Below are 72,089 nucleotides of genomic sequence, written 5' to 3'. Positions count from 1 at the left end.
GAGAAAATTGCAGTCCCCTAGCCGAGATATTTGAATCATCAATAGTCACAGGTGAAGATTGAAGAGTGGCAAATGTTGTGCCCTTGTTTAAAAAAGGCTGCAGGAAAAAGCTTGGGAACTACTTGCCAGTGAGCCTCACATCTGTAGTGGGTAAATTGTTGGAAGGTATTTTGAGAGACAGGATATACAGGCATTTAGAGATGCAATGACTGATTAGGGACAGTCAGCATGGCTTTGTGAGTGGAAAATCATGTCTCACAAATTTAATTGAGTTTTTTGAAGGGGTAACCAAGAAGACAGATGAGGGCAGTGCAATTGATGTTGTCTACATGGACTTTAGCAAGGCCTTTGACAAGGTACCACATGGTAGGTTGTTGCATAAGGTTAAATCTTACGGGATCCAGGGTGAGGTATCTAAATGGATACAAAATCAGCTTCTTGACAGAAGCTAGCGGGTGGTTGTAGAGAGTTGTTCTTCAAACTGGAGACCTGTGATCAGCAGTGTGCCTCAGGGATCATTATATTAATGATTTGGATGAGAATATAGGGGGTATGGTTAGTAAGTTTGTGGATGACACCAAGATTGGTGGCATAGTGGATAGTGAAGAAAGTTATCTTCAATTGCAACGAGATCTTGATCAATTGGGCCAGTGGGCTGCCGAATGGCAGATGGAATTTAATTTAGACAAATGCAAGGTGATGCATTTTGGTAGATTGAACCAGGGCAGGACTTACTCAGTTAATGGTAGGGCACTGGGGAGAGTTACAGAACTAAGAGATCTAGGGGTACATGTTCATAGCTCATTGAAAGTGGAGTCACAGGTGGACAGACTGGTAAAGAAGGCAGTTGGTATGCTTGGTTTCATTGGTCAGAACATTGAATACAGGAGTTGGCACATCCTGTTAAAATTGTACAAGACGTTGGTAAGGAATACTGTGTGCAACTCTGGGCATCCTATTATAGAAAGGATATTATTAAACTAGAAAGAGTGCAGAAAAAAAAAATTACTACTGGGATTTGATGGATTGAGTTATAAGGAGAGACTGAATAGTTTGGGACTTTTTTCTCTGGAGCGTAGGAGGCTGAGGGGTAACCTTTTAGAGGTCTATAAAATAATGAGGGGCTTAGACAAGGTAGATAGGAAATATATTTTCCCAAAAGTAGGGGAGTCTAAAACTAAAGGGCATAGGTTTAAAGTGAGAGGGGAGAGATACAAAAGTGTCCAGAGGGGCCATTTTTTCACACAGAGGGTGGTGAGTGTCTGGAACAAGCCGCCAGAGGCAGTAGTAGAGGTGGGTGCAATTTTATCTTTTAAAAAGCATTTAGATAGTTACACGGGTACAAAGTGTATAGAGGAATATGGGCCAAATGCGGGCGACTAGGATTAGTAGGGGTTTTAAAAAAAAGGGTGGCATGGACAAATTGGGCGAAGGGTCTGGGCGAAGGGTCTGTTTCCATGCTGTAAATCTCTATGACTCTATGAATCACCAATGGCAATGAAAGAAGAATAAGGCAGCTTAATTGGTGTTGTCCTACACATTAATTGAAGAACTAATTCTTCAATGTGATAGAAATTTGTATGCATGACACCCATTTTTCTGGTTTTAAATAGATAAAAAACATATTAATTTATCAGTGGATCAATCTCCACATTTGTTTGTTCCTCTGATAAACAAACTCATTTACCCTGTTTCTTGTAGATGTCCTGCATGGATATTAGGTCCCTTGACTATGTAAATGAGGCCCAGCATCTGCTGAAGACCACTTTTAGAAATTTGTCCCTGTCATGTGTGTACCCATTCAGAAATGTTCAGAGGCTAGTTGTTGACAGGTGCAGTTGGGGATAATTCCATCAGGCCAGCCATGATCTCACTGAAAGGCGGAGCAGACTTGATGACCCGAATAGCCTATTTCTGCACCTATGTCATGGGGTTGTGTGACTGGAAGGCTGTTGCCAATGGTTTCTGTGCTGGTTTCAGTACTCGATGCCCTACTTCTTGTAGTTTATATATATGAACAATTTGCATGTAAATGTAGGAAACATGATCAAGAAGTTTGAAGACAACATAAAAAATGGCCGTGTGGCTGATAGTGAGGAGGATAGCTGCAGGCAGCAGGAAATGACTGGTCAGGTGGGCACAATGTGGCAAATGAAAATCAACTTGGAGAAGTGTGAGGTGATGCATACGGGGAGGTCAAACAAGGCAAAAGAATACGTAATGAATGGAAGAATGAAAGAGGTGGAGAGGGAGTGAGGGAGCTGCCCACAGATCCCTGAATGTAGCAAGACAGGTCGATAAGGTGGTTAAGAAAACATTGGAATATTTTCCTATGTTAGCTGAGGTACCGAATGTAACAGCAGGGAGTTATGCTGGAACTGTATAAATCATTAGTTAGGCCACAATTTGAGTGATATATGCAGTTCTGGTCATCTCATTACGGAAAAGATAGAATTGTACTAGAAATGATTGAGAATGTTGCCTTGACTGAAAATTGCTGCTACGAGAAAATGTTGGATACATTAAGAAGTCTCACAACACCAGCTTAAAGTCCAACAGATTTATTTGGTAGCAAACAGCACTAGCTTTCAGAGCGCTGCTCCTTCGTCAGGTGAGTGGGAGTTCTGTTCACAAACAGGGCATATAAAGACACAAACTCAATTTACAGAATAATGATTGGAATGCAACCTTTTTACAGAGGGTCATACATATAAAGTAAATGCTAGAAAGATCAGAGGGGAGATGCTGACATGTTTTTCCACTCCATAATTTTGTGGGGGTCTGGTATTCACTGCTTGAAAGTGTTAAAAAAGCAGAAACCTTCAACTTATTTCAATGTGTGTGTATATACACTTCAGGTGCCATGACCTGCAGGACTATGGACCAAATGGTGGAAAGTGGGGTTAGGCTGGGTGGTTCATTATTTGGTTGGCAAAGACATGATGGGCCAAGTGGTGTCTGTCTAAATTTTCTATCATTTAGCAGCCCAGGCAGCTGCCAAAGAAAGGCAGCAGCTTTCATCTGGAGCTGAAGTGCTCATGTGGAGTCCTTTCCCAACTTCACATTTGTCACTTAAGTCCCAATTCCTCCCCTAGCCATTCTAGCCACCTTCCTCCTGAGGTCTTCCCTCAGCTGAGCCACCAGTGGAGAGTAGCTCAGGGCCAGCAGCTGGTGAAGCCCAAGGATATATTTCCGTCAATCCTGTCAATCTCTAAGCCTGTTGCTCTGGGCACCAACTCATCACGGGTTCAGTGCAATATTCGCCCTCATGACATTTGAATGAACATCAATTAGACTTGCTGAACTATTACAAGAATGCAACTGATTATGTGCCAAGCCCTTTACATATGTTTTAAAGGATTTACAACCATTCCACAATACACAAAATGCAATGGTAATTGCAGAGATTGTAATATGAGTTGGAGTGGATTTACAAAATGATATAAGCTTTCAAAGTAAGTGAATTCAGATGATGGGTTAGTTCTGTCTTTCATGAGGTGAAACATTTGGCTTTCCATCAGTTCCATCCATATTTTTTTTTCTCCTCAGGTACATCTGGACTTTACCCAGTGTTCACCCTCAGGACTGAAAGAACAGAAGGTGCTTCATTTTACTGTTGAGGTGATTTTCTTTTATATGACTATTTGGTGCAAAGCATGGATTTATTGCATGCAGTTTTCAGATGCTGTTGTAAACTTTTTTGCCTCACGCCATTTGCCTCTTCAACAGCTTTCCCTTGAATTGCTTGTTTTTTTGTACCTACAAGTATATCCGTATAGCCTGTAAATTGTGTAGTAAGAGCGGGTGAAGGCTTGTCAAAACTAAGACTTTCAGCAAGTTTCTAACATTCTAATCAATGTCATATGGAAAGATAATTGAAATGATTTATTTTCTAAGGCGGTTAATTATGATAATTGAAAAAATATTTGACTAGATTGTTTATTTTTAAGATCTCAGAATCATTGGCTGGAATTGAATTGGTGTAGTGGGGGGTTCTGACACTGGGCTCAGCCTTTTACTTCTCAGCCATGTGCAAGGCTGTCAGGGCAGTCTCCTTTTGGTGGTGGAGGGGGCTACTCACTTCTGGTAAGATGCCAGTGGCGGTGAGGTGGTAGTGGGGGAGACTCACTTGGCCTCGAGGGGCCAATATAAGACCACAATCATTCTTGTCGGTTATGAAAGTGAAAAACATGCAATTGCATCATTCTTAGTATAAAAGTGCAATTGCCAATATGGTAACATAAAAATAAAAGCAATATGGATGCTGAAAATTTGAAATAAGAACAGAAAATGCTGGAAAAACTCAGCAAGGCTTGTAGTATCTGTTGAGACAGAAACACCCAATATTCTTCTCTTCTTCTCAGTTCTGAAGATGAGTCATAAAGAATTTGAATGTTAACTTCCATTTCACTCTCCACAGATGCTGCCAGACTTGCTAAGTTTTTCCAGCACATCCCATTTATACCATTAAGGTAAAACTTTTGCATGTCAGAGATTTTATTGTGATAAATTTATCTTCAAGACTGTTTTAGTCTTTAAAGAGCAACAATCCTCCATTGAAAATGTTTTTAAAAGTAATTCCAAGTTTCTTAATATGAACTGCTTTCCAAGTAGATTGTCAGACCTGCCACCTAATCAAGAGAATCAAGAATTCCTGTCCTCCCTGTCATGGGTTTTGCCGAGCGCTTCATATGTACACAAGTAACGAGCTAAAAAGTGGTACATCACGTGTGTTGTACCACCTGCCCTGCCACCCAGCAGGAACCATGCTGACTTTCCTGCCCGCCAGTGGATGTAAGGTGGAATTTTCTGTTCTTGAGGTTGTGGTGGTGGGGAATCTCCAGAGGCACTTTTCCGCCAACAAGAATGGCAGGATTCTTCACCTGGTTCTGCAATCGGGACCTCATAAACTATGCACTGGCAACTCCCCCTCTGCCTCACTGGCTGCAGAGATGGTTGTTGGGGGTTAAGTTAGCCACTTAAACATTGGCTAATGACTCCAGTATGTCACCTTTCTAGCTGAGGAAAGGTACAACATTGCTCATGCCATCACATGTTCCCTCATAAAGCAGACCATAGGACTGTGGAAGATGTGATTCAGGTGCCAGGGAGCTCTATGCAATATCGCAGTTTGCTGTGCCCTTGTCTGTTCAAAGAGGTGAGGTCCTACCAGAGGGTAAACTGGAGGATATCATGGAGGAAGGAAGAAGTGGGAAGTGTTTTTTTTTACTCATTCCTGGGAGATGGGCGTTGCTGACTGGCCAGCATTTATTGCCCATCCCTAGTTGCCCTTGTTCAGAGGGCAGTTGAGAGTCAACCACAATGCTGTAGCTCTGGTGTCACATGTAGGCCAGGCCAGGTAAGGACAGCAGACTTCCTTCCCTAAAGGACATCAGTGAACCAGATGGGTTTTAGCAACAATCAATAATGGCTTCATTCTCGTCAGTAGATTTTTAATTCCAGATTTTTTTTATTGAATTCAAATTGCATCATCTGCTGTGGTGGGATTTTAACCCAGACCCCCAGAACATTAGCTGAATTTCTGGTTTAATAGTCCAGTGATAATCCCACCAAGGCATCCCTCCCTGCTTGTTTACCCTCATAGCAAAAAGGTTCCAGGAGGAGTAAAACTAAGTCTGATCATCAGGAAACATCTCCTCTAACTCTCCAAACCATTTCATGACTTTTGAAGGAATAATCAAACCTGAATAGATGAGTCCTGCATTCACACTTGGGCCTTAAGAGCTTGTTACTCACTAGGGTCAGATCTTAGCTGTGGTCTTTGGTGATCTGTTAATGCTCTCACTCTGTCAACTTAGGACTCATCAAGGAAGAACAGTGGTGTGAGTAGATGCTAGGTGCTTCCTATACCAGGTAAGAATGAACACAGTACGAAGTCTCACAACACCAGCTTAAAGTCCAACAGATTTATTTGGTAGCAGGAGTTTTCGGACTATTGCTCCTTCTTCAGGTGAACTCACCTGATGAATGAGCAATGCTCTGAAAGCTTGTGCTACCAATTAAACATAGAACATAGCACAGTACAGGCCCTTCAGCCCTTGATGTTGCGCTGAGCTTTGTCCGAAACCAAGATCAAGCTATCCCACTCCGTATCATTGGTGTGCTCCATGTGCCTATCCAGTAACTGCTTGAAAGTTCCTAAAGTATCCGACTCCACTATCACAGCAGGCAGTCTGTTCCAGACCCCAACCACTCTGAGTAAAGAACCTACCTCGGGCATCCCTCCTATATCTCCCACCATGAACCTTATAGTAATGCCAATTGGACCTATTGGACTTTAACCTGGTGTTGTGAGACTTCTTACTGTGCTTCTTACTGTGTGACATGAGGTCATTAGAGTGCTGACTGCCACTGGGTCCTCGGTTCTTCACTCATTTTTTCAGCCTACCCCTCTTCCACCATCAGCTCACATTCCTTACAGAAAATCTGATCTTTTTCCTCATGAAGAATGTAAACAACATCAGCTTCCAAGCAGAATAGTGGAGGCTGATGTCCTGGAACAACTGAAGAAACGCACACAGCAATGAAGGCAGGCTAGGATTGTTCTAGTTGGATGAACTGCAATGGGTTGAATGTCCTTCTTCATCTGTGAGCATCTTGAGATTGAAAGCTTGATGGAATGTGACTTTTAATGACAGATAGAAATGTAGAGAAACAGAAGGTTTTAGAGGAAGAGCTACAAAGAGTCAGTCTAAGATGCTGTAGAGGGAGATGCATCTATGAAAGGCCAGATTCAGTGGACCACAGGGAACTAGAGGAATATAAAGGGAATGGAATTTGCAAAGGTAGTGTGGCAAGAACATGGAGGGATATGTAGATCAGGATGAGATTAAATTTAAAGTGTGGGGGAACAGAAAGTCTGTATTAACACAAATGCAATAATAACTTATATTCATATAACACCTTTAATATAATAAACCATCCCAAGGTGGCTCACAGCAACATTTTAAAACAAAATATGACACCGTGCCACATAAGGAGATACAAGTCAAATGTCTAAAAGTTTGTCAAAAAAGTTGTTTTTAGGGATTGTCATGGAGGAGGAACATGAGGTAGAGAGGCAGAGGGAATGAAACTCCGGAGCTTGGGGCCTAGACAACTGAAGGCATGGCCACTAATGGTGGAGAAACTAAATAAGTTAACAAGGATGGAAATGATATGTTGGTTGGTCTTAGTACAGGTCAGAAAACCCTACTCTTTTGATTTTTATGATATACTATGTTAAATTTTGGGAGGCAGGCTCCCAATCTGGATTATTATGATCTTTATCCTGATATCTTACCCTTACATGATAATAGAAGAGCACTTTTTAGAATCTGAAGGCAGACAGATAACTACAAAATGATAATGTCTGCTGTATCAAAATTAACGAAGCATGAAAAAGGGAGGTGTAATAAAAAATGAGCATTGAACCACAGCATTAAGTATGCAATCATCTCTAATAATTATTAACCAAATATTTCAATGACTGTCAATTTTGTAATGACCATGAATCCCATGGCTGCACCAGGTCTTTGAAAGAAATCAGTGAGGAACTATAAATTTACGCAGTAGTGTTAATTGAATGCATGAAGCGTAATTGATGTGAAAGTGCAGTTCTATTAAATATGTAACTGATTTGACAACTGCTTTTTGATGGCTGTGTTGTAAGAGTATCATGTAATGTGATTATGGGACACACAGAAAGGTCCCAAATCTCCCTATTCTGTGCTGAGTTTGGTTCAGTTCGAATGAAACAACCACCAAGGTGCATAAATAAAAATAGAAATTGCTGCAAAAACTCAGCATGTTTGGCAATATCTGTGGAGAGAGAAACAGAGTAAATGTTTTGAGTCTATAGTAAACAAACTAAAGTCTGTTTTTTTCTCCACAGATGCTACCAAACCTGTTGAGCTTTTCCAGCATTTTCTGTTTTTATTTCAGATTTCTAGCATCTGCGGTATTTTGCTTTTATACCGAGTTACATCAATTGATAACAGTGACTTTGAAATTCCATCTGCTCTGTGTTTAGGCAGATTTGCATGGGAAAATATGTGTAGAATACAGCAAAAACTAATGCTCCGGGATTCTTTTCTTGATTGTATTGAATACCGTAAATCTCCTGCCCTTTCAAGACATTTGGGAGAAAATGATTCGTTTATAGAGAGTACCAATTGTGTCCAGCCACCGAATTTCTCTGCACATATATAAACTGTTCTCACTGGATATCATGAAGTTGACTCATTTGCATAATCATCTGTTCCTTTGACTGCAGTCAATGTGTCAAAAAGCACAAGAGCCTGAAAATTGGTGCCAACTGTTGTTCTTCCTTTCCTTACTACTGAACATAAAGACACCCGCCACTTAAATGGGATTGATAAACTCAAATATGGGTTTCTTATTCAAGATGATTAAGTTGATTAATGTACAATTGTGGAGAGCTCTTAGTACCACTATGTTGGATGACTACTCACTGCAGACTACTTATCATGTGGTATCATATCATTTCCTGTCTATGAGCATAGATCATAACCACTTAAAAGTGTAGCACAACATCTCATCTTTTCTTATTTAAAAGTTTACCCTATTAATAAAAAAAACTGTTAACAATACAGTAATCTCTATAGTACAAAGGTACAACTTTACAAGGTTGTGAGCTTATGATTCTATGAAGCTTTGCAGTAGCTTACCACTAGACCCCAATTCTCACAATGATCTGTATCTGTAGGAATGTTGTGCTTTGTCTTTGACCTTGCAACAGAATTACTTGTTGTTTCATGATTAGGAACTTACTTGATTTGACATTACATTTAATAATAAAGCTTGGTTCAGAACAGTTTCTAGCTCCCTCAGCTTATTTCCACTTTCTGAGTGAGATGTAAAAGCCAAATTCTCTGTCCAGCCAATAAACTTGGTAGTTCTTTGCTTGCTATTCAGGCGTATATTTCACCTATCTCTGTCTTTCCAGAAATTCATCCTGTATTTCTGCAAATGTAGATTGATAGTGACTCTATAGAGTTGTTTTCACCTGTTTGCTGAATACCAGGGTCTGTCTATCACCAAGAGCTCTTTCAAAAATATACAGACTTGTGAAGTACCAGGTTGTACCCATGTAGCAGATGACATCTCTGCTGTCAGTAAAATAAAGAAGGAACACAACTACAATCTGCAACTATTGATGGAGTCAGCATGTAGAGAGGGATTTATCTTCAACAATCCTGCGTGAAATCAACATTCAATGAATCAACATTTATGGCTCAATTTACTCACATAGTGGTATCTGTCCAGATCCAAGAGGGACTCTATTTAAGATTTTTAAAAATTACAAACTGAAGTAGTTTTCTTAGGGTAACCAGCAATTCCTAAAGAAACTCCATCGAGACCACAAAATCTCAGTGAAACAGTATACAGTATTTGGTTGACCGAGTTACCATGCCAATAGTTACATTTGTGCACACAGCTTTGCCGCCCTGTGAGTATTGCCTCACATTTGCACCCGTTCTTCAGTCGTACTTCAACTCCTTTGGCTTGTTGAGAAGATCTTTCTGATAAGTGTCAATAGGTATAGAGGCTATCACCGACTTGGTCATTCTCACAGCAATTCTGTATCAGAAAAATCACAGTCTCTGGTTTTCCTTTAAGCATCTAACAAAGTGATCTGAAGACTCCAGTTGTTATCTCAAACATTCCAGGTGAAGAATGCTGGCCTTCCAAGTGGATCATATCTTGTTGGGAGCCTTTCATTTCCCTGCTAAACCCAGACGTGTTTAATCTGAGAGACCATTCGTTATCTATAATGATTTTCATCTTGACAATTTGCTTGTCCAGTTCCGAAACTTCAAATCGACAAACCATAATTTGATGAGCTTCTTGAGCAGCTTAAATACAGGGAAAACATCTCCTCCTTTCCACTTGAGACGTGGAGATGTGATAGACATTGTGCCAATGTTTTCAGGCTTTTATCATTGACTACTATAGATTTCAATGAATAATGTAGAGGCCGCCATGGCTCCAGTAAATCAGCACAAGTTTGAACAGTGCTATATAAATAAATTTCTTCCCCTCAGAGTCAACAACTTGGCTTTGAATTGAAGTCATATGAAGGCTAAGTTAAGTTTAGTTTATTAGTTTATTTATTAGTCATAAGTAAGGCTTACATTCACGTTGCAATGAAGTTACTGTGAAATTCCCATAGTTGCCACAATCCGGTGCCTGTTCAGGTCAATGCACCTAATCAGCACATCTTTCAGGCTGTGGGAGAAAACCAGAGCACCCGGAGGAAACCCTCATAGACACAAGGAGAACATGCAAACTCCACACAGACAGTAACCCAAGCCTGGAATTGAACCAGGTCCCGAGCACTGTGAGGCAGCAGTGCTAACCACTGTGCCACCATGCCACCCGGCTGGACCAGGTAGGAGTAGTAGGTTACCTTCCCCGATGCTTTCATATATTTATCCACAAAACTCTATCCTTCGAAGCAGGTCCTTTTGTCTTAAAGGAATATATTTATCTTGGAGTCTATCCAATCCAACCTACACTTGGTCCTGTTTGCCAACTTTCCTGCCCAGTTAATTTGGACCAGACCTCTTCTTATCTCTCTGAACTTTGCCTTTTCCCAGTCCAGCTGCCTTATCTTTGACTCTTTATTATCATTTTCCATTACCACATTGAAACTATGCTGGTCTACTCTCCCCTTAGATATTTATCTTGCATATTTTTCAAATCTAAGTGAAGCAGTGTTGAAGTAGATCACGCTGATCTGGGAAGCAGACCTGGGTGCACTCATAAAACATCATTCACTGCTCTATATAAGGATAATCAGAAACAGCCACTGTTCTTTCCTGTTCTTCTTACAAATCGCTGTCTACAAATTTCCTCCTTTGTTGTTATCTTCACAGTATCACAGAAATGTTACAGCAAAGAAAGAGGCCTTTGGCTCATCATGTCTAAATGGCCCTCTGAATGGGCAACTCACCTAGTTCAAATATTCTGCCTTCTCTCCATAACCCTGTACATTCTTTCTTTTCTTGGAGGGGGGGGGGTGCGATGACCTAGTGGTATTACAATTAATCTAGAATCTTAGCTAATGTTTTTGGGTGGCATGATGGCACAGTGGTTAGCACTGCTGCCTCAGTGCCAGGGACCCGGGTTCAATTCCCAGTTTGGGTCACTGTGTGTGTGGAGCTTGCACATTCTTCCTGTGTCTGCGTGGGTTTCATCTGATGCTCCGATTTCCTCCCACAGTCCAAAGATGTGCGGGTTAGGTGGATTGGCCATGATAAATTGCCCCTTAGTGTCGGGAGGACTAGCTTGGGTTATGAGGGTAGGGCCTGGGTGGAATTGTGGTTGGTGTGGACTCGATGAGCTGAATGGCTTCCTTCTGCACTGTACAGATTTTATGTATGTTTCCTTTTCAAGTAAAATACAGGAATACACACTGAAAATTGTACCAGCTCCTGCTGTGGTTCTTAACTCTTAACTAAAAGGATTTTAGTTTAATGCAACTCCCAGAATAACCTTGCAATCTGGGATAGCGATAGAATCGTTTTTTTCTATTAGCGTTGCCCATTCTTTATCCTCTCTGTTTTTTCTGAAAATGTAATTTTGGAGAGGCAGTGGCATAGTGGTATTGTCACTTGACTAGTAATCCAGAGACTCAGGATAATGCTCTGGGTTTCAATTCCACCATGGCTGGTGGCAGAATTTGAATTCAATTAAAAAAAAGAAATCTAGTATTAAAATTCTAATGATGACAATGAAACAATTGTCACAAAACCCATTTAGTTCACTAATGTCTTTTAGGGAAGGAAAACTGCCATTTTTACCTGGTCTGACCTACATGTGATTCCAGACCCTCAGCAATCATAGAATCATAGAAACCCTACAGTGCAGATGCAGGCCATTTGGCTAATTGAGTCTGCACCGACTGTCCGACGGAGCATCCCACCTAGACTCTATCCCCATAACCCCACATATTTACTCTATTAATCTGCCTAATCAATATGCCTTGGGACACTAAGGGGCAACTTTAGCATGGCCAATCCACCTAACCTACACATGTTTCAAGTATAGGAGGAAATGAAACACCCAGAGGAAACCCATCCAAAGACAGGGTGAATGTGCAAACTCCACAAAGACAGTGACCCAGACCAGAATTGAATCTGGATCCCTGGTGCTGTGAGGCAACAGTGCTAACTACTGTGCTACCATGCCGCCCCAATGTGTTGACGTTTTGACCTCTCAAGGGCAGTTAGGGATGGGCAATAAATAATGGCTGAGGCCATCAGAGACTACGTCCCATAAATGAATAATAAAATAAATCAGGAATATCAAATGCCCAATTTGATTAAATATTACTATTTTATCATTCCCTGCCATGAAATTATCAAAATCTCAAATTTTATTCTAAGCGTTTCATACCTATGTAGTTGCAATTCTTTTGGCAATCTTCCTCTGTTTAATGCCCCCTCTTTGACCTGTCTTCAATTACTTTTCTGTTATTAAATTTCCTACAACACTTTCCCTCTTTGCTTTCTTTCCGTTTCTTCATCTTGTTTTCTTTCTCATCCACTATTCATATTATTTTAAATCCCCCCCCCATAATTTGAGTGGCTATCCCAGCAAGAACAGTAGCACTAGTCCTGTTCAGATCAAGCCTAGACATCCCGTACAGGATACTCCCACCACTGCAAGAGTTTTCAGAACTCCCTGGAGACCTATCTCACTGGCTGCGTGCATGCCTTCCTTACCTTGCTTTTGCCATATCAATTATCATGTGGCAACAGAAGTAATGCTTACTTTACTACCATCCAGCTTCTTTCAACAACACTTCAAAACACATTTGACATAAGAAATCAAAAATATCTCCCTCTTAAGATGAATATAACCCAGGCATGATGAATAGTTGGCTGTAAATTCACATGTAACTAGCAGGTGATTGAGGTCCCACTACACTGAAGCCCTCATCCTTCTTAGTGTTACAAATCATAAGGCTGGGAGATGCTGTCAAAATAATTTTTACATTCAATTAATAGCAAGTTAATTTCCCACGCACCTGGTAGATGTGTGAGGCCACAGTGATTTCAACAGCCAGGTTTAATTACCATTCTGCTGCTTCACATCCTCACCATTTTGGGTGGAAGGTAACATTCAAAATGTGGCAGGTGTGGGGAAGTGGAATTCAGGATGTTGGAGTTTCTGGGTTTGGGAGAGGCTGCTCGTCTCTCTTGAATGAATTTACCATGCAAAATAATACAGCCACAATGATCAAATGGTTAATCTGCATGTTCTGTATTTGTCACCTCAGTTCTTCAGTGATGGAACAGTGAGATATGGAAATGAATTTAAATCTAATCAATTCAGTGCATTATTCCTTCACAAAAACACATTTGTGCCAAAGGTGGTTGATTCTTATTGTATCTTGTTGACTGTACATTTGATCCATTGTTTTAATTATAGAAACAAATTAAAACAAAAATCTGTCCGGCCGCTGTAAGGAATCTCAATACTTCACCTGTAAACATTTGCTGAGTGTCTTTGAAGAATGTAACAAGCTTTATCACCATCAGCAGAGTACTTTAGTGGTACATCACTCCTTAGAGAAAATGCAGAAACAAGGAAATAGTATTTAGTAACAAGTAGTAAGCAGCTATGAATATGTAACAATAACAAACAGACATCAAAAGGGTTAATGGTTGCGATTTGATTTTAGACACAATTAATTCCACTTCTAGACTTTATCTTGGATAATGTAAGATATCATATTTGCTCTATTTCTGCTAATAGAACTTATCCAAATTGCCCAGTCAATATACCAATAAAGTGGGAATTTAAAGTTTCAGTTAATTCCATGGGTATCTATAGACTGTAAAGAATAGGATTTTACAGGTTAATGTCAGTCCATCCATCTGTCAGGGGTGTACCTCTGCAGCCATTGATTAGACTGCCGTCAGTCTTTCACACATACTGTGGAATTTCATGGCCTTAATCCCTGAAATAATTCCACATTTGATATCCTTGTCAAAAACAAACAAGATATCAACATGTTGTCAGAGTAGATTTGTGACAACATTGAGTTATTTGTGGTTCTGAGTTTACAATTCATTTTTTAATACTTTAAAAATGCCAAATTTTCAAGGAGTTCTCCAACTCATTCTTAACTCCAACCAACTGCTTTGAGCAAAGAAAAAACATTATTTTGCAATAAATGACCACTAAGTTTGCAACAGCTTTCAACTGGAGTGATCATTACAAATCTACCTTTTCCTACACTGTCGTAAGCATCATTTATAAAAATCAGTTGTAACACCTTGGCCATTTTCAAGGTCCATATCATTGATGTGGATGGATGTTTGGAGCATTGTATTTTTGAGAATTTGCTTGGCTTTCCAAATCTGTGACTTAGTGTGATTTTCCTCCCTTTCTTTAGGAGAGTCTCTTCTTTGCTTTAAATGTCTCCCAACGATAGAACAACAATTACTTTAATTTTCCATTCATTGAATCAAACCTATAATCCCCATTCTCTGGAATGATACATTAAACCACTAAGCAATCTATGAACTTTACAGTTTTTTATTCTTTTTGTAATATGTTTTGATTTTTACTTCTCATTTAATCCTGTTAGACAATTCTTTGAATAGGCAATATCTTTCCAGGCTCTGACAGTCTTGTTGACTGTCCTAGTTAGCATGCAGATGTGTTTAATTAGACCTGGCCTGCTATGGCTAATACCCAAGTACACATGTTTTGTCAAGCTTAAGTTAACACACTCTGAGATCAATTAACTAGAGAAAGGTAAGTCCCAGGGTTTTAGGGCAGCATGGAATGGCAGAGTTTAGGAAGGAGGGAGATGAGATTGGAGATTTGGAGGGCAGACAGGGAGGAATGAGGGGGGTGAATCTTGGAGGGGGTGTTCCCTGAAGTACACATGCAGTCTTCAATTGATGTGCTCCCCTTTCCTTCCTGTCTTTTCAAAGAAGCCATTACAGAAGCAGCCTTTCACTCCAGCATGCCTGCCACTGCCCAGCATTTTATGTGGAGGCTGTTTGAAGTTCTTAACTGCCAATTAATTGGGCAGTTGAAGGTTTCAAATAGGCCTAAGACCATCAACTGAGAGGAAAACAGATCAGGTGGTGGGTTGAGCATATTTTACATATCCCCTGTCCGAAAATCAGCTCTGAGTTTTAACAATGGTGACCATGAAATTATCATCAATTTTTGTAAAAGCCCAGTTCACTATTGTCCTCTAGGAACAGAAATCTGCTGTCCCGACTTGGTCTGGCCTACATGTGATTCCAGGCCTTCAGAAATAACTGAGCAATCCACTCAGTTGTACTGCAAACCACTATTGAAAAGTTAAAAGGAATAAACGAGTTAACGGACATCAGCCGAGGCATTGGAAATGACAACAGCACACCTAGTTCAGTAATCCTGAAGGGTTCTCTTTATTAACATCTAAGGACCCATGCCAAAGCTGGGAGAGCTGTTTCACAGACTAGTAAGCATTAACTCGACATAGTTGAACTTACTGAATCATAACTTACTGCCAATATCCCACACATGACCAATACCACCCCTGGGTATATCCTGATCCAATGGCAGGTGAGACCCACCAGATGTAGCAGCACAGTGATGCACAGACAGAATATACTTTGGAGAGAGGATATCAATGTCCAAGAGTGACTTGACCTCACCACACCTGGCGTGGCAACAGCCATCTCCAACAAGAGAGAATCTAGGCCGGTTAGTTTAACGTCTGTTGTAGGTAAAATGTTAGAATCCGTCATTAAGGAGGAAATAGCGAGGCATCTTGAAGGGAATTGCTTGATAGAGCAGACGCAGCACGGTTTCATTAAAGGGAAGTCGTGTCTGACAAATTTACTGGAATTCTATGAGGATGTGTCTAGGGCGGTGGATAGAGGAGAGCCGGTGGATGTGGTCTTTCTAGATTTTCAGAAGGCGTTTGACAAGGTACCTCACAAGAGGTTATTGCAGAAGGTCAGGGGACATGGAGTTGGGGGTAGGGTGTTAGCGTGGATAGAGGATTGGTTGTCAAATAGGAGGCAGGGAGTGGGGGTCAACGGGTGCTATTCGGATTGGCGGATGGTGACTTGTGGAGTGCCCCAGGGGTCGGTGCTGGGGCCTCAGCTATTTACCGTTTATATAGATGATCTGGAGGAGGGAACCGAGTGTAGGGTGTCGAAATTTGCTGATGACACCAAGATTGGGGGAATGGCAAATTGTGCGGAGGGTGTGGAGAGTCTGCAGAAGGATCTAGATAGGCTGGGCGAATGGGCCAGGAAATGGCAAATGGAATTTAATGTTGGCAAGTGCGAGGTGGTCCACTTTGGTAGGAATAATGGTAGGAAGGACTTTTACTTACGTGGCGAAAAACTGCAGCAGGCGACGGTGCAGAGGGACCTCGGGGTCCTTGTGCATGAGTCGCAAAAACCCAGCTTGCAGGTGCAGCAGGTGGTCAGGAAGGCTAATGGGATGCTGGCCTTCATCGCGAGGGGGATTGAATATAAAAGTAGGGAGGTCTTGCTGCAGCTGTATAGGGCATTGGTGAGGCCGCAGCTGGAGTACTGTGTGCAGTTTTGGGCGCCGCACCTGCGCAAAGATATTTTGGCCTTGGAGGGAGTGCAGAGGAGGTTTACTAGGCTGATACCGGAGTTGAGGGGGTTGAGCTATGAGGAGAGGCTGAATAAACTAGGCTTGTACTCGTTAGAGTTTAGAAGAATGAGGGGAGATCTCATTAAGATGTATAAGATGATGAATGGGATGGATAGGATAGAGGTGGAGAGACTCTTCCCGCTCAGAAAGGACAGTAGGACTAGGGGGCACAGCCTCAAGATAAAGGGGGGGCGGTTTAGAACGGAGTTGAGGAGGAACTTCTTCACTCAAAGGGTGGTGAATCTCTGGAATTCTCTGCCCGTTGAAGTGGTGGAGGCTGCCTTGCTAAATATTTTTAAGACGCGGGTTGATGGGTTTTTGATAAGAGAGGGGATTAAGGGTTATGGGGAGAGGGCGGGAAAGTGGAACTGAGCCACGACAGATCAGCCATGATCTTATTGAATGGCGGGGCAGGCTCGAAGGGCTAGATGGTCTACCCCTGCTCCTATTTCTTATGTTCTTATGTTCTTATAACATTAGATGGCACTACTTGATCGGCACCTCATTCACCACCATAAACATTCACTCCCTCCATCCTTGAGTCATAAAGTCATAAAGGTTTACAGCATGGAAACAATGGAAAAACACCATGAGCCATCTTCCACTGGCAGGAAATATGTGGCTAGGAAGCTAGAGAATCTCGCCTAATATTTCTTCAGTTGTTTAAAATATGCAGAGTACAAACCACATTCCACCAGCTATCACTTGAAAAACCCAAATCAAATTGTCTACTGTTAGATGTCATTCAGTGAATGTGCCAAGAGTTACAAGAACAGCCAATTGGACGAGCTCAAACTTGGCTTGTTTTATGTTTGCTGGAAACAACATACACTCATAAATAGGAGCCTGTTCTCTGCAAACAAAAGGAATTTGTTCAAGTCTTTCTTGAATTACCAGGGATCTTGGGGATCTTGAGTTCCTTGTTGCATTCTTCATGGCAATGCTTAGGCCAATCAGGGTTTACTTGACAACAATTTATCACCCATTTCTCCTTTTGCAAAAATCGTGATTATTTGAAATTTGGCACTTGTTATAAATCATAGAATCCCTCAAAGAAGCCATTTGGCTCATCGAACCTGCAACGACATCAATCCTACCCAGAGCCTACCCCCATAACCCCACATATTTCCCTGCTAATCTCCCTGTCACTAAGTGGCAATTTAGCATGGCCAATTAACCTAACCCACACATCTTTGGATTGCGGGAGGAAACCAAAGCAAACTCATGCAGACATGGGGAGAATGTGCAAACTCCACATAGACAGTGACCCGAGGCTGGAATTGAACCCAGGTCCCTGGTGCTATGAGACAGCAGTGCTCACCACTGTGCCGCATATTTTGACAATAGAAAGTAAACACTTATTTGTTAAACCCTGTTATTTCTTGCTTTTGATCTAACATTAAACATTTCCACCACTTTTCCCCAGAGGAGTGATAAACAGTCAGGGAGCTTTGTGCTCAGTTGCAAAGCTGGAGAGCTGGAATTACTGCAAAGACAGGATAGACCTGATTCATAATATCAGCAAAGTACAGGCATCAAACTGCCTTCATAGAATCAGCATTAGACTTTTGCCTCCTATTTTGTTATGAGCATTGGCAGAACACAAGTGTCAAGTGCAAGATTGGCAAGGTAAAGGGAGAAGAAGGAATGGTTGGCTAAAGCTTGAGGGATCAAATCTGATGGTGCTGGTATAAAAACACATGTCATATAGATTCTAATCTAAATATTAGTACAGCAGTGAAAAATTCCCTTTCATGCCACCAAATAAAGCTGTTTTTAGTGTTTTGACATTGCCAATAGCCCACAGCCTCTCCAATAATAAATCCAGTTCTTGACAGCAGTTTTTAATTTGTGATTTTGTTTTTGCTTCAGCTTATTCATATGCGAGGCAAACAAGTCCTTGCAATGGTTCTTGAGATTTGGATGACCAGGTGCTGGACAAGGTATTGCTCTTCTGGAACGTGTATTAGGAAACTATTTGTATGGTGTTCCATCTTCCTTATGCTCTTAATCTGTGAAACGCATTTATTCTTGACCCTGAATTTATTTTGCACTTGTCGGTATTACTATACAGATGTCTTCCTGGCAGAGGCCCACAGAAACATTATTTACATTCTTCGTTTATAACACGTCTTTATTATTTCAGCATGGTGTAGACATGATGTACTGATAACTGAAACGTTCCTGACAGGTCCAATTAAGTGATGTGAATTGTGCCCCTGCCCTGACTCTGTGGAACCCAACAAGATAATTTATCCCATCCCCATTGAGTTTTGAATGATTCAGATGTACCTACAGGATAAATAATGCAACCGTGCGCATTTGAATCTAGAACAGTTCATGGAGCAGGAAAGCCAGGCACTCCAAGACCTTATTCTACATGGGGAAGTCAGGCCCTGAAGTGAACTGATTTGCTCAATTACTAATTGTAATAAATAATTGTTATATGTTTCAGTGAATATTGCTAACAAGAAGATTTTAAACATAATACACATATACTTAAAAAAACCCCAGAAAGTTTATTGTTCTGGAGGCCCCTTGATGGTAATCTAAACTAGTAATTCTGATCAGATTTTTATGATGTACATTATATAAGCAGCAGAACAGACTCAATGTACCAAAGGGCCTGCTGTGCTGCGCTATCTTATAATTTGATATTCTGAGATCCCAGGGTAAAATTTCCATTTCAGCACATGTGAACTCTTGCCCAAATAGATAAATGCTTCTGGCTTGTCCAGCTCTTACTCAGGTATTGAAGAACAAATTCTTCTCCTCCATCTGCAGAGTATGAAAATGACTATATAATTATTGTTCTTTTGAAACTAGGGAACATATTTTCACAATTAGAACTAAATCTATTAGCAGTGAGATCACACAACAATTCTATATGATAAGTATGGTAATAGTTTGAAACTCTCTCACCAAATGGCTAGGTCAATTATTAAAATATTAAATCTGAGATTAATAGATTTTGTTGAATCATAAAATCCTACAGTGCAGAAGGAGGCTATTTGGCCCATTGAGTCTACACCAACCACAATCCCACCCAGGCCCTATCCCCATAACCCAATGCACTTAAGAATATAAGAAATAGCAGGAGTAGGCCATCTAGCCCTTCGAGCCTGCCCCACCATTCTATAAGATCATGGCTGATCTGAAGTGGATCAGTTCCACTTACCCACCTGCTCCCCATAACCCTTAATTCCCTTATTGATCAGAAATCTATCTACCTATGACTTAAACATATTCAACGAGGTAGCCTCCACCACTTCAATGGGCAGAGAATTCCAGAGATTCACTACCCTCTGAGAGAAGAAGTTCCTCCTCAACTCAATTCTAAACTGCCCTCCCCTTTATTTTGAGGCTGTGCCCTCTTGTTCTAGTTTCCTTTCTAAGTGGAAAGAATCTTTCTACCTCTACCCTATCTAGCCCCTTCATTATCTTACATGTCTCAATAAGATCCCCCCTCAACCTTCTAAACTCCAACAAGTACAGGCCCAATCTACTCACTCTCTCCTCATAAGCTAACTCCCTCATCTCTGGTATCAGTCTGGTGAACTTTCTCTGTACTCCCTCCAAGGCCAATATATTCTTTCGCAAATAAGGGGACCAAAATTGCACACAGTACTCCAGTGTGGCCTCACCAGTGCCTTGTACAGTTGCAGCAAGACCTCCCTGCTTTTATATTCTATCCCCCTCACAATAAAGGCCAACATTCCATTTGCCTTCTTGATCACCTGCTGCACCTGCAGACTGAGTTTTTGCGAATCGTGCACAAGGAACCCCAGGGGCCTCTGCACGGTACCATAGCTAGTCCCCTTGACACTAAGGGGAAATTTAACATGGCCAATCCACCTAACCCGCACACGTTTGGACTGTGGGAGGAAACCAGAGCACCCAGAGGAAACCCATGCAGAAGTGCAAACACACAGACAGTGACTCAACCCAGGAGTCAAATACTACCCAGGTACTAAGGAAGTGTTAAGTGTTGACACAAAGTATTAGGGAGGATTGGGCATGGACAGGGAAATGGAATTAACTTACAGATCAGACATGCTGTCACTGAATGGTAGGACAGCTTTCAGGGACGAAATGGTCCACCCCTGTTCTTATGCTTCTTCTTCTTGTAATCTCACTGCCCAAAGGCAGGTCCAATGCACAGCACAACAGCCTCCAATACAAGAGACAGCTCACAAATCTATCCCAACTAAAATGGGGAAATCAAACCCCATGCTATTGGCAACAACCTAACTCATGCTAAACTTCCAGCCAACTAAACTGACCAGCCCCTTCAAATAAACTCCGTTGCTGTGACAAAATATACTTTTCCATACATGTTGTGATCTGGAGCAATGGGTAATGATGGAAGAGAATCCAATTTTTTTCCATCACATGACTGACCAGGAATTTCTCTCACTCTAACCTCCTGCTATTTATTTGTGTTGGAAGGATTTATATGTTGATACTTAACCTTTCTGGCCACATTATGAGTGTTCCTTCCTTGGACATCAAAACTTGGAATAGGACTTGAGCCCAGGGCTTTTGGCTCAGAAGTAGGGACCATACCCATTGTACCACAAGATCTCCAACTTACGTTTCTGTGTTTTTCCTATGCTGCAGTCAGCAATCCCACTTTCCAGTGGCTGCACAGGGATGGGCAACGTAAATACAAATTACTCATTCGTTACCTTCCAAATAAATTAGTGAAATATTTTCCTTCATCTTTTTCATGGACTTTCACAAGCATCAAACAAAAAAAATTACATAATTTTGCAGGAATCCCTTTCACGAATTACTGCAAATTTACCGCAAAATAACTTGAGAGATATGGAGATGAAAAAATATCATAATTTATAGGTATATGCAAAACTCATATACTGACACAAAGGGAGGTGTTGAGAATTTGGGAAGGAAGGTTGTGTAAGTAAAAGTAGCAGGCTATTGTAAATCATGTTACATATTATGATGGCAAAGAGAATGCATGTGTGCCTAATCATTCCATCTTAGTCCACAGTGCTCTGATCTTCAAAGATAATGTTTGTAAAACCATTTTTGGAATTTTTTTCTCTTTATTACTCTATATTTGTAGTTCACGTTACACTCGTAGTTGAAGCCTTATGTCTTCATTTCCCCCACCATCTATGTAATATTCATAGTTTGTCTACCTGACAAGAAATAACCCTCTTCAATTTATTTCAGCTACTAGTTTTCACTATACATCCCTACATGATTTCCCTTGACTCTGAAAGGCAGCAAAATAACACTATACTAGATTTTGATTTAGGCATTCACCATCAAAAAATTATTTCACAGCAAGAGAATAACTAAATAATAATAATAATTGTTAAAGGAGCAGAGTGTCATAAAGGATAAATTTAGAGGACTTCCAGATGCTCAGTGACTAAGCTCAGATCTCAGAGTAGATATCAATTAACTAGCAGTTGGCAATACCACATATAGGGCTCCAGATTGCTATGATATTCCTTACAGCTGATTTGATTTATTATCACATGAACTAACATACAGTGAAAAGTATTGTTTTTTGCATGTGATACAGACAAAACATGCTGTTCATGGAGAAAGAAATGAGTCAGTGCAGAATGTAGTATTACATCCATAGTTAGAGTGTAGAGAAAGATCAACTTAATGCAAGGTAAGTCTATTAAAAATTCTGACAGCAGCAGAGAAGAAGCTGATCTTAAGTCAGTTAGTACATGACCTCAGACTTTTGTATCTTTTTCCCGAAGGAAGAAGGTGGGAGAGGATGTCTGGGATGCATGGGGTCCTTAATTATGCTGGCTGCTTTGCCGAAGCAGCGGGAAGTGTAGACAAAGTCAATGGATGGGAGGCTGGTTTGTGTGATGGATTTTGTAATTCCTTGTGGTCTTGGGCAGAGTAAGAGCCATACCAAGCTGTGATACAATCAGAAAGAATGCTTTCTATGGCGCATCTGTAAAAGTTGGTGAGAGTCATAGCTAACATGCCAAATTGCCTTTCTTTTCTGACAAAGTAAAGGTGTTGGTGGGCTTTCTTAACTATAGTGTTGGCATGAGGGGACCAGGATAGGTTGTTGGTGATCTGGACACCTAAAAACCTGGAGCTCTCAATCCTTTCTATTTTGTCTCCATTGATGTAGACAGGGGCATATTCTCCTTCATACTTCCTGAAGTCGATGTCTATCTCTTTCGTTTTGTTGACATTGAGGGAGAGATTACTGATGCTACACAAATTCACCAGATTCTCTATCTCATTCCTGTACTCTGTCTTGTCATTGTTTGAGATCCTTCCCACTATGTGGTGTTGTCAGCAAACTTGAAAATTGGATCGGAGGGGAATTTGTCCACAAAGTCATAGGCGTTTAAGAAGTATAGCAGAGGGCTGAGAACACAGCCTTGTGGGGCATTGGTGTTGAGGATGATTGTGGAGAAGGTGTTGTTGCCTGTCCTTACTGACTGTGGCCTGTAGGTTAAGAAGTACAGGATCCAGTCGCTGAGGGAAGTGCCGAGGCTTAGGCCACGGAGTTTGGAGATGAGTTTCATGGGAATAATAGTGTTAAAGGCTGAGCTGTTGTCAATAAATAGGAGTTCAACATAGGTGTCTTTATTACCTAGATGTTCCAGGGTTGAGTGTAGGGCCAGAGAAATGGCATCTGCTGTGGACCTGTTGCAGCAGTAGGCAAACTGTAGTGGATCCAGACAGTCCAGGGGGCTGGAATTGATCTGTGCCATGGCTAGCTTTTCAAAGTACTTCATAATGATGGATGTCAGAGCTACTGGCCAATAGTCATTAAAGCACGCTGTTTGGTTTTTCTTAGGTACAGGACGATAGTCGTCTTCTTGAAGCAGATAAGGACCTCAGATTGTTGTAAAGAGAGGTTGAAGATGTCTGTGAATACCCCTGCCAGCTGATCTGCGCAGGATCTGAGTGCTTGTCCGGGTACCCCATCCGCGCCAATCGCTTTCCATGGGTTGACTTTCAACAAAGCTGCTCTGACATCTGCAATTGTGACCCCAGAGAAAGGTTCACTGAGAGCTTTCAGGGTGGAACGCATTCTCTCGCTGACTTCTTGCTCTAAATGGATGTAGAATGCATTGAGCTTATCAGGGGTGCATTGGAGTCAGCGATTTTACATGCTTTCATTTTGTAGCCTGTTAAGTCTTGCAGATCATGCCATAGTTGGCGGGGGTCGGTGTGGCATCCTGGGACTTAGCTTGGTCCGGTACTGTCTTTTGGCATCTTTGATGGATCTCCTTAAATCGTATCTGGCTTTCTTGTGATGATCTCCTATGGGGCTGCTTGGAGTCAGTAGACTGGTCAGCATTTAAAAATTTTGCAACCAGCCTGAACGACCCTGACAGGTTTTGTGGAAACAGGAAACAGGAAAACCTGTTGGACTTTAACTTGGTGTTGTGAGACTTCTTACTGTGTTTACCCCAGTCCAATGCCGGCACCTCCACATCATTTTTTGTATAGGTCAGTGTTGCCTGACTTGAATGCCTCAGAACTGGACTTCAGCAAGCAGCGAATATTCTTGTTCATCCATGGTTTCCAGTTGGGGAACACACGGATTTGCTTCTTTGGCACAGAGTCTTCTACGCACTTATTAATGAAATCAGTTACTGTAGCAGCGTACTCGTTCAGGCTGGTTGCAGAATTTTTAAATGCTGACCAGTCTACTGACTCCAAGCAGCCCCATAGGAGATCATCTGATTCCCTCAGACCAACATTGCATGACTTTCTTTGACGGATTCTCCTGCTTCAGTTTTTGCTTGTAAACCGGAAGCAGCACCACAGTCTTGTGGTCTGATTTACCAAAGTGTGGGCGGGCATGTAGCTGCCAGGAAGTTAAAAGGGATGGCAATTTTCCTTGTCATTGTTAAGGAAGCAGGATTGTGGGGAACTCGAGGTTTATACAGGATAGATAAATGACGAGGTCCTGAGAGTCAAGGGTAACAGTCCAGCGTGATGGAGAGAGGGTTCCTGCGGGATCACACCTCAATTACTCCTTTTTGAGCCAGAGGCTCATTTGCTCCTCTGCCATGCTTAGGTTACTGAAGCAATTTCTTTGTTTCAGGAGTGGTACTCCTCCTATGTTTTGTTTTTTTGTTCCTGCTGCACTAAACAATACTGACTACTTGCCCACTGTTTAACTTGAGAATATGTGGCTTGATAATCACTTTGTCCTCACTTTCCAGCCCTTGTAATACAGCAAGCATCTCTTATGATTAACCTTCAACAAGCTCAAAGCTTTTCTGTCTTTTGGTGTCACTAGTCAAAATAATTCTATAGAATGAAGAAAAAAGCTTAGACTTTCGACCCACGTAGTATGTTTATTTGTGCATGCACATTTTTTGCCACAAAAATAGTGTGGAGGAAAATATTTTCAACATTGCCATCTGTTTTTCTTAAAAATGTATCACACCATAGACAAAGAGCTGGCACTTTTCAGAAAGTAATAGTTCCAGATTAAGAATGCAGTTCAGCAATCAACTGGGGAAATAAGTTAACAGCTTGCTATTTTATTTAAAATGAAAATAAATTACATTAATGAAAAAGTATCAAACGCCAGATCTTCAAAAACATTCCTACTAGCAAATTCTAAATAAAGGTTCTGGCTTATATTTCATTTTTATACATCTGTGTTTGTTCAGAATGGGGATAGCAATAAAGTGAAGTTTATTGAACGGCTGTTAGTGGGACCTGCTAGAGTAAAAATAAAAATGCACTTAGACCTACTTAAACTGCCCATAAAGTGCACATCCTTATCAAACCACATAAACCCATCTCCTGACAAAAAAGATCGTAGAAAAAACATTTTTTTTCTTTCGGCTTTCTGACATCTTAAAATGATCAATCCTTGTGTTCTTTGGTGTATCTGTTTGAAATTAAAATTATTTAATTCCCACCATTAAGCAACATTCACCAGTAATACTGGATGCAAATAATCAGCTTTGTGCAAACTGGCAGAAATCTTTTTACTCTCAGGGTGAAAAACAAAAATGTTGTTTATGTAACAAAAATCAATGGCTTAGGAAGCAAGTGTGTTGCTAATCACTATTAATTAAAAGTAATAATGACATGCCTCATTGTAATAATGACAACTTTGTTTGTTGCCCTTATTACAATATTTTCTTCCTTACAGCAAGTGTCTAGTGCCCTGCGCAGCTTGAGGTATTTCATGCAACCAGCACAAATTAGAACATTGTGTTAAGCTGCCCCTAGTTTCCAATCTATTGAAATGAATAGGCAGAAAGCCTGGTGAGATGTACGCCTTGGATTTTCCAATCCAAGCTACCTATGTGCGTGGCCCCACATGATGTCACACGGTCTTGCAAAATTTGCCCCTTTTTTCTACCTTTGCTACTCTGCCTAATTTTCAAATCTACAAGCACTGTCCATTTCTCCTAACAAGTGTGGCATGATATGGCTCTGTACTCAGTGACAATTATCATAGAATCGCTACAGTGCAGAAGGAGGCCATTCGGCCTATTGAGTCTGCACTGATCCCACCCAAGTCCAATTCCCATAACAACATATTTACCCTGCTAATTCCCTTTGAAAAGGGACAATTTAGCATGGCCAATCAACCTAACCCACACATCGTTGGACTGTGAGAGGAAACCGAAGCACCCGGAGGAAACCCACACAGACACGGGAAGAACGTGCAAACTCCACACAGACAGTGACCCAAGGTCAGAATTGAACCCGGGTCCCTGGCACTGTACCACCATGCTACCCCTAAACAGACACTGCCGCCACATTTTCATGGAAGTTGGCAGTTCCCCATTGGGGAATTGAACCCCAGTCTCCCGTGTGACATGCGGGATACTAACCTCTAAACTAACGAGGAAGTTGCTATGGGCAGGATTTTACAGCCTTTCTCAACCCAAAACTGGAAAATCCTGCCTGAGGTCAACAAACCTTTCCATGGTCTGTCTGCTATGATTCCCAAGGTGGACAGCGCGGTAAAATTCTGGCCTATGTCTTTTATACCCTTTTGGGCCTCATTTGTCCAAGTCTACACCGGCAGTTAAGTATCTTGCAAGGATAGTAAATCATTTGTAACATGCCCACTATTTACCCACATGCTGAGGAACCAGGCAATAGTTAGGAGACTCGAATACAGCGGCAGTTTTAGCAGGTGCTATACATGTTAAAATTTTCAAAGAATGTTCCTGAATCAGGTAGAATTTATATTTAGTGTTTTCTTTAAAAAGGAGAGATTGGATTTTAAATCCATGATGCACTGGGAGTGAGGTACAGAGGATGGGGCGATCCACAACCAGCGCAAAACCTAGAGTGCAACACGTCAGTCTAGCCCAATCATTGCATGACCACGTCATATATGGGTTTCCTGACCAATTGAGTGGATGTGATGGAAATTCACAAGTGGATTTCAATTCCAGTATTTAAAAGGACACTCCAAATATGTAATTCTAAGAATTTTGGAAGCAAAACAAAAGGAATTGACAACATGCTTCCTGATGTTCAAAGGTTGCACTGTGTTGTAGTCACACCGACCTGGCTGTGATGCTGGAAGATGTGAAGGCCTTTCCCTTCCATATGGATGGAAAGAAAAGCTTGTTGTTGAAACGAAGAGACCTGGTTAGTTGAAAGATGTCAGAAGGTTAAATGCTGAATTGAGAGGCGGGATCCAGGATAAACAAAGAGATGTCAGTGATGAAGCTGAAAATAGTCAAAGAAAGAGTTTAAAGTTGCTGTACCCCTGCATGTTTCCTTCTGCCTTTCCATCTTAAGTATACTTGCACTCTTGAACTTAATCCCAAATTTTAACTCATTTTCTATTTATTATTCATGAGATTTTAGATATGAATTTTTTGATTTGAATCTAGGACAGTACAGTGGCACAGTGGATAGCACTGCTACCTTACAATGCCAAGGACCTAGGTTCCACTCCAGCCTTTGTTGACTATGTGGAGTTTGCACATTCTTCCTGGCTTGTGTGGGTTCCCTTGGGTGCTCCAGATTCTTCCTACGCTCATTGGCCATTCTCAATTGCCCCTTAGTGGTGAAAAGATGTATAGGTTAGGTGGTTTGACCATTGTAAATACGTGGAGTTATGGGGATAGGGAAGAGGGACTGTGCGAGAGATGTTCTTTTGGGTGAGCCAAATGGCCTCCTTCTGCATTGTAAAGATTCCATGGTTTTAGTTTATATTTCCCAGTAACAAAAGCAGTTTCCCTTTGACATCCCCCCCTGAAATGTGCACAACCAACTAATGTAGCACTGCAATTTGATGAAGCGTGATAGATCTTCTCTTGCAGCGGACAGTTAGAATGAAAAAAAACAGAAATGTTGCCAAATCTGCGAAGTATTCCTGCTTTTAATTTCAGATTCCCGGACAGGACCTGCAATGTATTCTGCTTTTAGACATTGACACCGAACTGGCAGTTGGAGAGATGTTGGCGGAGTTGTCACAAGCATGGGGAGTTTTATTTGCACTTCCCCCCCATCCACTCCCCGGCGCCAGTGAGCCAGATGTGGAGTGAGCAGAGTTTGGGGTGTTGTGTAGGCAGTTCCCTTGGAGACGGATTGTTACACCGTTTAACTCCAAATCGCACGTCACCTTGCTCCTGTGTTGAAACTGGATCGAATTATTGCTGCCTGGTTGTGTTATTAATAAAACTACAAATAATGATCCCCGCCTCTGAAACACTTCTGAAGTTTAATAACCCACATCTAATTAATACGCACATCGGAGCATCATCGTCCAAGGCAAGTACAGTGTTGAATCAGGCCTTTTAACAGGTTCAAAACCATTTCAGATGAGAATAGCGGCTCTAATTTGCAAGTTTACAGGGATGAGCAGGACTCCCTGTCCCGAATCTCCATCGTCCTTAGCTTTGCTCGTGCCGGCAGTACCATTGCCACATTGGTTCCCATTTATTATAATCAGCGTACATGTGTATGCACACGATTGTTACTGTATTTCCCGCTTGCATTGGCTGGGCTGTCGATTATCTAGAAATAGGGCATTTTTTATTTATTGGTAGAATTTAAATGAATATTTACCAATTCTTCAACACTTAAAACGTTCTTACAACATTCAAACTCTTCTGTACATATCTTCTAAATTATGGAAAAGTCATGTTAAAGATTTTTACAGTGGTACAGGATAAAGTTCAAGAACCAAATAAATCTGAAGAACACATGTTATACATAAAACATCAAATATTGCATTCCACCAGAATATTAGGTTAGGTTGGAGGAACTGGGACTACTCTACTTGGAGCAAACAACATGTGTTGATAGAAGTGTATGAGTTTGGCCATGCTAAATTGCCCCTTAGTGACAGGGTAAATAAGTAGGATTATGGGGATATGGTTTGGGTGGAATTGGTCAGTGCAGACTTGATGGGCTGAGTAGCCTCCTTCTGCACTGCAGAGATTCTATATGATAATTACTGCTTTGGATAAGAGGGGTGGGCGTAGATGAGATGTTCTTTTGGACAAGGAAGTGCTATTCCCATTAGCTGATGGTACAATTACTAGGGGGACACAGATTTAAGATCTTGGCCGAAAGATACAGGGTGAATGTGAGGAAGGACCTTTTTATACAGCAACTGGCAACGACTAAGACTCACTGCCCAAGAGGGTGGTGGAAGCAAAGATGATGAAAAGGAAGTAAACTGCAGGTCTCTGTGAAATAGAGTGGGGGAATGTGAATGGTTGGATTGCTCCACTGAGAAACAGCACAGACCTGATGGATTGAATGACCTCCTGTGCCATAAATGACTCTAGTACAGACTGGATTTTATGTTTTTTTGCAGGGTAAGGGAGGTGGAATGGAAATTGAGATGTCTGCTTGCTCCCACCTTTGCCATCTCAGCGATGCAAACACCAGATGGCCAAACATTGGCCACTGAGCAAGATGGAAGCCAATTAGCCTGGGAGCTCCATGCCCAATTGGGAGCCTAAGATGGGATGTCATGTGACATAGGGGTTACGCTGTGACCAGGTAGTCAATCACAGGTCCCCTGCTCTCTCAAACTCTCTTCATTTCTTATGGTTCAGAAGTTAATAAATTAAGTCAAAGTTTTTACAGACATTGCCCCTTTCACCAGCAGAATCTGCCATGGTTCAGGTGGCAGGCATCATCTTCTACCCTTGTCATTCATACCTGTTGTGAAGCATTCCCAATCATTTTCCCATCTGATGCCCAGAAAATGCAGCAAGTAATGGAAATTTGCATTAAAATCATTCTTTTTGAAAAGCTCATTAATTGGTTATTTAAAAATGGCAGATGGGCTTTGATTTACACACCTACTCACTTGTCTTCCACATGTCATGCTGCATATTCATGAAAGGGTTGGGGGAATTAGGTATTCCTGATCTGCAGCCATAAACTCCAGCACTATGACACCATGAGCTTAGCTGAGGCATTGCCATGTCACTTAGTGTATTGATTAGCCTGGCTGCTTACTATTAACTGTTGCAATATCTGAACCTCAAGATTAATTAATATTTAGAAATCTATACATATAGTTAATCCCACTGCAATGATAGCAATATGCTTAATTCACAAGGATACACTTGAACAGTTGAGTCATTTGAAACCCGATAATGTCTGGTTAACTAGCAATTTCTTAATAATAGGAAATACGGAAGCTGAGTAATATGACTATTTTCATGTTAGAATCAAAATAATACTTTACTCAGAATAATCAAATAAATAACACATTGCAAAGCAACATTTTGGATTTCATTCTTGAATAATTACAATCCATCCATGGCTCCAAATCATTGAGGAAAAATTGGGCTTGAGTATTATGACCACTTTCATTCCAAAATATTATCCATGTCACTGGAACAAATCTCTGATACAAAGTTTACTGGATATCAGATTGGTAAAGGGATTAGTGGGTGTTCAACTAACATCCACCAACTACATGTGGTGCAGGCAGTTCAAGATGTCAATCAGTGTAAAATGCTTAATTGAATACAGAGCTGCTATTTTGGAGTTCCATGCTCCAGTTTACTCCTAACCTTCCACAGCTGACATGTGTTTAGCAATGCGAAGGACCATCCACCAGCATTATTTAAAGAGATTGTCAACTGCTTACAGGTTAGTTGTGGATTGTTTTTTCTGGCTGTAACTGCAATGCTACATGCTTTTGGTGCTTTTCCAAACTTCTTAAAAGTTTCAGGAGTCTACAGAGTTGATGTTAAAGTACTTTCTCTTGACTTAAGTGTGTGCGTAAACTAATTGCTTCCGGCATGACTGGGAGTAGGTTATCAGAGGCTGCGGTCACTCGAAGAGGGTGAAGGAAGTGAGGGCTCTTAACAGAATGCCATGTCTACAGACTTTCTTTAGTTGTTAGTGAGATGGATGCATGTGTTATGGTACCTTGGAAGCTTGTATTTAGAGCTATGAATGCTGCATTTTGAGATCATACAACACCAAGATGAGATTGAATGACACCCGTTTGAGCTTCCAAAGTAAGACTCAAACAATGGTTGTGCTGTAATGGAAACTGAGACATCAGCTGTCAGACAACAACAACTCACATTTTATACCACACCTTTAACATGATAAAATATCTCAAGATGCTTCAGAGGAGCATTGCACAACAAAATATGAAGTGGACTGCATGAAATATTAAGATAGTCGATCAAACTCTTGGTCAAACATATAGGCAATTGTTTGGATGGTGGGTCTCATATCTGAGACCTACTATCTGAAACTGGGAACACTTGCCTCTTGGCTCGGCATGCACTGCAGCCATTTTGCGTTCTTATGAGTGTTAAGTGGCTGCGAGTGGGATATCCAGTCCTTGCCCGACCGGCTGCTGTCCAGACCTTGCAGTGGCAGTGGACAGAAGAAGTAATGCAGGAGGATTCCTGAGATTAAATCCAGGCAGTGGAGAGCCAGGTAGGTTCCAAAGGTCCTAGGGTGTGTGAAAAAGGAGATCAGGGTTTTGGATGAGAGGCTGGGATGGGAAGGGAGGTCCAGCAGCCGCCAGACATTAATGCTTCCGCCAGCCTAAAAGTTGAGGGTTGGAAATGGTCCTTAAGTGACCAGTAGTTGTGTCCGATTCAGGGCCTCAAATGGGGTAAAAGCGAGCTTTGCAACCGTGGCCTTACGACTCCAAAGTCAAATCACTGTATTGTCAGGGTAAGTGGAAACCTGGAGGGAATCCCACCCTTTCAATTCCATGCTTGTCCATGATGTGTGACTTGGAGAAGATTGTAGGTGGTGGTGTTCCCATATACTTGCTGCCCTTGTCCTTCCAGGTATAAGACTCATCGGTTTGAAGGGTGCTGTCTGAGGAGCCTTTGAGGGTTTCAGAGTAGAACTGGCAAGGCCTTGGAGAGCTCCCTAGATATTGTATTGTGGTCCAAATGAGCACAATGAAATGTCTGATCTATTGGAAGCTCTCGGAAAGCCGGCGTGCAATTCCAAGGAGCTTGGAGAAGTCCAGCACCAAACTGGATTGTGTAAAGCTTGGATCCCACTTCATCCAATGTGGAATGGGTGGCCTGCTCCATCAAAAGAACTGTGAAACACAGGGGATGCAGGATATTTCTTCTCCTTTTCACCTCCAAATGCAGTGTCTGGAAATCTGTAGCCTGTATTTTCCTATGTTCAACCATTCTCTGCACTTTCAATGTGAGATTCACTTGTGTTATGACTCCCAGCCTCCTCCAGCCACAATCCAATTTAAGAAGGAAAACAGAAGATGCAGGAAAAACTTAGCAGTCTGAACAGCTATCATTTGCTGATTTCACAAAGGCATTATGGTGGAGTGGATTGCATCCCCATCTCTGATCGAGAAGTTCTGGGTTTGAGTCCCATCCCAGAAATGATAGTGAAGAACATGGTAGTTCATTACGCTGCCAAACAAATTGATTATCAAGCTGTAAATCTTTCCAATGCATGCCTATGGCAGATGATAAGAAACCTGGTCAGCCATTCGGTGAACAGGAAGTTGGAGCCTCTACCATAACCATAACATGGATGTAAAAGTGCATATTACCACAGAAATGTAGACTTCCTGAGTTTCATTGTGGCACCGTCAATGACTAGTTACAACAAAAAAGTGACAAATCACTCAATGAACCTATTAAATACTCCATCTGAGGGAATAGGTGGTTAAAACATTGAGCTGTCACTGAGTTTCAATCACTTTGGGATGAATGTGTGGTCTCTGCCCTGCCAATATGATGTGAGTTTAGAATCTTCAACGTAATTCCTAATAAAGATGAGATAGTTCAAACTGCATTTCATTTGGCAATGAATTGATAATCTTATTCAGGAACTGTAAGCTCAGTTCATGAGAGAGAAAGGTGGTTTGTTAGCACCTCTTTATTGGGTGATGCGAGTGCCCTTCAAGCTGCAGAACACCATGAGTACCTTGGAAACATCATGTTTTGCAGGAATTAGCAAGCGTGTAGTGACTGTTGAAATATGCAGAGCAGACAAATCATGACGTCAATCAGTGTACAAAACTGATTTGATAAAACTGATTGTCATTTTGGATTTCAACACTCCATCCTGCATGATCTCTTAACCTCACACAGTTTACAATGTATCAGTAGCACGGAAAAACCCCACAAGCACTGTTTAAAGAGAACATCAACTACTTACAGGATAGTTGCTGATTGATTCCTTCTGGCGGTTGCTGTCAATCTGCAAGTGTTTGTTACTTTCTATAGTTGCTTCTTGTTGCAGCCAGTGGTGCGCGCTTTTCCTGTTTTCAAGGCTTTTTCACAAATTGATACAACTAGACATGAGTTCACTCATCAGTATTCCAATTGGAATACAGCATGACTTGGAGACTGATCAGAGGGCATGCAGAACAGGATGAGCAGCTGAAAGAGACACAGAAGGAGAAAGGAAAAGGGCCGTCTGCAAAATACCTTATTGGCTCAGGGTGTTAAGGGAGCAATTCTCCTACTTGAACCTCAGTGAAGAACGATATGTCAGGCTCTGCACTTCAGTAAGGACACTTTCTGAAATCTGTTGCCTGCTGCAATCACAACTGCAACCTCTGATCTGGGCAAGGAGCACATTGTTAATGGCTGTGAAGATGATTATGGAGGCGAATTTATTTGCATCTGGCTTTTTACAGGCTGGAACAGGATATATTGGCAAGATTTCACTGTTTGCCATTTACTGTTGCATAAGGAAGTCACTGAAGCTTTCTAGAGAGCTCACTTTATTTTGACCTCTCTTGCCAGAGACAAGCAAGTGCCTGGCTCTGTGAAGATTACAGGCTTTTCCAAGGTTTATGCTACCATTGACTGAAACTTGGGACATAAGAACTTGGACTTGGGAACAGGAGTGGGCTGTTTGGCTCTTTGAACCTCCTCAGCATCGATAAGATCATGTAGTTTCAATTCCAATTTTCTGTCTGTCCCCTCATAGCACTTGAATCCCTCGTCTAGCTACACTCCCTTGACTGCACATATATTGCTTTGCAGGTGTCACATGTCAACACTGTTTTATGGCAGAAATGATCAGGAATACACTCCCTTAACATCCTGCTGGTTTGTAATCATAGGCAACAAATCATTCAGATTAATGCTCAGTATCCTAGAAGCTGTCATGGTGACTTCATTCTACAGCAATAGGCTACAGCTACATTCTAATTACCATAGCAAAGCAAAGGGTGGACACTGGAAGTCAAAGGCTGTCTGCTGACAACATGGCTAATGACTCTCAAGCGCAATCCATACACATCTGGAAAACAAACATACAAGGCAAGTCAGGCTGCTATGCAAAATGTGATTGAACAGATCACTCGGGGGTGCTTTTAAAACACCTCCACTGCTTAGATCTCTCTGGGAGGTCATGTGTTACTCAACAGATTGTAAAGTCTTTTCATGGTATGCTGCATTCTGCACAGCTTCAATTTCATGAGGGGCCAGTTTTTCTATCAACTGTATATCAACCAACTGTGGATAATGGGAGGAGGAAGAAGAAGTGAGTAGGAATGGAGTATGAAGACAGAAAGTCTTGCAACAACTGTACAGGACATTGATGAGACTGCATTTGGAGTACTTTGTACAGTTTTAGTCTCCCTATGTAAGGAGGGATATATTTGCATTGGTGGCAGTGCAGAGAAAGTTCGCTGGGCTGATTCTTGAGATGGAGGGATTGTCTAAGATGGAGGGATTGTCTAATGAAGAAAGGCTGAACAGAATGGGCCTTTACTCCTGGAGTTAATGGGAAGTAATACAGTTGAACCATCTAAAAATCTGAGGGGACATGACAGGGTAGTTGCTGAGAGACCTCATGAGAGAATCTAGAAATTAGAGGCTTAGTTTCAAAGTATGAGATTTCCCAAATAAAACAGAGATGTGGAGGAATTTCTTCTTTCAGTTTATTAATTTTTGGAATTATTTATTCCAGAGAGCAGTAGAGACTGGATCACTGGATGTTTTTAAGGCTGAGCTAGAAAGAGTTTTAGCAAAAGGGAGTCATGTATTTGTGGTGGGGTGGATCAGAAATGGAATTAAAGCCACAATCAGATCAGCTATGATTTTATTGAATGGCGAAACAGCTTGAGAAGCTAAGTGTTCTACTCCTGCCACTATTTCTCTATGTTTTTATGGTTGGACTATTCATGAACGTATCCAATTGTAATACTAGTAGCCATAACCCCAATTCCCCTCACATTATATTATCTTTGTCAATGACCGTAACACTCCCTGCCTATTCACAATGCAAAAATAAAGGCCACCAATCAATAAACATTCCAAATTAAAGTTATAAGTGGAATTATGCATAAAAATTTGGTCAAAATTATTTTCAGGAAGTAGCTTCAGGATTAGATAAGAAGACAGAGACTGACCAAATGAATACACTACTGTAATCAGTAGGGCTGATAGCTGATGGTGACATTGCGAAGCAAGGAACAAATTCATCTTAAGTTTGAAGATGTCCTGAAATCATATAGGGTGTTTGGCACAGCAAAGATTAATGTGGGACTGGAGAAAGTATCACTCCCAGCGTGATATTGTGTCTCATGGCAGTAGACAAGAGGCAAAGCTGTATGGAGACACTTGACCAGGAATCAACATGGAGTTCACTCCTAGTCTGGGTTATACTTTGTACATATGCTTTTGTTATGGATTACCGACAAATACTGCTGTGCAACCTTATAAGCCTCTGAACCTTTGTGAGATCTACTGAACAAACCCACACAATAAAGATCATTTCAATTGTAATCAATAGACATGGATTACTATCAGACTGTTGATTGCTGCACTAATTTTCAAGGGTTTTCCAATTTTGCCTCTGGAGATTAGTCCTCCAGTAGTTTTTCTGAATTCATGGTTCAGAATTGGGTATGTTTATGAGCAGAATAGATTGTGATTATTTGGCCCTGGCTGTTCTTTGCTTGACCTATAGTGCTCAAGGTGAGAAATGCCACTAGTAGAATCACATAGATTAGATCAAATGCATAAGAACATAAGAAATAGGAGCAGGAGTAGGCCATCTAGCCCTTCAAGCCAGCCGTGCCACTCAACAAGATCATGGCTGATCTGAAGTGGATCAGTTCCACTTTCCCGCCTTCTCCCCATAACCCTTCATTCCCTTGTCTATCAAAAACCTATCTACCCGTTACTTAAATATATTCAGCGAGGTAGGCTCCACCACTTCAATGGGCAGAGAATTCCAGAGACTCACCACCGTTTGAGTGAAGAAGTTCCTCCTTAACTCCGATCTAAACTGCCGCCCCCCCCACCCCCCAGTTATTTTGAGGCTGTGCCCTCTCGTCCTGCTATCCTTTCTAAGTGGGAAGAATCTCTCTACCTCTACCCTATCTATCCCCTTCATTATCTTATATGTCTCTAAATACACATGTAAAGAATTAATTTTAATAATTTATTCACCCTGTTTGGATTACATAGGCCGATGGAAAAGTAAGCCCGACAAAATGTGCTATTGCAGCAACTAAGGGATCAGATGAACACAGCAGACAGTCAATAGAATGTATTTTAAATGCAATATTACCTCCAAGGTAAGCAGATTTTAGTTTGCTTCAAATGGTACTCTTGGTTGTATTCAAATTTTAAAAAAGGTAATCTAGACAATTTCTTCAACTTTTGAACAATGTTCATAACATTGCAAATGGAAAATATATAAATAACAAGATGGCCCTACAAATATGCTGTGGTTTCTGGATTGGTACTGACTAAAGCAGGTTTTGGTATGAATCATTAAGTAGTTCATGCAAATTATTTCATGATCAGGTAAATATGCAGAACAAGTTATACCAGCTTGGTAAACCTTATTGCTATGTAATAATTAGGAAATAATGAATATGCTTTACTTATTGATTGGTTTACTTAACATAAACAGAATAACTATATTCTGCCCTCCAGTCCAAAGATGTATCCTTCTCCCTAGTTTCCTGCTTTTTACTAAACCTATTCCTGCTGTCCAGTTGCCTGCCCTGCATCCTTTTTAAAATAAAACAGACCCAATATCAGCTTTTAGTGAAACTAACACTCATCCTTCCAAGTAGATTATACTTGTTTGATTTTACAATGAATTTAAAAGAAGGAGATATGATCTCATTGGAACATTTTAAATCCTTAGAAGGCTTAATGAGGCAAATTCTGGGAGGATGGATGTTCCCTCTGGTTGGAGAGTTTAGAACCTAGTAGTCATTCCCTCTGTGTTGGGAGTATGCCTTTGAGGACTGAGATGCAGAGAAATGTCTTCAATTAGAAGGTTGTGAATCTCTGGAATTCTCTACCTAAGGGAATTGTGAATTGTGAATGAGAATTAAGATGAGGAGAAATGTCTTCATTCAGAAAGTTGTGAATTTTGGACCCAAATGGATTGTGAATGCTTCCTCATAAAGCCATAGAATCCTACAATGCAGAGGGAGGCCATTCAACTCATCGAGCCTACACTGACAACAGCCCACCAGGCCCTACCCCCTCAAACCCATGTATTTAAGAACATAAGAACATAAGAACATAAGAAATAGGAGCAGGAGTAGGCCATCTGGCCCTTCGAGCCTGCCCCGCCATTCAATAAGATCATGGCTGATCTGTCGTGGCTCAGTTCCACTTTCCCGCCCTCTCCCCATAACCCTTAATCCCCTCTCTTATCAAAAACCCATCAACCCGCTTCTTAAAAATATTTAGCGAGGCAGCCTCCACCACTTCAACGGGCAGAGAATTCCAGAGATTCACCACCCTTTGAGTGAAGAAGTTCCTCCTCAACTCCGTTCTGAACTGCCCCCCCTTTATCTTGAGGCTGTGCCCCCTAGTCCTACTGTCTTTTTTGAGCGGGAAGAGTCTTTCCACCTCTATCCTATCCATCCCATTCATCATCTTATACGTCTCAATGAGATCTCCCCTCATTCTTCTAAACTCTAACGAGTACAAGCCTAGTTTATTCAGCCTCTCCCCGCTTTACCCCGCTAAACTTCCTGATATCAAAGGACAATTTTAGCATGGTCAATCCACCTAACCTTCACATGTTTGGACTGTGTGAAGAAACTGGAGCACCCGGAGGAAACCCACACAGATACAGAGAGAACGTGCAAACTCCACATAGACAATCACCTAAGGCCGGAATTGAACCTGGGTCCCTGGTGCTGTGAGGCAGCAGTGAAAGCCACTGTGTTGCGCTCTGTTGAGCATATTCAAAACAGAAGTTCATAGATTTTAGTTATTAAGGCTATCGAGGCATGTAGTGGCAGGGCAAGGAAGCAGAATACAAGTCCAGTCATAAATCATATTGATTGCAAAAGCAGCTTCGAGGGCCTTCTGACATATTCCTTCTCCTGTTGTACTTATGTTCTTTTATTCAAAGGTCAAATGATCCCTATTGACTTTGGCACATGTCCTGCTTGAAACCTCTTTAACTCCCACTCAATATCAGCAAGACCAAAATCCTCCAACAGCCCTCCCCTGAACAAGCCCCTGTATCTTCGACCACTGCCTTACAATTTATGTCGATGGCTTGGATGAAAAGATTGTTTTCAAATTTGCTGATGAGACGACGATAGTTAGGAAGGTAAGTTGTGAAGAAGACCTAAGAAGGCTATAAAAAGATATAACTGGATTAAGTGAGTGGAAAAGATCTGCCAAATGGAGTATAATGTGAAATTGTCCTTTTCATCAGGAAAAATAAGAAAGAAACAGATTATGTAAATAATGAGAGATAGCAGAGTTCTGAGCTAATGGGGAATCTGGGTATCATAGTGCATGAATCACCAAAGGTTAGAATGCAGGAACAGCAAATAATTAGGAAAGCTAATAGAGTGTTACCATTTGTTGTAAGGGGATTTACAAAAGTAGCTAGGTTATGCTTCAGTTATACAGGGCACAAGTGAGTCCACATTTGGAATACTGTGCACAGTATTGGTCACCTTATTCAAGGAAGAATATAAATGCATTGGAAGCATTTCAGAGAAGTTTGACTTTTGACTAGACTAATACTGAGAATGTGTTAGTTGTCTTATGAGGAAAGGTTGGACAGACTAGGCTTCCATTTGCTGGAAGAGCTAAAAAGTGACTTGATTGAAACTTGACAGGGTAAATGTGGATGGCTTCTCTTGTGGGAATATCTGGAACTCAGGCATACTGTTTAAAATTAAGGGGTTGCCCACTTAAAACAGAGTAGAGGTAATTGTTTTTCTCTCAGAGGTTATGAGTCTTTGGAACTCTCTTCCTTCAAAACGTGCTGGAAGTGGGATCTTTGGATACTATTAAGGCAGTGGTGGATAGATTCATGTTGAGCAAGGGGTTGATAGGTTATCTGGGCTAGGTGGGCTGCAGATTAGAGATTACTGTCAGAGCAGCCATGATCTTAATAACTGGCAGCAGAGGCCTGAGGAGTTGAATGGCCCATTCCTGCTCCTTGCTTGTATTGTTATTGGTGGGGAGACATAAGAAGTCTTTGAACATTTCTCATGTCTTGGCAGCTATTTTTCTGAAAAGGTTACCATCAAAGTGAAGATCCAGCACAGAATCAACTGTACCAGTGCAGCTTTCCGAAAATTGCACAGCCAGCAGAGATCTCCATTTGAGGACAAGGGTCATTTGGACCTGAAGCATTCATTCTATTTCTCTCCACAGATGCTGCCAGACCTGCTGAGTTTATCCAGAATTTTCTGTTTTTATGTCAGATTTCAGTGGTATTTTAATTTTATACCTCAGACCCTGTCTTGTTACTGACAGTCTGGGAAAACTCCTGCAGAAATCTCAATGACAATTGGCTGCAACAGTCATGAATTTGGGCCAGTGTCCCTCCTGCTTTTGTTATTCTTTCTATTGTCTTCTCTCTTTCATTATTTCATGCTTGGTTTTTATGCACACTTTCTGTGATCATTGCACTGAATGGGCAGAATTTAATGAGGGGGTGCAAGGCCTGACAATCACCACCCCTATGGATGATCTCTGGGAGCCCTGAGAAAATTAAGTCCCCAGGTGGCAGTGGGAACCTTGCTGCCAGGGTTCCCAGCATCATGGGGGACCTTCAATTGCAGGACTTCCCGGAGGAGGGCAGGAGGCTTGCCTTGACACCATTTAGACGGCAGCTCCCTGGTAGCGGTGGTTACTGCCAGTAATGCATTTCGGTCTTCATAGTGTTCAACATGGAGTGATAGCAGGATGGGAGTTGCTGAGAGGGGGATTTGAGGAAAGGGCAGGGCTTTACTTTCGGTGACTGCCCCAATTTCCAATCGGGCACTGTGCACCTATGAATGAGGAACTACCCTCCCTCACTGCAAACCTTCCCATCTCAGATTTAATCTGGGGGGTGAGGGGGGTAGGGGGGTGGGTGTGGAACCACGCAATGGATGGTTTCCTACCCTGGCACCTGTCCCACCTGGTTAAATTGCCTTGGAACCTACTTTTGAGGGTGGTTGGGTCATTAAATTTCACCCAGTGTGTCTCTTTCTTTCTCTGTCAAAAGTTTTCTATTGTTGTTACCAAGATAAATGTCTGAATTAATTAACTTCTTTTAAAGTAACCTTTAATTAAGATTACATTGGAGTAGGGTGCAGATTTACACATTTGTTAATATGCTCAGTCTGTGCAGAGGAACCCTTTAAATAAGATACCCGGATTACAGAAGGTCTGAGGTCACAGTGGGTGGGAGAAGCAAACACTACCCCGCCAACAATCTGATGTGAAAACTGTGTCTCTCACCTTTTTTAACAAAGTGGCACATGATACCATGGAAATGGCTGCCATTGCCTTTGGCGAGTCAAATGCCAATTACGCTCCCCTGCTTTTGGACTTTGCCAATTTCACAAAAAATCCTGGCCAATACCTTAACACATCAGAGGAAAGATTAAATATTGCTGTGAAAAAGTATCCAAATTACATGCTGAAAATGGTGACAAAATGCACTTTAAGAAATCAGCAAAATAACTCTTTACTATTTGAAAAGCACTAAGTGTGCTAAATCTTTCAATAGTCAATCTGAACACAGTCTCAGAGGAAGCATTAAATTTTAACTACTTTGTTACAAATATGGATATATGATGTGATGGATTGGAAAGCAAAATACCCCCTAAAAGGAGCTTGAAAATAAAATCAAGGCTGTGATTTATTCCTTTCTGTAAATGGGAATCTTTTGAGTGAGTGAAGTAAGTATGTTTTAGTTGGATGTTTTCTCATGAATGTGAAATTTGAACCAGTCGGTCAAGCTTCATTACTTACGGATATATTAGACAGCTATTAGACACAAAATTCCCAACATTCACCATAGCATCAGCACAGGATCCATGGAAATCCCAAATAATCTGTGCAAATGGTGTCCAGAGTTTCGATGGATCTTTTGACAAAGTTGTAGTGGACAATTGATAATACTCTGCAGAAATTCAACCCCAAAGCTTTTAATTACCATTAGCTATATGGCAAAAGAATGGATAATGGAGGAAAAAAAAATGCACAACCATGTGATTTAATAGTAAAACATCCTTTACTGTTTAACTCAATATGTCACCTGTTTTCCTGCTTGTAAAGACTTCAGCATGTTTTCTATATTAAAGGCATTCTGTACTATTGCTGTAAAGTTGCTTTCTTTTAATGTTCGTGCTGCCAAAAATAAACCCTTCTGTGTTGCAAAAGGAAAACACTTGATTTATTGCATCATCTCCCAGAGTTGACTGATGTTTATTGTGTCCCATTATGAAAATTACTGAAGCAACATTAATATTGGTGCATAGACTGGAACATCTTCAGTCTTACAGAACTTGACTGTATCTTTAGGGTATATACAGGGATAATTTCAGCCAACCTGCTGGGAAAACACTACAGTGACTGTGGGATGAGAATGTTGTAATTTAATATTTCTTCCTTTCTCCAGACAATGGTCAGAGGATGGGAATCTGTGGATTCAATATATATCTTCTGCTCCAGCCACACGAACAGATGTGATAAACTTGCAGGACAAATTAGATCGGAAGCTGCAACAAAGGCAAGCTCGGATAACTGGAATTTGCCCAGTTCGCCGGGAACTATACGCACAATGCCTTGGTAAGAGATGTCTCTATTCAAAAAGGCAGAAACTTATCCTTAAGTTTTCTTTTATTTACCAACCCCTCACTGTCTTATATACCTGTTCCCTCACCGCCTCATATACCCACCCCTCACCACCTTATACACCAGCCCCTCACTGCCTTATACACCAGCCCCTCACCACCTTATACACCAGCCCCTCACCACCTTATACACCAGCCCCTCACCGCCTTATACACCAGCCCCTCACCACCTTATATATCCGCCCCTCACCGCCTTATATACCCGCCCTTCACTGCCTTATATACCTGCCCCTCACCACCTTTTATATCTGCCCCTCACTGATATATCCACACCTCACTTTTTTTCATGACCTAAGGGTTTAGGATTTACTTACTTAATTTTTGGTGCAGGCAACACTTAAAAATCAAGATCAACTTTTCCTATTTAGCATTAAAACATTTAACATTTAATTTCTTCAATGCATACCTTGCTTTTCTTTGTATTTTTCTAGTTTATATGCAGAAATAGTGAAGTGGAGATGCTGGTGTTAGGCTGGGGTGGACAAGATGAGAGGTCACATGACACCAGGATACAGTCAAACAAATCAAAGCTTTTGGATCACTGCTGCTTCAAATTCCAAAAGTTTGTGATTTCAAATAAATGTGTTGGATCGGAACCTGGTGTCATGTGACCTCTCATACACGAATAAGAAAACATTAAGAACCAATGATGGCTGAATCATACATGATGAAGCCTGAAGTCTCTTCGGGTGATAACATTGACTATGCACATGTATGACAGCTATGTCACTAATATTTTACAGGTTGAATATGTTGAAAAGATCAGTTAATGATCAAAGTATGCTTGTTATTAACAAAAATCCTTGACTTCATTATGATGACTGATGAATGGCTTAATATTGGGGAAAATTATATCATTACAGAAAATATTAGAAAGCCAACATTTGCTGAATATGAAGCCAGTTTAATCAAGAAAGGGTTTCTAAAGAGGTAGACCATTATATTTTGATTATGATAAATTTGCCTGGACGCCAGGACTTTTGAAAAAAGCAAGGTGTGAAATTGAACATTTTTTTTCTCAGCTTGTTATAAAATAATATTGTCAAGAAATCTGCCAAAGCAATCATGCTAAACATCCAGATTATATATTGAAAGAGGCCTATTCTGTGGTTTGCTGATATCTGCCGAGGGCAGAGTCATTCCCATTGGCTGCTTAAGAATTAAAAGTCATGATGCTTGTATATTTATCCAAGGGCAGCTTTAAATATAAACAAGTTTACAAGTTTGTTTTAACAAAACATGGTGTTCAATATAGGATGCCATGTTGCCAATAGAAATTTCATTCAGCCATCTGCTGAACTTTATGCCATTTGGGTTGTTTGGGAAGAGCTTTGCAATGCAGCAATTATGTGCCTATGTATCAGATTTGCTACATGACATTGAGGTCCAGTCCTTCCCACTGCCTGTGGGGCAGGGCGAAGTGTAGAAGGCGTGGGAGGAGGGAAAGGTGGGGGGACGAGAGCAGAATAAATCAAATAATCCCTACAGTGCAGCAAGAGGCCATTTTGCCCCATTACATCCACATCAACTCTCAGACAGAGCACTCACAATGGCCAATCCACCTAACCTGTACATCCTTAACTGTGGGACAAAACCAGAGCACCTGGAGGAAACCAGAGAACATGTAAACATGTACACCAACAGTTAACCAAAGCTGGGATTGAATCTAGGTCCCTGACATTGTGAGTGCTAACAACTGCACCACTGTGCTGCCAATGAGGAGAAAAAGCAGGACTGACCACTGGAACGTATAGCTGCCAGAATTCTTAGAGAGCAGTTCAATGAAGAATGTTTCACATGAACTAACCCTCCCATTCCCATCTAACAAAGACTTCTGTAATTCTCCACCATCCTTACCACTATCATCTGCCTGTCTTCCTTGATTTCAGCCACGTCAACACCAAATTCAGAACAAAAATCAAATTTACCCTACAGCTCAATTCTATCTGTATAATATTTAACACTTAATAATGAATCGCCCTTGTGCAATCCCCCTACTGCCTGTCATAGTTGTTATATAACCTACTGCTCCTAAGAGGGGTTTGCCCCAGTGGCTCCAGCGTGAGAGTTGACAGGTTAAGATTGAAGTTCAGTAAGATGTGAGGAGGGCAGAAAGAAGCAATATTCTCATTTTGACAATGCTGGGACATTGATGAATGTTTTCTAGCATTGCAACTGTGTGCTGGTAACTAAGCTGCTTGTATATACCTTGTTATAATCACTTTCTGCTGGCCAGCGAACATGCTTCCTACCTCTGGGGAAACTGGGTCATTCCCCATTGGTCACTACCTGGACAAGAGCCTCCACAGCAGGATTCAAGATATTGCATGCCCGCCTGGACATTTTGTGGTAATTATTTTTCTCAGTAATGTTCTCTGGTGGCTACCGTTAGAGTGTACCTCCCCTTTAAGAAGTGCTGGCTATTTTTAAGTGGTACCAGAGTCATCAGATTGACCGTTCTCCTAAACAGTTGAGCTAGTAAAGAGTGGGGGTAACATAGTTATACATATAACTCACAATCTTTCAGCATTGGCACTTAATAGGCAGTGGAGACAATGGAAATTCAGTGAAGCAAAATATGAAATTCGAAAATACTATTTGACCTTATAATGGGTCTACTTATGTAATTATATAAACAGACTATATAATTTTTGCTTACTGTTATTATCCAGCAGTTGGTAAGTGATTATTATCCAGCAAGTGGCAAGATTTCTTCACACTTAGCCTCAAGTATAGTTGAGCAGAATTCTAAAATATCAAACTGACATCATCTTGAAGCTGAAAGATGATTTTTATCGATCTTATTTCATTGTGGAGTGAGGTGGAGGAGGGCAGGACAACAACAGACGAGAAAACTTAGAGGCGACCCTGCCCCAGCCATTTTCCAGACCCATTCACATATTTTATGAGAACCAAACAATGAATTGGTTGCTATCAGGGTTGCCTTTAAAAGACAGCTGACCACCCCCAAAAAGCTGTCAGCCAATCAGTGCCACTGAGGGGTAGCCATTTCTGGCACTGCAGGTGGAAGAAGAGGATGTCACAGAAAGATGATGCACTCCCAACCAAGTAAGTGTAGTCCCGGGCATCAGAGTCCAGTCAGGCTGAGCCAGCCAAGGGGGTTGGGACTGTTTGGGAGGGATGGTGATGCCATTTCTGTGGGAGTGGACATTGTTGCTGGAGGTTCCTCCATGGACCAAAGAGTGTCAGAACAGGAGGTCCCTCCCTGAGTCTGCTGTGAGGCTGCCAGGCATCACTAAGCATTCTCCCTACACACAGAGGGCCGACCCGTTATTGTAGGATATCTGGAAATGGATTTATCTATGTCTCTACATGGCATCAATGTCACGTGACGCTGTGGTTGAAAAGTTTTAGTTGACCAAGCAAGATGTACTGGTAAGAGCTCTCCAACAATGTGTATACAATACTTTATTCAAATAAAGACTGCACAATATTGTTTGAGTGATTGGTGTGTTGGAGTTTGAAGGATAGAAGGAAACGCAATACCAGCCACTGATAAAATGCCAGTTGTGGTGGAAAGAGCCCCTTAATTGGCCAGTTAAGTGGTTCAGTTGGCCTCTGTGTTGGAGCGCCATCTGTTCACTGCCTGTAAGATGGTGGCCAGGATTTTCTGACACCCCCACGGTAGTTTTCCTGTGGTGGAGGTGGCTCTCCAATGGCTGCCAGCTGGATCCTCTGGCCCCACTGAAGACTTTATATGGCTCGTTTGCCCTGCCAAGGGGAAACAACTGCAGACGTTCGCTTTTGGTGGGGCAAAAAGATCCCGCTGGTGGGAAAAGCTGGAAAATCCTGCCTGATTTGGCAATAGGAAGACAATGGACATGCCATTCCCTGCCTTCCCATGACTGGCTCTCAAAATGCCATTTACCTACAATGAATCTTTGAAAGATTCTAATCAAGTCTCAGTACACCTATTATCTAGGTGCTGTCACATAGAACTCCTTCCATCTAAGAACATAAGAAATAGGAGCAGGAGTAGGCCAACTAGCCCTTTGAGCCTGCCCCGCCATTCAATAAGATCATGGCTGATCTGTCGTGGCTCAGTTCCACATTCCCGCCCTCTCCCCATAACCCTTAATCCCCTCTCTTATCAAAAACCCATCAACCCGCGTCTTAAAAATATTTAGCGAGGTAGCCTCCACCACTTCAACGGGCAGAGAATTCCAGAGATTCACCACCCTTTGAGTGAAGAAGTTCCTCCTCAACTCCGTTCTAAACCGCCCCCCCCCTTTATCTTGAGACTGTGCCCCCTAGTCCTACTATCCTTTCTGAGCGGGAAGAGTCTCTCCACCTCTATCCTATCCATCCCATTCATCATCTTATACGTCTCAATGAGATCTCCCCTCATTCTTCTAAACTCTAACGAGTACAAGCCTAATTTATTCAGCCTCTCCTCATAGCTCAACCCCCTCAACTCCGGCATCAGCCTAGTAAACCTCCTCTGCACTCCCTCCAAGGCCAAAATATCCTTGCGTAAGTGCGGCGACCAAAACTGCACACAGTACTCCAGCTGCGGCCTCACCAATGCCCTATACAGCTGCAGCAAGACCTCCCTACTTTTATATTCAATCCCCCTCGCGATGAAGGCCAGCATCCCATTCGCCTTCCTGACCACCTGCTGCATCTGCAAGCTGGGTTTTTGCGACTCATGCACAAGGACCCTGAGGTCCCTCTGCACCGTCGCCTGCTGCAGTTTTTCTCCACGTAAGTAATAGTCCTTCCTACCATTATTCCTACCAAAGTGGACCACCTCGCACTTGCCAACATTAAATTCCATTTGCCATTTCCTTGCCCATTCGCCCAGCCTACCTAGATCCTTCTGCAGACTCTCACCACCCTCCGCACAATTTGCCTTTCCACCAATCTTGGTGTCATCAGCAAATTTGGACACCCTACACTCGGTTCCCTCCTCCAGATCATCTATATAAATGGTAAATAGCTGAGGCCCCAGCACCGACCCCTGGGGCACTCCACTAGTCACCATCCGCCAATCCGAATAGCACCCATTGACCCCCACTCTCTGCCTCCTATTTGACAACCAATCCTCTATCCAAGCTAACACCCTACCCCCAACTCCATGCCCCCTGACCTTCTGCAATAACCTCTTGTGAGGTACCTTGTCAAACGCCTTCTGAAAATCAAGAAAGACCCCATCCACCGGCTCTCTTCTATCCACCGCCCTAGACACATCCTCATAGAACTCCAGTAAATTTGTCAGACACGACTTCCCTTTAACGAAACCGTGCTGCGTCTGCTCTATCAAGCAGTTCCCCTCAAGATGCCTCGCTATTTCCTCCTTGATGACGGATTCTAACATTTTACCTACAACAGACGTTAAACTAACAGGCCTATAATTCCCCGCCTTTTGCCTGGCACCCTTCTTAAACAACGGCGTAACATTAGCCGTTTTCCAGTCTTCTGGCACTTCCCCGGAATCCAGCGACGTCTGGAAAATAACCACCAAGGCATCCACTATCTCCTCTGCCATTTCTTTCAGGATGCATTCCATCCGGTCCTGGGGATTTGTCCACAATCAGCCCCTCCAGCCTGTCGAGCACCACCTCTCTAGTAACAGTAATGTCATCAAGACCCTCCAGTCCTACCACCTTTCCATCTCTAACATCCGGCAAATTATTCACGTCCTCCTCCGTGAAGACAGAAACAAAAAAGTTATTCAAGATCTCAGCCATTTCCCCATCCCCTACCACTAAGTCCCCCTTCTCATCCTCTAAGGGACCAACGTTCACCCTAGCCAGCCTCTTCCTTTTTATATATTTATAAAAACTCTTGCTATCCTTTTTTATATTAAGCACTAGCCCAGCTTCATAGTTTCTCCTACCCTTCTTTATCAACTTCTTTGTCAATCTTTGTTGACATTTAAACCTCTCCCAATCCTCTTCTCGCCCACTACTCTTAGCTACTCTAAACGCCTCTGCTTTTAATTTAACACTTTCCTTCACCTCCTTCGTTATCCACGGCTTATTACCTCTCCTCCTACAGTCCTTTTTGACCATCGGAATAAATTTCTGCTGAGCACCAAGAAAGATCTCCTTAAAGATCCTCCACTGCTCCTCAGCAGACCTACCTTCCAACGCGCTCCCCCAGTCCACATTCACCAATTCTTCTCTCATCCTACCGTACTCCCCTATGTTCAAACAAAGGACGCGTGTCCAGGAACCCACTTTCTCCTCCTCTATCTGCACCAGAAACTCCACCATACAATGATCACTCTCCCCAAGAGGATCCTTCGCCGCAAGTTCCCTAATTCTACCCGCCTGATTACATAGCACCAGATCCAAGATAGGTCGCTCCCTCGTCGGCTCCAACACACACTGTTCCAGGAATCTATCCCGGCAGCATTCCAAGAACTCCTCCTCGAGCCCACCGTGTCCAACATGGGTCGACCAATCAATATGCAGATTGAAATCCCCCATAACTACGGCCATCCCATTCCTGCACACCGCACTTATTTGCGCGTTAACAGCCCGCCCCACCTCCAGATCATTATTCGGGGGCCTATAGACGACACCCACCAGCGTCTTCCTCCCTTTGCTGTTCCTAATCTCTACCCACAACAATTCCACGTTCTGCTCCTTGGCTCCAATATCATCCCTTGCTACCACCCTGATGCTATCCTTAATCAGCAGAGCTACACCCCCCCTTTTCCCTCCCACCTATCCTTCCTAAACACTTGATACCCCTGGACATTCAGCTCCCAGTCCCTGTCACCTTGCAGCCACGTCTCTGTAATGGCCACCAGATCATTAATTTCTTGGAACTTAATGCTTCAGTTGGTTTACACTCTTTTTTTAAATCATTCATGGGACATGGGCATCGCTGGCTAGCCAGTATTTATTGCCCATCTCTAGTTGCCTTTGGAAGGCAGTTGATAGTCAACCACATTACTGTGGCTCTGGAATCACATGTAGGCCAGACCAGGTAAGGACAGCAGATTTCCTTCCCTAAAGGACATCAGTGTACTCCAGATAGGTTTTTCCAACAATGGATGATGGTTTCATGGTCATCAATGGATTCTTAATTCCAGATCCTTTTTTTATTGAAATCAACTTCCACCATCTGTCATAGTGGGATTTGAACCGTGGTCCCCTGAACATTAACTGAGTTCCTGGATTAGTAGTCTAGCAATAATACCACTAGGCCATCGTCTCCCCTTTCATTTTATTATTTCTAAATCAAACTAACAATGAAAGTAATGACTACTGATTGTCTGGTTGTCAACTCTAAAGGCTTGTTTCTCAATTAAACAGATACCAGCACTCCAAAGATTGGCCCAGTCAGACTGTAGTTTTAATAGGACTGATATTTTGCATGATACATAAAGAAGGGTTTCCATGGATCATGTTAATTTGCTACTGTATAGAAAAGGTTAAATAAATCAAAAATTTTCATGTTTAGTGAAGATATATGACTTTTCTACATATTGTGGGCAATTCTCCCAAAAGTGCTGAATTGGTGGGAAAATTGTTCTAAATCCCGACTGTTCTGAAAGTTCAACTTCTCACCTGACTCTCTGCACTCTGTGCACTGAAGAGGTCTCAGTTGAGAATCTCATTAAAAACCCAGGGTCTATTTGTGCTGGAGTTTGACAGTTCTGGAGCACTCCTCATGCGCAGTGGCCCCAAACTATCAATCTCCTATTTGCTGGCCAGCCTGATTGCTGGCCAGCCCGGGACCCCCACAGTGCTACCCCTCCAGCACCCTCCCAACACCAGATCGCGGTCCCCACAACAATTCCCGGGTCAGCCCTGAACCCACCCCCCCCCACCTGTTGGAGTGCCCCGATGGGCAGATCCCTCCCCGCTGCTGACCCTTCCCCCCCGCCCGGGGCAGGCCCCCAATCCCTCTAGCTCGCCCCAATTGCTGCCCTCCCTCCATCCCAGTCCAATCCCCATTCAGAGTGGCAGTGGGACCTCCCCATCCACCAATTGCACTTAGGCCCTGCCCCCACCTTGGCACAACCCACCAGGCAGTGCTAAGATGCCCCATGGGCATGGGCACTTTGCTCCTAGGGGTGCCAGGGGCCAGAGGCTGGCACTGTCAAGATGCTCATGCCCAGGGGGCACCACGGTCCCGTTCCCCCCCCCCCCCCACCTCCCCACTGCCTGACCCTGGGGGAAGGCCTCGATTGCCCTCCCTTCATTCTGGTGGGGTCTCCTGCTAGTTCCCCGAATGTGAGGAGCTAGTCTGAACCGTGCTGGAATGAAGTACTCCTAGCGGGTGGGAGATTCGATCAGGACCTGAAGGCTCCCAATAATTAACAAATCTACATATTTAAAATAGATTGAAAACAGATTTAAAGGACTTACCTGCCTTCTCACCAGTTTTCAGCACAGTCTGGCTGGGGACTGTTTAAAGTCTGACAACACCAGGTTTTAGTCCAACCTATTTATTTCTGTATGGACTGTTTGCCAGCCCTGGGAGATGCACATGTGTTCCTGGCACATGTGCAAAATCCTTGCTCATGGCCACAGATGCGCGTCACCTGGCTGGACCCGTCAGAAAAGTGGTGGGCCGCAATGGGGGAATCGTGGTCATTATTTTAAAATTGATAGTAGTTGATGCTGTAACTTATTACTACTTCAGTGCTTTAACATTGTTTTTGATTTGAATTCTTTTACAGATGAACTCATTAGACAGGTGACCATCAATTGTCCAGAACGTGGATTGTTGCTTCTTAGAATTCGTAACGAACTTCTCATGACCCTTGAAACTCATGAGACCTTGTATGAAAGCAGTGTTGCATTTGGCTTGAGGAAGGCTCTGCAAGGAGATCTAGAAAAGATTCACCTGCGAAATCGTGTAAATTGTTGCGACAAGGATTACGGATGGCATTTAATCAGAGCAACAGATTCTCACCCACTGGCTGGTCTGGCGAGAACCCTCCTTTGGGGAAGGCCTACCGTGTGAAGTGCCCAGCGGCAGAACTTCCCTGGGATTAAGAACCCTGGGGGCAGAAATCTCATTTTCCGAGGGCTACTGGTCAGTCAGAAGCTGGCAGATGTCCATTGCAGCTGTGCCAACTGGAACAGTAGCAGCTGTGAGAAAGTCACCCACCAGAGGCCCAGACCTGAATTTTCACAAAGCCAGCAGGACTGCACACTTCAGCCAAGTGTGGAATCCTGCTGGCTCCAGAGCCCTGATTCTGAAATCGCCAGCCTCAAACCCAGTCCCCAACCACCACTTTCAATTGCACTTAGGCCCTAAAAATTGCTTTTACTATGGCACACTCCTCAGCTATTTTTGAATGGCTGCTGGATGACCAATAAAAATTCTTACCAGGGCAGCCACTGAGGCACTCTCTGTTTTATACGTACTTAATCAAATAGGACTACTTACAGGCAATTGGAGGCCGAACTGACATGTCTGTATTTAAATTATGCAGTTTAACAATGTTACGGCTTGAAGCAATGGCTATTCAGGATTGGGGAGATGCCATTAAAATGTTCAGTATAATCGAACATTATCTTAAATATTGTCAAGAGGCTGCGTGCCTCAGAATGAATTATAAATTGTTATAAATGTAACCCTTGCTAGTCACGTTTACTAAGCCAATTGGGAAACACAGCTGTTAGAGAGTTGAGGACGGCTGAATCCTGGAGTGAATGGGTTTTCCACATATCTACTAGATCCAGTTTATCCACTTCCAACTCTCTCCTGCTTCCAAAGCTGCCACTCTCCTCCTCCACCACCGACTCTTCTGATCTCACCCCGATACTGACCTTTCCAATCTCCTCACGGAGGCCCCTGATCTCCTTCTCCCCAGAAAAGCCCTTCCAGTCTCCTGAATCACCAACTTTTCTAATCTACTTCCAGAAACACTGACCTCTCCCTCCCTCTCTGCTCCCTGGCTGTGGCCCAGTGTCAAAGGCTGACCCACCTGTGAATGAGACAACCCTCAATCTGCTGCAGCTGGGAAATGGAGGGAAAATGTATTAAATCTGTTAGGGCCTACCAGGTAGCCTGCCTTTAAATAGCACAGCTTCACACCATTCTCCTCCCCTACTGTAAACTAATATGGGGTAGTGTCAGGTTGGTGGGGCCTAGGGATGACTCGTGGGAATGGGGGGGGGGGGGTCCCACTACTATTCTGTCGTCAGGAATGGTGAGGAAGGAAGGAGGCCAACAATCTGAAGGAGGCAAGGTAAGCTGGGGGGACAGTTAGTCTGCTGGAGAGGTCGGCACTATGGTGGAGGGAATAACTGTTGGGGGGAATTGGTTAGGTGGGGGGGGGTTGGAGATTGGGGCTGGCAGGGAGGAGGGGTTCAGTGCTAGGCCTGGAAATGGTCAGAGAGCCAGCGATCGAGCTGGCTAGCAATCGGGAGGATGTCAGTGTGGGGCCATTGCACGTGTGTCAATTTTGGCACTAACAGATCAGAACATGCGCAGTGGCCTTCTCAGCCTGCTGATTTCAGCCTCTCCAGCGGGGTTAGGCCTCACCTTTTGAAATTTAATGATATTCACACTGGTGGCCTCTGCAGTGCACAGAGTGTGGGAGATTCTTCTCTCAACTCCTACTGAAAAAACAACAGTGTGAATTACTGCAGTTTTCACGCAAATTTGACACTGAGAATTTTTTGGGGAGAATTTAAAAGGGCAATAAGTTGTTGCAAGTTTTTGTTCTTAAAAAGAGAGCAAAGAGACCACAAAGCAGTGTTTTGAGTGGAAAAGTAAAAAACAAATGCTTGAAATACTTGGTCTCGATAGAGTTGGAAAGTGAAGAGACTGAGATTGCCAGGTCCAAGTAGCTGTCCCTGCAGTGAGAGACTGCAGGCAGCAAATTCTCAAAGGAAATCCTCCACCTATTTAGAAGGCAGTATGAAGATGTAGAGAAATGGGCAGCCAGTGGGCTGCCACACTCTGTTGCGTTTTTCCTTGTGAATAAGTACCCTGTGTGGTTCCGCTGAAGTCTATAGCACGCCTCATTACAGTAAGTGTGTAAGGTGATGAGGGATTAGAGTGGGCTGCGGGTCTTGGGTGTTCTGGGGTGTAGTTGGCAGGTGGCAGTAGTGGTTGGGTAGTTGGGTGGTCAGAGCATGTGTAGTCTGAGGCTTTGGGAGTTGGCCATAGAGTAGTTAGGGAGGAGGGCATAGTTAGGGTGTTCAGTGGAGGGGTTGGTGGGTCAGTAGTATAGTTACACAGGAGTTAGAACTAATTTCTGCTAAGAGAGTCAGATGTCTTCATCTTTAAATCAGAGCTTCGGAGGATTCCAGCCACAGGGTATTTGTCCAACAGAAGTTGAAAATTTCTAGGCATCTTTGGTGCAATTATCTTTTGGGATACACCCCTCCTGAGAGTGGAAGATCTGTGACAGAGTGGCAGAGAAAGATAGTTGGAGTCGATGCTAGTATCATTGAGATGCTGCAATCTAACTTGTACTTTATTGTTGAAGCAGTATAACTGAGGTCTTTCTTTACAAGTCATCTGCAAAAAAAATTGGAAAATCTTTTGCAATACAACAGTTTTTAATTCTGTCTTCCAATAGATTCATGCTCTTGAACATGCAATCAACAATCTTCAAAGTGAACTTAGTGAACTTAAAGCTAAATATGAAGCAGCTGAAAAACGAGCTGCTGAGTGGAAAATGTTAGATGACAAGCGACATTCAGAAGAAGCTCGTGTTTTTAGAAACACCAATCAACAGCTGAAGGTAAAGTAGTGAATTCCAAATGCAATGTTGCTTAAGATTCCCTGAACTATTCTGTACTGACATGAAAGCAGTTATAACATTTTATGACCATAAACACTTCATGTTCACTGCTTCCCTTTGCTTCCAGTAAGGTATGTGGAACTTGCTGCTGGAGGAGGTAGTGGAAGCAGATGCAATAGTGACTTTTAAGGGGCGTATTGAGAAGTACATGAATAGGATGGGAATGGATGGATATGGTCCTGGAAGAGTAGGGGGTTTTAGTTCAGTCGGGCTGCATGGTTGGTGCAGGCTTGGAGGGCCGAAGGGCCTGTTCCTGTGCTGTAATTTTCTTTGCTCTTCTTTGTTTTCGTCTGCAAGGGTCAATTGAGTCAAATTTTAAGCTTTCTTCACAGCTTAAACACTTTAATGTTGTGAAAGCCACTTAAGGTGTGCAACATTGTTTTACAATTCTCCCCCCAAACTCATTGTTCCCCTCCCAAACCTCCTTCCTGGCCTCTTTCTTGAATACCACCTCCTCTACCCCCACTCATCCTTTTCCTGCCCCGCAATCCCTGACCCCAGCCGGACCTATGTGTCAAATCTGGATTTTTCGGCATTTGGAAATGCTTGTAGTTCCAGCAGTGGTTACTGATGAGTAACCAGTGAGACTCCACCACCCCCACTGATTACTCCAGGCCCTGCCCCCTTGGCACTGCCCCATTCCTGATGAACAGTGCCAAGATGCTCCTGGGCATTGGCACTTTGCCCCTTGGATGCTACCAGGATGCCAATGCCCAAGGGGTGCCACCAGCCCCACCACCCAACCCCCTGGGGTCTGACTGCCCCCTTCCCTTCAGTAGGGTTGGGCTGCTAGTTCTCTGAAAGTGGGTATTCTCTGCTGGAGTGAAATATTCTGGCAGGATGGGAGATGCAAGCAGGCCTGGAGACTTCAGTCCTGGGCCTGCTAATTGTATTTAAAATTCTATTACAATGACCATGTAAATGGTCTTTGTGCCTCCCTGCTGAATTCCAGTACAGTGCAGACGCCACTGGAAATCTGGCATTGGGAGATGCAAGAAGGGCAGAATTGCAGCGCAACGGGATGGGAGAATTGTGGCCACTGGGTGGGATTATATGGCCTTGCTTGTCTGGAAACTGTAAAATCCCACCCAAGGTCAATGGACCTTCTCATTGTCCGCCCCTTGCGCTTTGATTCCTATTGTGGGCAGGACGGTAAAAGTCTGGCCATTGTGTTGCTTCCCCAGGATTTAGTGCTGAAAGGATGGCAGTTTTTGATTACATGTCAGTGGCTTGGACTTGGTGAAACAGGCACAATTTCGAAGTTTGCAGATGACTTGGGAATGTAGGAAATAGTGAGTAAGTAGTAATAGACTTCAAGAGGGCTTACACAGGCTAGTGGAATGGGCAGACACATGCCAGGAAATTCAAAACAGTAAAGTGTAAGCTGATTTGGCCACAGATTGCCCTGTGGAGAGATTCCCCCTCCACAATGGTATTCCAACAACCATGGCTGTTTTTCATTTTCAATTTGTTGAAGTTTGCTTACAGGATAGATACCTTCAGATGGAAGGTATCTCCCTCAATTGTAACAGCAGGTGCAGCTCCTTTCATGCCAGAGTGCCTCCTTTTGACCCTCCAACATCCTTCTTCATTTGATGGTGAGCATGCCCTCTGGTCAATAAGTGGCCAATCCAAAAAAAATCCATGGTGTGGGTTTACGATCTGCATTTGACCCTGATATTGGCACCCTGGTCCAAAATGCAAAATTCAGTCCATGGTTTCAAATCATCAAAATATCCCTTCTTCAGCTTGGGATATTCATCAAGTGTTTTCGAATGCTGTGTCCTGCACAATAACAATTATGTTTTCTTTTACACAGCTACAACTCGAAGGTGTTATTACTTTCAGAAGATGAAATGCACCCTGCTTTGAACCCATACATGTCGGGCAGCATTACATTTAATATATCTTTCATCAGTGGTTCTGTTTTAATGCCTCACATCACAAGGAAAAGGAAAATTCCATATGCACCAATGTCAGTTAAATACACTAATTAAGAGTCGCAAAATGAGTTTTTATAACTTATGATGTTCACCAGAAATCTTTCATTAAAATATTAGTATTATGGATATTGGTTTATTATCTTATAATAAATTGTGACCAATTTAAATAAGATTGTAAGAATTAGTTGTCTATTTATTATTAATGTTTGAGATGCAAATATGACCGGCACTGCCCAATGCTAGTTGCTCTGAGAAAGTGGCTGCAGGGATTAGTATAACTGCATGGATTGCTAGGCCACTGAAAAGGATAATTAAGAGTCAACAGCATTTGGACACACATAGTTCTAACTAAGTAAGTAATGGACATTAGAAAACCAGTTGGATTTTTACAACAACCCAACATGCTAAGTTTAGCTGATACAGCTTTTTAACTATTTTCTACACTGAATTCAAAGTTCTCAGACTGCCACAGTGGGATTTAAACTGTCATTTTCTGGAGTCCAGGCTTCCGAAATATTAGTTTAGAAACACAACTCTTCATTACCATATGAGAATGATGTACAGAAAAAAAAATTAGGTTTATTGAAGCCTATACAGTCATGTGTTACACATCATAATTATATACCCAATGCCCCCTAGCAACCATGTAGTTGTTATTTCTCTTCCTGCACTTAATGATGCACAAGGCAGACTTTCACCTTTTCCCATTGCGAGGTTCTTCCTGGAACAGGTCACTAACCTGTTGCCAGAGGCTTATAGCTTGAGCAGCACCACTCTGCATCAAGCATGGCTGACCAGGAATCTCTTGCATTCTTAGCATCTGTGCCGTTGGTGTGTTGGAAGGATTTTGTTGGTTGATGCTCAGTTTGTTTGATTGCACTATGAATGTACCTTTCTTGGCCATCCTGGAGTCCTTTGGTGGGACTCGAACCCAGAGCGTCTGGTTCTGAGACAGGGTTGCTATTTGCTGCACCACAAAGCCTCTCTCAGCCGTGTAATACTGTTGTCTAAAAACTGTAATCTGATTAAAGTATAAACTATGTAAGAATGGAATAGGTTCCTAGCATAAACACCATGCTAAGGAATGAATGAGGAGTGCAGGACAGTATGCCAGGAACAGCATTAGGCATCCCTAAAAATGAGGTATCAGCGTGGTGAAGCTACAAGACAAGACTACTTGCATGCCCAAAGGTGAAACAGCATACAATAGAGAAAGCTAAGTGATCCAAAAAGCAGCTGAGCAGATCTAAGCTCTGCAGGAAAATGCAACAACTAACAGGAAGAACAGACTCTACAAATACCCCTCACCCTCAATGATGGGTAGCCCTGCACAACCATGAAAAAGACAAGGCTGAAGCATTTGAAATCGTTTTCAGCTGAATATATATAGTGGATGATCTATCTCAGTCTCTTCCAGAGGTTCCCAGCATCACAGATGCCAGTCTTCAATCAATTCAATTCACTCCATGTGATATCAAGAAATGGCTGAAGCCACTAGATACAGCAAAGGCTATGGGCCCACACAACATCCTGGTGATAACATTGAAGACATGTACTCCAGAACTAGCCATGGTCCTAGCCAAGCTATTCCAATTCAACTACAACAAAGACATTGACCCAGCAATGTGGAAAACTGTCCAGATATGTCCTGTCCAAAAAAGCAACCAATCAATCTAACCACCACAACAGTTTACTCTTGATCATCTGAAAAGTGATGTAAGGTGCTGTCAAAAGTGTTCACAAGTGGTTAACAATAATCTGCTCGCTGACATTAAGTTTGGGCTCAGGGCCATAAGGCTTCTGACCTCAGTAAAAACTTAGGTCCAAACATGGACAAAAAAATCTAAGCTCAAAATGAGGTGAAGGTGACTGCCCTTGACATCAAGGCAACATTTAAACAAGTGTAGCAACAAAGCGCTCTGTCAAAATAACAGTCAATGGGAATCGGGGAGAAACTTTTCACTGGTTGGAGTCACACCTAACATAAAGATGTGGCTGTTTGAAAGTCAATCATATCAGTCTGAGGACATTGTTGCAGGAGCTTTTCAAGGTTGTGCCCTCATCCAAACCACGTTCAGTTACATCAATCATCAATGACCTTCCTTCCATCATAAGGTGATATTGGGGATGTTCACTAGTGATTGCACCATGTTCAGTACCATACATGACTCCTCAGATAGCAAGGCAGTTCCCTTCCATATGAAGCAAGACCTGGACAACATTAAGGCTTGGCCAGGAAATGACCATCTCCAACAACAGTGATTTTAATCATCTTCCCTTGATATCCAATGGCATTACCACTGTTCAATCCGCCAACATCCTGGGAGTTACCATTTCTCAGAAACTGAGCACTGTTAGCAATATATGGCTACAAGATCAGTTCAGAGTCTGGGAATTCTGTGGCTAGTAACTCATGTCCTGACTCCCCAAAGCCTGTCCACCATCTACAAGGCATGAACCAGGAATGTGATGGAACACTCGCTACTTGTCTGGAGGAGTGTAGGTCCAACAACACTTAAGAAGCTTGACATAATTCAGGACAACACATCCCACTTGATTGGCATGCCATCCGCCATTTTAAACATTCACTCCCCACTGACATACAATGCTACCATTGACAAACAGTGGCAGCAGTATATACCATCTACAAGATGCACTGCAGCAAATCATCAAGGCTCCTTCAATGGTAACTTCCAAACTCGTGACTTCTGCCATTTGGAAAATAAGAACAGTAGATGCAAGGGAACACCATCACCTGCAAATTCTCCTTTAACTTGGAATTATATTGCCATTCCTTCAGTGTTGCTGAGTCAAAATCCTAGAACTCCCTAACAGCAGTATGTGTGTACCTAAACCACATAGACTGCAACAGTTCAAGAAAATGGATCAGCAATACCTTCTCAAAGTAATTAGGGATAGACAACAGATGCTGGCCTAGCCAAAGTTACCCACGTCCTGTGAAAGAATAAATAACAAACAAAAGAACGTACCATGTACTGTACCAACTCCTGATGATTCTTAATCACAGACCATAATTATGAAATACTAAACTGCTTTACATGATGGATCATTTATCAATTATGCCTTAGAATTATAATCTAAGGAGATAAGCCAGGGGAAAACAATTTTCCAACTGCTGACTCACTGATTATAAGTGGCTGAAGTAGTGACTGCAACTGTTGAAAGTATTGTTCAAAATAATTTGGACCAGTTAACAAGGTTGAATAAATCTTGAATTGAAGGGTACGTAAAAGAACATCATGAGTTCTTTGTCAGATTTTCTGCAGTCTATTCAAAGAACAAAGGAATAAGTGAATGAGAAAATGGCATTGTTTTCCATTGATGGAACATGAAAAGGAAGCCAGCAAAACAATTTAGATAAAACTCCATCTGGACATTGTACAACGAAGCAGAAATTCAAATAGGATGCTTATTGCAGAATTCACTTGCCCTCCAGAATGAGTGGTTGGAAGCTTTAAATGGAAGGAAAATTATTAAATATGTGATCTAAACTGTAAAATGGAATAATGAGTCTGGGGCAATTCAGTGATACTGATCAATATGGCCTCTGGCAAATTTCTATGCACCTTGCTTACTGCCTTGCTTAGGCTTGCGTTGGTGATAAAAAAAAACTAAGAAATCAGTATGCATGTTAAAATGGGATCTGTCTAAATTTGAAGTCAATTTAGTTTGAATTGTCATAAATATAACTTTTATTACATGAGAGGGTGCTTGCAGATTTACCACATTGATACCTTCTAGGTTATTATGCTGGAAATCCTGTGACAGAGATGATCTTGGTGGTTGCTTTGTGCTATTTGGGCAACATTCTCATTGCTCACACAAGTATCTTCATACAAGTGACTTGTATGATACTAACAGTAAGTTTGTACAGGCTTATTTGGGAATTGTGTCCAAAGCAGCACAGTGAGGGAATAAATATGCAAATTGTAAACTTTGTTTTGATTTGATTTATTATCATCGCATGTACTAACATACAGTGAAAAATATTGTTTCTTGCGCACTACACAGACAAAACATACCGTTCATAGAGTAGGAAATGAAAGAGTGCAGAATGTGGTGTTACAGCCATAGCTGGGATGTAAAGAAAGACCAACTTAATTGATATTCTCAGTAACAGTTATTTTTTAAATAATTTGTTCACTCTAACAGAAACAGTAGTTATAAGCAATATTAACAATTCTTCTTATCAATTAACCTGCAAAATTGGGCTTCATGCTAAGGTACCCTCATGCTTGTTTGTCTGCCTTGGCAGCACTCACCTCTCCCACCAGCCTGACTGATATTGCTGAGGACTTGCATTATTGGGAGCCTGTCCGCTTTTCTTGAAGAACCTGCCAGAAAACCCAGCCCTGTGTGAACAGATGGTCACTGGAGCAGAGAAGTTTAAGGGGAGATCTTAATTCCGATAATATTTATTTTCCAAAGCTGCTTTCAGTGTACTGTGCGTCACTTATGGTCAGGTGCCCAAATTTCTTGCCTTTGTTTGTCATGTAAGCTCACAGGGTCAGATTTACATAAAATATTTAAATTCATGTTCCTGCTAACTTCTAAATATCAAGATACAGAGACTAATAGATATTGGTCTTCTGATTTATGATTTACCCATCAATGAGGCTTTGGATTGCTAAGGATTGAAAGTTGAATGTGACCAAAGGTTACGCGTTTGATCCTCTAGATAGCAATTGTTCAAATCTTCCCAAACCTTGTTGATCCTTTTGTATCAAGTGCTTTATTGTCCTCTGAAGTGAAAGGAAAACCAATGAGATGATATGAAACAGAGTGTGTGGGAACAGTGCAGCACCTGATTGACTGAGGTCTGGAGCCGATAGGTCCTGGTGCACCACAAACTGAGACTTTATTATTTACTAATTCTCTATGAAAGCCAATTGAATCTACCTCCACAACACTATCAGGTATTGTATTCCAGATTTTAACAACCCACTGTCCAAAAAAGGTATTCCTCATATTGCATCAAGTTCTTCTGTTATTCACCTTAAATCATTGTCTGTCAACGGGAAAAAGATTCTCTCTTCCTACTCTGTCCATACCCGTCATGATTTTGAGCGCAATTACCAGATCTTCTCCAAGGAGTAGAGCTGCAGCTTCTCCAATATATTCATGTATCTGAAGATTCTCATCCTTGAAGACATTCCTGTAATTCTTTTCTGCACCCTCTCTAATGCTTTCATATCCTGTCTAACCCTAAAGTGCAGTGCCCAGAATTGGACACAATGGGTGGAGTGTTTTTTTAAAAATTAATTTACAGGATGTGGGCATCACTGGCGAGGTCAACATTTATTGCCCATCCCTAGTTGCCCTTCAGAAGGTTGTTACGAGCTGCCTTCTTGAACTGCTTCTGTCCTTGAGGTGTAGGTACACCCAGAGTGCTCTTAGGGAGAGGATTCCAGGATTTGATCCAGCAACAGTGAAGGAATGGCAATATATTTCCAAGTCAGGCTGGTAGAGTTCCCAGGTATCTGCTGCTCCTGTCCTTCTAGTGGTAGTGGTTATTGGTTTGAAAGATGCTGCCGAAGGAACCTTAGTTCCTGCAGTGCATCTTGTAGACGGTAACATGGATGCCACTGTTCATCGGTAATGGAGAGATTGAATGTTTATGGAAGGGGTAGCAATCATGTGGGCTGCTTTGTCCTAGATGGTGTTGAACTTCTTGAGGCAGCATGGTAGCAGGGGCAGCATGGTGACACAGTGGTTAGCGTTGCTGCCTCACAGCTCCAGAGATCCGGATTCAATTCTGACCCTGGGTGACAGTCTGTTTGGAGTTTGTATACTCTCCCTGTGTCTGTGTGGGTTTCCTCTGGGTGCCCTGGTTTCCTCCAATAATCAAAAAATGTGCAGGTTAAGTGGATTGGCCATGCTAAATTGCCCTTTAATGTCCCAAGATCTGTAGGATGATGAATTAACTATGTTTTATATGTGGGCTTAAAGCGATAGGGCAGGAGAAAGGATAAGATACTCTGTCAGAGAATCAGTGCATACTTGATGGACTGAATAACATCTTCTGCGCTGTAGGGATTCAATGATTCTTGAGCGGTATTGGAGCTGCACTCATCAAAGCAAATGAAGAATATCTCTTTAACTCCTAACTTGTACCTTATAGATGGTAGATAAGCTTTGGGTGGTCTTGATGTGAGTTACTTGCCACAGGATTTCTATGGCTACTCCAGTTCAGTTTCTGGTCGATGGATGTTGATAGTGGGGGATTCAGCAATTGTAATGCCATTGAATGTCAAGGGACAATGATTAGATTCTATCTTGTTTGAGACGATCATTGCCTGGCACTTATGTGGTACAAATGTTGCTTGCCGATTTCCAGCCCGAACCTCGATATTATCCGGGCATCTGCAAACATCCATACTTCTGACTTTATGATAGAAGGAAAGACATTGATGAAATAGCTGAAGATGGTTGAGCCTTGGACACTAACCTGTGGAATTCCTGAAATGATGCCCTGCGGCTGAAATGATTGACCTCCAACCACCACAATCATCTTCCTTTAAGTCAGTTATGACTCCAAAAAGCAGAGAGTTTTCCCCCTGATTCTCATTGACTCGAGTTTTGCTGGGGCTGTTTGATGCCATATTTGGTCAAATGCTGCCTTGACATCAAGAGCAGTCACTCTCACTTCACCTCCGGCATTCAACTGTTTTGTCCATCATTGAACCAAGGCTGTTATGAGATCTGGAGTCGAATGACCCTGGCGGAACCCAATCTGAGTATCTGTCAGCAGGTTACTACTGTGTAAGTGCTGTTTAATACCGCTGTTGATGATCGATTCCACCACTTTGCTGATGATTGAGAGTAGAATGATAGGACAGTAATTGGCTGGGTTGGATCTGTCCAGTTTTTTGTGTACAGGACATAGCTGGGGAATTTTCTACATTGCCAGGTAGATGCTACACTGGAACAGCTTGGCTAGCGGTGGAGTAATTTTTGAAGCATACATCTTCAGGACTATTGCTGGAATATTGTCAGGGCCCACAGCCTTTGCAGTATCCAATGCTTTCAGCTATTTCTTGATATCATGTGGAGTCAATCGAATTGGCTGGACTCTGGCTTCTGTGATGCTGGGGACCTCGGGAGGAGGCTGAGATGGTACTGTCTGGTCCCGCCCTCCGATGGTGCACTCTCGTCGCAGTTTTTGGGGCAGTGTGGGGCGCAGTCAATGGGAAATCTCATTGACAATAGTGGGACCAAAAGATCCCAGTGCTGGTGAGTGGCACATGGCCTTCTGCCGCAAAAAACTTTCAATGGTGAGGCCAGAGGATCCCCACCAACACTTCAATTGAGAGGAAATCACTTGTTTATAAATACTTATTGGATCTTTCATGCTTTTATAGCCTATGGGGCGAATTTTCCTGTCCCACTCACCATGTGAATCAAAGCAGGTGAGCGGCGGCGGATCATGGAAAGGTCCCTCAAACTTGGGCAGGATGTTACAATTTTGGAACGGGCGAGGCCCTAAAATCCCTGCCCTATATCCCACTTTTAAAGCCCAGGATGCCTTATTTCTTCTTAACTATTTTTGATGAAGTCTGTCACTATCCTCCTTACATTTCACAATACTTCCAAGTTCTGTGTCATCTTCAGATTTTGAATTTGTGCCACTTACACCCAAGTCTAGATCATTAATTTTTGTGAAGAAAAACAGTGGTCTGAACCCTTGAAAACCCACTGCATATATTCCTCCAATCTGAAAGATGGGGCTGACTAGGGACTACAAAGGGGATTTACAAATTGAAGCAGAGGGTGTGGGTAGTACTAGATGAGTACTTCATATCTGCCTTTATCAAGGAGGAAGATGTTGCCAAAGTCACAGTGAGAGAGGAGGGAGTTGAGATACCAGATGGGCTAAAATTGATAAGAGATATTAGAAAGGCTAGCTGTACTCAAAGTTGAATAGTGTCCAGGACTAATGGAATGCATCTGAGAATACTGAGGTTAGTATTCGTCCAATTCTCCTTAGATAGAAACATAGAAATATAGAACATTACAGCATAGTACAGGCCCTTCAGCCCTCAATGTTGTGCCATGCTATGTCCAATCCCAAGATCAAGTAATCCCCTCCCTATAATTCTGGAGTACTCCATGTGCCTATCCAATAACCACTTGAAAGTTCCTAAAGTGTTCGACTCCACTATCACAGCAGGAAGTCTATTCCACACCCCAACCACTCTCTGAGCGATGAATCTACCTCAGACATTCCTCCTTCATCTCCCACCATGAATCTTATAACTACAGGGTGGTACTTTCTATCTTTTTTTTTACCCAGGGAGTTGTGGCTTTGCTGGACCTACCTTTCCCCCAATGTAGGAATTTAGCTCAACTGTACCTGAACCATCTTCTCTTTAAAGACTACCCATTGTTCCAGTCATTCATTCCGATTTATCTGGGTCCGATCTGTTGTTTCGCCACTGGATTTGGCCCTCTTCCAATTTTTTTTATTCTGAATCGTTCCTTGTTCTTTTCCATAACTACATTCAGCCATCATATACATAGCCTTCACTCCTTGTCAAAGCAGCTCGTTCCATTCACTGGAATGAAACTTTCAAGGAGGATCCAGCAAACTCGAGGCCATGACAATCAGTAGTACAAATAAACTCATTCTTTCATCCAGATAAAGGGCTTTAATGGAACAGAATGAAATGGAGATCTTTTCCACATAATCTTTCTATTCCTTCTCTTGTTGTTTCAGTAGTGCTGAAGGAAAGATGCTCATTCCCTTCCCCTGACAAGCAAATGAAAGTTGTCTTTTGGGGTTTGGACTCTGAGTTCCACATCAAAGATTGCTCACAGTGTGTGTGCTGGGATAGATGTGATCATCTTTGCAGAAAGCAGCTTGTGGGTCTGTGACTGAGTTGGGAGGGTGAAGGGCTGGGAAGTGATGGACCTTGAGAAGAGCCCCGACACATCAGTATGCTGTTAAGTTACCAAGGGAAGCTGAATGAAAGCATTTGTCCACATCTGCACTCTCTTCTTCTCTATGAACTGTATGCTCTGTCTGTATAGTGTGCAAGAAACAATATTTTTCACTGAATGCTAGTACATGTGATAATAATAAATCAAATCAAATCAATAAATGACAAGGCCTTTCATTTGAGACAGTAGACGGTCTGAGAGGATTCTTGGGCATTTGGGACAATTTGTGAGTTCCCTTGCATGAATTCCACAGGTCCAGGGAGTCATCAAATGTATTCATGTGGCCATGGAGACACCATCAAACCAGCTAGATGTATTTTGAAATTGAAAGGATTTCCACTCTCTTACGGTGCTGTATGGTATATGATCACCATTAGAGGATAATGCAGGCAATTGGTATGGGCCAGCATGTGCTCACTGACCTGCTGCATGTGTGGGTGGTCACTCTTGCAATGGAGGTGGTCATTAGGACAAACGCCTGAGACATCATGGTATTCATGCTGGAGATGGAATCCTCCATTTTCCACTTACACAATGTACACTGCCGTTGGTAGTGGCCTTGTCCTGTTCTCCTGAGCGAACATCAGTGACTGATAGAAGGCAGGACAAATTAAATGACAAAATATTAAATGTTAAATCTAGCTTATTTAGCTTTCATATTCATTTAATTCTGTCTAATATATGCATAATTTGCCTTTTATAGAGCGGTTTGGATTTCAAATTTCAGTCTAACTGCAATCTGCATAATTTTATTACAATGGTTGCACCCAAAAGTGTAGAAAAATCCGGCACAATTTGAATTTAAATATTACCAGTCCTATTAAAAGAAAATTTTCATTAATGTAGGTAGATGAATGTGCCCTAAGGGACTTCCAGTGATGTTGACAATGGTTTTTATATCAAAGTATTTCCAGATCAGTAACTTAAAACTTCAAAGCACCTTTGACTGATGCTAAAATGTTGGCAGAGCTTTTGGTCCTGTAAACCGTGACCTTTCTGATCTTATGATCATAGACTGAAACACATAATAATTTCTATTCCTCTGGATAATTAAAACAACTAGGGAAAAGGCCTAAACTTTGCAATGGTTGCACTATATCTTCTAAACGTGCTCTTACCTTAAAACACCTACTTCACACATATAATGTATCACAGTCAAGGTGAGACACAAGTTCCTTCACATGATGCAAGGGAATATTGGTTTAAGATGAATGTCACCATACCTTCATTTTCAAAAAGAGCATAATATGCCTGTCAGCAAGACCTAGATGTAATCACTGTTTTTGGACAGCACAAACGGTACATCAAAGATGCTGACAGGTTAATGTCTTCCCTCGGACTTCAGCACTGATAGAAAGCAGCAGCAGGAGTAGAAATCTATGGGTTTTCCAACCTCATAAATTTATTTGTGAAATCAGCAGAAATATATAAATGACAGCTCTAGAAGATATCTGGAGTTACAGCACACTGTGTTCCTGAAGGCTAAAAAATAAATATACTTCCATGAATGTATCTGACACAACCAGGGACAAGTATTAAATTTATACCAAAAATGTTCAGACAAAAAATTGAATTGGTAGATTTATATGTGCTAGGTTTCAGAAATTACAGTACCCCACAAGATGACTCTCCTTGTAGAATACACAGGGAATTCAAAATTTCTATATTGACTTCTGCAGGCATAATTAATGTATATCTGATGGGAATGTGACCATTTTAAATGCCTTGGGGCTTTCATAATCCAAATTAAAAGATACATAAGAATGAGTTTATACCTCTGGCACAGAGCTTCGCATATTGAGATTGTACATTGGAAATTGAAGCATGATGCTATTTGTGCCAAAATACCCAAAATGTTCACCCTGCATTTGAAGCCATGAGTAAAAATTTGTAGTATGTAAAATTGATGCATTTCAATATTAATATTGATGACCATTTATAGTCACAGCATCGAAATTCCTGGTGAATTTCAGTTTTGATGATAAATGATTTTGGTGTAGAATGAATTGATGGTAATTTTGCATCTTTATGGCACCATTTCCTGCTATTCAATTATTTTGTTAAAAGAAATAGTGATCATTTCTAATACTGATTAAAGTGAAAGATCTAAGAACTGTTCACATCTAAATTGTGTTCAAAAAATTAATGAAAAGGCAAAATAAAAGAAATTTGTTAATATTTTTTAAAGGCCATAAATAAATACAAAATTGCTGAAAAAAGTGAAAAACTGTCGAAGATTTTTATTTTGCATTCATCAGGACAGATTCAAGAGCTCCAAATTTCAGAGAGGAACTATTTATGCTGCATGAATTATGGTGGCATGGTGGTACTGTCATTGAACTAATAATTTAGTTTGAATTCCACCATGGCAGATGGTGAAATTTGAATTAAATAAAAATCTGGAATTAAAATCTAAAGATGACTATTAAACCATTGTCAATTGTCATGAAAACCATCTGGTTCACAAGTATCCCTCACGGAAGGAAATCTGCCACCCTTACCCAGTCTGGCTAACATGTGACTCCAGATCCACAACAATGTGGTTGACTGTCAAATACCTTCTGAAATGGAGGGTAGTTAGAGACAGGCAATAAATAAACCCCCAACCAGTGATGCCTACATCCCATCACTGAATAAGACAAAAGGTTGCTGATTCATTTGCAAGTTGATTCTGATTCATCATGGTGTTGCCATGGAGATTTCATGGGACCTATTGTCTCCCAGGTTTTTGTTTAATTTTAAAAATCGCACAATTCCTGGATATGTTTCTTTTGCCGGCAGAGGTCAAGTATGAATATATGCAATTTCTACCAAGTGAACCACATTGCGAACCTGACTGATAATCTTAAATTATTAGTTTCTTAGCATATTCAGAACAGTCAGCGAGTGATGTCCAATTGCAAAATCACATCCAATGTTGGACATATGTTTTGAATTTTGCAAGAATGGGCTGGTTGAGTACAGTCAGTACACTATTTATTGTGGACGTTTGAAATGTTTGTGCTGTTTGATGTGATGTGCCTGTCGTTGGGTCATGCTCCATACCTGGCATTGCACTGACACTGAAATTCATGTACCAAATGATGTCCATTAACACTCTGTTTTATCAATGACTGGTTCTGCACACCTTGAAATGGCCAAATTGTTAAGGGAGTGGTTCCGAATGAGTGATCCACATATGTGGTGAAGAATTGCCTCACCTTTGTGAAGCCTATACATGACCCATATATAGAGAGCAATATCAGATTTATGTGCTTGTTTGACATTATTATCCTATTCATTAATGTGTCACTCATTGAAGTCATAGTTATTTGCACCATATCACTGTATCATGGCATGCTAGACACACTACCATTTTGTAAATCTGTATTAATTGAACTTACATATTTATTAACTTGTGCAATTGAGTTCACCTTTAATGGCACTGTATATGCCCAGATAGATAGGTTATTTGGCCCATTTCTTTCTAACATCTTTGCTGGTTTTCATAAGAAACACATTTTTGATGGAATGACTCCTAAGCACCTACACCTTACAGACTTCTGACTTGTGGATGGTAAGTATTTGAGCCTCAACTACCTGTAACAAATTTCTTACACACATTAGTGCACTCCATTCCATGTTCAAATTCACTTTTAAAATTAAACAATCTAATGAACTTCTTTTCCTTGACTTGCTAGTTAAGAAACCCATTACTCAGTTCCCTACTACTTTCTACCACAAGCTGACCTTCACTGGTCAATATATGCATTGGAATTCCTTTCAAATTGGCCTGATTGGCAATCTCATAAAAGCGCCTGAGCCATTTGCTCATCATGCTCACTGGACACCAAAGAAATGCATCTCAAATTTACCCCAAGGGATAATGGCTACTCTTATCAGATCTTTGCTCATTGTTTATCACATATGCACATGTATGGACCAAAAGCTACTACTTTTGGACCGAAAATGCCCAATCTTTTCAGTTCATTGGCCGTACATGTCACTGGCAAGGCCAGCTTTTACTGCCTATCTCTAATTATCATTGAATTGAATGGCTTACTAGGCCATTTCAGAGAACAGTTAAAAGTCAACCACATTGTTGAGGGTCTGAAGTCAGCAGAGGATAGTATGCATACTGCTGGATTTTGGGTTATAACTACATTCACTGTCAGTGACATTTATGAAGACTTTTACATAGTATTTACAGCACAGAAACTAACCATTCAGCCCAATAGGTGCATGCAGATTTGTATATTTCAGTTAAGCCAAAACTGGTGACTAAATTTATTTTTCAATATAAAGTAAATGCAGACTTCTATTAGAGCTATTGTTTCTAGTGTGGTAAGGCTGTGCACCCTTATTTAAAAGGTGGAGACTCTTGTCTTGGATTCTGGACTGGATCCTTGAAGAAATAGATAAGCTGCAGATATGCGGTTATCCCCCTTTGGAGGGGGATAGATATAGCCTTCTGTCACTTCCTAAGGTAGTATTCATCAGTGGGGTTCACCAGAATTTACACTTCACCTATTCTGATGGACACATGAGCAATAGAGGCATGGGAACCTGTCAACTTTATACTAAATGGGGAGTCCACCCTTGAACTAAATATTCATTGCGGGCCAATAGCAGTTTGCGCTGGAGTTCTTGTAAAAGGGGAAAATAGAGATAATTAATTATCTGAACTGGGATGTCATTTAATTTTGCTACTGACAAATCCTCCAAGTGGTGATCCTCAAGCAACACCATTCATATCCAGCCCTTTCTGTGTAGCTATGTTGTGCAGAGCAGGCAAGCTGCCACTCCATGAGAAACATACTAAGAATCTGCTTCCTATAAGTCCAAGCAGCAAACTTAAACTTTAAGATTTATTATTGTTCTATCCGTGATCATTTGAGGAATGAGCCTCATTATGGTAATGTTTGATAGTATAGCTTCTAAACTTACAACATGCAGAACGATTATTCTCTATGGAAGTCAGCAATACATTTTAACATTAAATCATGATCCAGCCATTTGATTCCCTTCTTTGAATAAGTCAAGGAGACTAGAATTTCTTAATTTGAAGGTATCATTACAACTGCCTGTAAATTTGGAGCTGGTCACACCCTATCTAAACATTAAGAGATTAGTAGGCTTTCTGTTTGTAAAGTTCAAATGGTTAACTGTAAGGAGCTCACCTACAATGCCATCTATAGCAGCCCAGAGCCAATGCTTCATAAAATCAGCAAAAGTCAAAATTATACAATCCTTAACACTGCTTATTTGTTGCCAATCCAGATTATAGAATGCAGTAGCTCTCCTACATACAGGGTCAATAACTTTGCATCTGTATTCCTGGAGGACACTTTGGGTGATTTAATAAAGGTCCTTTGAGGCTTGAAATGTGACTTGAAATGAACCAATGGCAACAAAATTGAGTGGCTATTTACTTTGACAGCTGAAATCAGTGCTGTAAGGATTGATGCTCTTGGGTGCTGCTCTTCCTGTAGAAGCTTCTCAGTAGACTTCGTCACTTATTTAAGTAATAAGATTTATGCAATCTATGGATTGTTTGGATAGCAATTTCTGCAGCTGCCAATTGGCACTAGCTTATTCTGGCAGCAGTTAAGTCTTACCTGCCTTATTTACCCAATTGGGAATATAAATCATGTGATTTTGTCTCACATAGTACGTGCTCCTGAAGGGAACTAAGCAAGTGGATTGCAAGGATCTCAAGCTCACCTGAAAATTTCAAAGAGAGGCTTGGAACTCAACAGAAAGGCCTGAGAACTCAACAGAAACAAATTCCATTCTAATTTGGTATCCAAAAACTGACAGAGATACATTCCAATGCCATGGAATCGAAAAGCATATATGTTTTTTATCCATTCATGGGACATGGGTGTCGATTGCCCAACCCTAATTGCCTTTGAGAAGGTGATGGTGAGCCGCCTTCTTGAATCACTGCAGTCCACGTGCTATGGGTTGACACACAATGCTGTTAGAGAGGTAATTCCAGGATTTTGACCCAGCAATTGCGAAGGAACAGTGATATATTTCCATGTCAGGATGGTGAGTGGCTTGGAGGGGAACTTGCAGGTTGTGGTGTTCCCATGTATCTGCTGCCCTTGTCCTTCGAGATGGGAGTGGCCTTGTGTTTGGAAGGTGCTGTCTAAGGATCTTTGAACATAAGAACATAAGAAATAGGAGCAGGAGTAGGCCATCTAGCCCTCCGAGCCTGCCCCGCCATTCAATAAGATCGTGGCTGATCTGTCATGTCTCAGTTCCACATTCCCGCCCTCTCCCCATAACCCTTAGTCCCCTTGCCTATCAAAAACCTATCAACCCGTGTCTTAAAAATATTTAGCGAGGCAGCCTCCACCACTTCAACGGGCAGAGAATTCCAGAGAGTCACCACCCTTTGAGTGAAGAAGTTCCTCCTCAACTCCGTTCTAAACCGCCTCCCCTTTATCTTGAGGCTGTGCCCCCTAGTCCTACTGTCTTTTTTGAGCGGGAAGAGTCTTTCCACCTCTATCCTATCCATCCCATTCATCATCTTATACGTCTCAATGAGATCTCCCCTCATTCTTCTAAACTCTAACGAGTACAAGCCTAGTTTATTCAGCCTCTCCTCATAGCTCAACCCCCTCAACTCCGATATCAGCCTAGTAAACCTCCTCTGCACTCCCTCCAAGGCCAAAATATCCTTGCGTAAATGCGGCGCCCAAAACTGCACACAGTACTCCAGCTGCGGCCTCACCAGTGCCCTGTACAGTTGCAGCAAGACATCTCTACTTTTATATTCAATCCCCCTCGCTATGAAGGCCAGCATCCCATTTGCCTTCCTGACCACCTGCTGCACCTGCAGGCTGGGTTTTTGCGACTCATGCACAAGAACCCCGAGGTCCCTCTGCACCGTCGCATGCTGCAGTTTTTCGCCATGTAAGTAATAGTCCTTCCTACCATTATTCCTACCAAAGTGGACAACTTCACACTTGCCAACATTAAATTCCACTTGCCAGTTCCTGGCCCATTCGCCCAGCCTATCTAGATCCTTCTGCAGACTTCCCACACCCTCCGCACAATTTGCCGTTCCACCAATCTTGGTGTCATCAGCAAATTTCGACACCATACACTCGGTTCCCTCCTCCAGATCATCTATATAAATGGTAAATAGCTGAGGCCCCAGCACCGACCCCTGGGGCACTCCACTGGTCACCAACCACCAATCCGAATAGCACCCATTGACCCCCACTCT

The 72,089-nt window shown here is 42.0% G+C and overlaps 1 protein-coding gene across 1 annotated transcript; it reads left to right on the top strand.

Annotated features, from left to right (window-relative positions):
- The first annotated feature begins 28,329 nt into the window (after nucleotides 1-28,329).
- Nucleotides 28,330-55,821, top strand: LOC145345481 (axonemal dynein light intermediate polypeptide 1-like). Its single transcript, XM_080193305.1, has 6 exons — nucleotides 28,330-28,410; nucleotides 36,555-36,664; nucleotides 41,983-42,152; nucleotides 50,880-51,058; nucleotides 53,742-53,906; nucleotides 55,786-55,821. The coding sequence occupies exons 1-6, from the start codon at nucleotides 28,330-28,332 to the stop codon at nucleotides 55,819-55,821; spliced, it is 741 nt and encodes a 246-aa protein (XP_080049431.1).
- The last annotated feature ends 16,268 nt before the right edge of the window (nucleotides 55,822-72,089 follow it).

The sequence above is a fragment of the Carcharhinus amblyrhynchos genome, chromosome 7, assembly GCF_965287045.1.
Source record: "Carcharhinus amblyrhynchos chromosome 7, sCarAmb.v2.hapA, whole genome shotgun sequence".
Taxonomy (NCBI): Eukaryota; Metazoa; Chordata; class Chondrichthyes; order Carcharhiniformes; family Carcharhinidae; genus Carcharhinus; species Carcharhinus amblyrhynchos.
Note: the sequence above shows the minus strand (reverse complement) of the source record. Positions and strands in the feature narration are given on the sequence as shown.

Excerpts from the sequence above, each read along its gene's own strand:
- LOC145345481 (XM_080193305.1), top strand. The coding sequence starts at position 28,330 with ATGATCCCCGCCTCTGAAACACTTCTGAAGTTTAATAACCCACATCTA. Across the intron at positions 51,059-53,741 it reads AGATTCACCTGCGAAATCGT|ATTCATGCTCTTGAACATGC; the intron begins GTAAATTGTTGC and ends GTCTTCCAATAG. Across the intron at positions 53,907-55,785 it reads ACACCAATCAACAGCTGAAG|CTACAACTCGAAGGTGTTAT; the intron begins GTAAAGTAGTGA and ends TCTTTTACACAG.